Source organism: Dryas octopetala, chromosome 9 (assembly GCF_963921425.1).
Source record: "Dryas octopetala chromosome 9, drDryOcto1.1, whole genome shotgun sequence".
Lineage (NCBI taxonomy): Eukaryota > Viridiplantae > Streptophyta > Magnoliopsida > Rosales > Rosaceae > Dryas > Dryas octopetala.
The window spans coordinates 4,203,082-4,274,173 of NC_141374.1; the positions used below are offsets into that span (position 1 = coordinate 4,203,082).

General features: G+C 34.3%; 9 protein-coding genes across 13 annotated transcripts in view; all 9 read left to right on the plus strand.

The window, feature by feature from the left end:
• Positions 1–1,543: 1,543 nt before the first annotated feature.
• On the plus strand, positions 1,544–9,551 carry LOC147273261 (FHA domain-containing protein DDL-like). 5 transcript variants are annotated; one of them, XM_086227784.1, is made up of 14 exons: positions 1,544–1,751; positions 1,908–1,999; positions 2,167–2,281; positions 2,745–3,072; positions 3,636–4,400; positions 4,890–4,918; positions 5,772–5,838; positions 6,072–6,129; positions 7,121–7,213; positions 8,312–8,426; positions 8,513–8,560; positions 8,651–8,696; positions 8,854–8,924; positions 9,205–9,549. In XM_086227784.1, exons 5-14 carry the CDS (start codon positions 3,669–3,671, stop codon positions 9,242–9,244), a joined length of 1,299 nt encoding a protein of 432 aa, XP_086083910.1. In that variant the 5' UTR covers positions 1,544–1,751; positions 1,908–1,999; positions 2,167–2,281; positions 2,745–3,072; positions 3,636–3,668; the 3' UTR covers positions 9,245–9,549. The 5 variants fall into 5 exon arrangements, with proteins under 5 accessions (XP_086083910.1, XP_086083913.1, XP_086083912.1 ...); XM_086227787.1 differs by lacking the exon at positions 8,651–8,696 and having other exon boundaries at positions 8,513–8,555; positions 9,205–9,551; XM_086227786.1 differs by lacking the exon at positions 2,745–3,072 and having other exon boundaries at positions 9,205–9,550.
• Positions 9,552–12,968: 3,417 nt separating this feature from the next.
• LOC147273262 (uncharacterized) lies at positions 12,969–14,117 on the plus strand. Its single transcript, XM_086228186.1, has one exon. It carries the CDS (start codon positions 12,969–12,971, stop codon positions 14,115–14,117), a length of 1,149 nt encoding a protein of 382 aa, XP_086084312.1.
• A 253-nt stretch (positions 14,118–14,370) lies between these two features.
• On the plus strand, positions 14,371–16,108 carry LOC147273263 (uncharacterized). The gene is made up of 2 exons (XM_086228188.1): positions 14,371–16,012; positions 16,065–16,108. The coding sequence occupies exons 1-2, from the start codon at positions 14,371–14,373 to the stop codon at positions 16,106–16,108; spliced, it is 1,686 nt and encodes a 561-aa protein (XP_086084314.1).
• A 452-nt stretch (positions 16,109–16,560) lies between these two features.
• Positions 16,561–17,194, plus strand: LOC147273264 (uncharacterized). The gene is made up of 2 exons (XM_086228189.1): positions 16,561–17,074; positions 17,187–17,194. Exons 1-2 carry the CDS (start codon positions 16,564–16,566, stop codon positions 17,192–17,194), a joined length of 519 nt encoding a protein of 172 aa, XP_086084315.1. The 5' UTR covers positions 16,561–16,563.
• A 4-nt stretch (positions 17,195–17,198) lies between these two features.
• Positions 17,199–21,074, plus strand: LOC147273265 (uncharacterized). The gene is made up of 8 exons (XM_086228190.1): positions 17,199–17,285; positions 18,100–18,373; positions 18,509–18,608; positions 18,692–18,816; positions 18,906–18,987; positions 19,075–19,207; positions 20,324–20,487; positions 20,948–21,074. Exons 1-8 carry the CDS (start codon positions 17,199–17,201, stop codon positions 21,072–21,074), a joined length of 1,092 nt encoding a protein of 363 aa, XP_086084316.1.
• Positions 21,075–24,505: 3,431 nt separating this feature from the next.
• LOC147273266 (tryptophan synthase beta chain 1) lies at positions 24,506–28,170 on the plus strand. Its single transcript, XM_086228014.1, has 5 exons — positions 24,506–24,917; positions 25,739–26,095; positions 26,349–26,791; positions 26,884–26,978; positions 27,710–28,170. The coding sequence occupies exons 1-5, from the start codon at positions 24,561–24,563 to the stop codon at positions 27,883–27,885; spliced, it is 1,428 nt and encodes a 475-aa protein (XP_086084140.1). The 5' UTR covers positions 24,506–24,560; the 3' UTR covers positions 27,886–28,170.
• An 8,844-nt stretch (positions 28,171–37,014) lies between these two features.
• Positions 37,015–42,345, plus strand: LOC147273267 (uncharacterized). The gene is made up of 6 exons (XM_086228191.1): positions 37,015–37,078; positions 37,172–37,431; positions 37,529–37,747; positions 37,826–37,918; positions 38,024–38,125; positions 41,986–42,345. The coding sequence occupies exons 1-6, from the start codon at positions 37,015–37,017 to the stop codon at positions 42,343–42,345; spliced, it is 1,098 nt and encodes a 365-aa protein (XP_086084317.1).
• A 4,322-nt stretch (positions 42,346–46,667) lies between these two features.
• On the plus strand, positions 46,668–48,330 carry LOC147273268 (HXXXD-type acyl-transferase family protein). Its single transcript, XM_086227928.1, has one exon. The coding sequence runs from the start codon at positions 46,729–46,731 to the stop codon at positions 48,136–48,138; it is 1,410 nt and encodes a 469-aa protein (XP_086084054.1). The 5' UTR covers positions 46,668–46,728; the 3' UTR covers positions 48,139–48,330.
• A 22,277-nt stretch (positions 48,331–70,607) lies between these two features.
• Positions 70,608–71,092, plus strand: part of LOC147273269 (protein NUCLEAR FUSION DEFECTIVE 4-like) — a 5,890-nt gene continuing 5,405 nt past the window's right edge. The window contains exon 1 of the mRNA XM_086257392.1: positions 70,608–71,063. Within this exon, the coding sequence (XP_086113518.1) occupies positions 70,623–71,063 (441 nt within the window). The 5' untranslated portion in view covers positions 70,608–70,622. The remainder of the gene's footprint in view (positions 71,064–71,092) is intronic.

Sequence of the window (71,092 nt, forward strand, 5' to 3'; positions counted from 1 at the left end):
CATTAAAACATATGTAAATGTAATAAAAAGAAGAAAGCTCAAACGAAACCCAATCTAAAGTTCAAAACCCCAAAAATAAAAAGGAAAAAATTTACAAACAGGACACATACTTTGATGGTTGTTTCATTTCAGGATATTAATTTTGCTTTGTTTTAATGAAGGACACATACTTTCATTTTGTGTTAATTAAGGACCATGTTTTTTTTTCAGTTTTTATCTCAACTTTAGTCCGATGTTTGACTCATCAAAACTCCACCAAATTTAGAAAAATTATACTGGGTTTAAAGATATGCATCTCCTCTTTACAACCATATAAAGATTACCCAAATCAGATCTCTACAACTCCAGATAATCGGCCCTAAAGTAGGGTACCCGAAATTATTTGATTTTCCAAATTTTTTTCCAGAGGTCCGATTGGATAGTTTCGGGTACTCTACTTTTGGGCCAATTATTTGGAGTCGTAGATGTCCGATTTATGTGATTTTTATATGGTTGTAAAGAGAAGATGCATAGCTTTAAACCAATTATAAGTTTGCTAAATTTGGTAGAGTTTTGATGGGTTCAATGTTGAGCCAAAGTTGAGATAAAACAGGGTCCTTAATTGACACAAAATAAAAGTATGTGTCTTTTATTAACACGAATCAAAATTAATGTCCTGAAATGAAACAGTCATAAATGTGTCTAAATTTTTCCCAAAATAAAAAACTTAATTTACAAACCTAACTCGTTTGGTATCATTTTCTAAAAGTATTTTTGTAAAACATTTTTGCAAAATAAAAATGAGAAAATGAATTTACAGAAAATGAGAAAATGAAAATGAGAGATTGTGTTTGGTAACTGCATTTTTCAGGCCTCCTCTTTTTCTCTCCCCCTATTCTTCATCTTCCCAAATACCCACACACAGAGGCACATCAAAAATAAGATCTTGAGACCTTTGAATCAAGGTTTCTATCCAATGGACATGTTCCTTGCCAAGTGACTTTTTGAACTCCGGCTGGCTTCTTCAATGGGCTGGGGTCTGGGCGGCAGAGAAATAGGAGAGGGGTGAGGAGAGATAGTGAGGGGTTGGCTTTCTTTCATTGGATGGGTTGGGTTTCGAGGTTGGGGCTGGGGTTGAGGAGGGGAGGTTTCGGTGGTGCTAGTGGCAAAGTGAGAGAGAGGAGAGGGACGGGGAAAGAGAGTGAGGCAGAGAGAGAGTGACCGGCGGTCAAGCTTGGGGTCGGGGCGGCGATGGGGGTTGGGTTTCGCTGGGTTGGGGTTGAGGAGGAGAGGGGAGGGAGCTATGCGAGAGAGAGAGGGACGAAGAAGAAGATAGTAGGGGAGGGGGGGTTTGTGGGAGAGGAGGAAGAAGAAGATAGTATAGGAAAAATAGAAAACGTCATTTTGACGTTTTGTGACTTATAGTGTAAAAGTTGAAAATGTTTTCAGAAAACATTTTCAATTATTTAGTAAAATGGGCCACCAAACACATTTTCTGTTATTTTCATTTTTTGAAAATGAAAATTAGCATTTGAAAATGATACCAAACGGACCCAAAGTCTAGAACATAAACCAAACCCCAATCTCGCGCCGCCCTCTCTCTTTCAGTCTCAGTCTGACTCATCTCTCTCAGTCTGACTCTGAGCTCTCAGTCACCGACTCACTCGACTCACTCAGCTCTCTCGCGCTGGCCTCTCTCTCACTCTCTCGCCATCTCTGTCGAAGACTAGAAGGTCACACCGTCGCAGGCTTCGCAAATCGCAACTGAACAGGTATGTCTCATTGTCTCTCACTCTCAAGTCTCAATGTCTCATCTCTCTTTCTCTCGTCTCTCAGACTTTACCCTCTCATCTCTGTCTCTCATCTGTCACTAGGGTTTCGAATTCTAATTTGGGGATTTTTGTGTAATTGCACTGCAATTATTGCAGCTCTCAGTCATCTCTTTCACTCTCTCGCCTCTCATCTCTGTCGAAGACTAGAAGGTCGCACATCGCAGGCTTCGCAAATCACAACTGAACAGGTATGTCTCATTGTCTCTCACTCTCACTCTAAGTCTCAATGTCTCATCTCTCATTCTCTCGTCTCTCATACTTCACCCTCTCATCTCTGTCTCTCATCTGTCACTAGGGTTTCGAATTTCAAACTAGGGTTTCGAATTCTAATTTGGGGATTTTTGTGTAATTGCAGCTCTCAGTCATCTCTCTCACTCTCTCGCCTCTCGCCTCTCGCCTCTCATCTCTGTCGAAGACTCAAAGGTTGCAGGGTCACAGGGTCGCAGGCTCGCAGCTTCTAATCTGAACAGGTATGTATGTCATCTCTCTCACTATGAAGTCTCGTCTCTCATCTCTGTCTCTCACTCTAAAACAGTGAAACTAGGGTTTCGAATTCAAAGAATCAAATTTGGGGATTTTTGTGTAATTTTTGTAAGTTTCGAAATTCAATCAATTAGGATTTTTGTGTAATTGATAAAAGAAAGTGACTTAGGAACTGAATTGATTTGTTACAAGATAGTGAATTTAATCAATTTGCACTGTAGATTACCTTAATTTGCTAAAAGAAAGTAACTTAGGAACTGAATTGATTTGTTTTAAGGAACTGAATTGATTTGTTTATATGTTGTGCATCTTTCAGATTTGTTTATATGTTGTACTTGTGCATCTCTCAGATTTGTTTATATATTGTGCATCATTCAGATTTGTTTATATATTGTGCATTTGTGCATCATTTAGATTTGTTCATTGCCTTCTCTTATTTACTGCATTTAGGGTTTAGGAGGGATGGACCCCCAACATCAGAAGCAAGATGAGTGAATAATAGCCCATTAGGCCCATAACCGTGGTGGGGAACCGCACCGCACCTTGAATGGTCTGGTTTGGTTTGGTTTTTTTATTTCTTTCACGGTTTTAAGCACCGAACCGCACCGTGTATTAATGTCCGGCGCGGCGCATGGTTCCGGGGGAAAAGTGAGTCAAACCGCACCGCGCCCACCCCTAATTCGTGCTCCATAGTTCAGGCAGAGAGAGGAATCGGACTTTGAGAAGCTTCAAGGTCGCCATTGCCGTTGAGGGTGAAAGCAGAGGACTCTGTCTCGGGGTAAGTAGATTTGGTTCTTACCATCAGCTTAAAGAACAATTGGGTTTTGAAATTCATGGAACCAACAGAGCTTAGGGTTTTCAGCTATACATTCACGTTTTCTTCTTGCTATTTGTGTGTGTCTGTGTGAGTATAACTTAAATTTGGAGAGAATTTATTGGTCTCCTAACAAACTTATAGTGTGAAGTGCGATATTGCATTGTTAGCTTTCAGTCCAGTATGAAAGTAAAGCCTTGATATGAATTTAGTTGATGCTTCAGTGAGCTGGTCAATTTGATGTCTTGGTAAACCTTGTAGATGGCTTTGTTGATGAGCTCTTCGGATTTTTTATTTTTTTCACCCAACATATAAAATGTCATTATGGTTGAATTTTCTTTATTTAGCTTTTCCATTAACAAACAATTGGTGATATGCTGAATTCAGTGCACCACATTGAGCTTTATGTGTTCTTTGTTGTTTTATTCGAATTTATCACATTATAGTTTTTAGGTTTTAGACAAGTATTTTCCGGGTAGTCTTTGAAGTTCTAACTTCTAGTTTGTTTCTCAATTTTTCTTTTCTAGGAGAAGTCCACTCGTGCATTTGCGAGTTCATTGATGGGGCGTAACCTGACAAATCATTCAGAATCCCCAGTTGCTCCCCATAGGAGGAGCCCACCTAGGAAGAGTCCATCAAGAACAGAAAGATCACCTACTCGACATAGGAAGTCCCACAGAGATAGTTCTCTGCCTAGAGAGAAACCTTCGAGTCACCCTAAGTCTCCAAAGCATGCAAGGTCCCCCTCTCCTCTTCCTCGCTCTCCTTCTCCCCGGACAAAACGGTTGAGAAAAGCTCAAGCTGGAAAAGAGACTGGAAGAGGACATGAAAGGAATAGTGATAGGGGGGATAGGGATTTACAGAAGGAAGGGGGTTCAGAGAGAGATGTTGGGAGTGATAGGAAGGAGAGACGGGCAGGAAGAGATGATACTGATGGTAAATCTTCAAGATCAAGACATGGTACTTCTCCATCAGATCGGCAACGCAGGAGTAGGCATAGATCTCACTCACCTCAACCTGGTGGTGATACCAGATACGAGGAGAGAGTAATTGAGAAGGACCGCGAAAGGAGTCATGGCAGAGGGAGTGATAGAAGTACGCAAAGGGAAAAGAGTCCCGATAGGGAAGCTGAGAGTGAGAGAATGGAGAGAAGGTCGGGGAAAAACGGTACTGATCATAGGTCTTCAAGATCAAGGCATGGGCGGTCTACCTCTCCATTGGATCGGCATAACAAGAACAGACATAGATCTCATTCACCTCAACCAGCTGCCGATACCAGAGCTCGTGATGAGGTGTCTGGTGATATCCACTCCTTCAAATGCCTCACCCCCAATAACTTTATTCTGTCACTGAAAATTATTGATTCTTAAATTTGACTGATGAATGCAGTCAAGTGGTTTTTCATATTATTTAGATTGGCAAAAGCTGTCTTGCAGAGATTTATTTTTCATAACTTTCATTTCAAATATCTTTTTCTTTGTGAAAACTCCGAAGATATTTATTGCTTTCAATAGTTGTTTGGGTAGTATTGTAATTTTTTTATGATTTCTTATTCATTTCCTTGCCGCTTAACTCACACCAAGGAGTTAATGTGGAACAGTGGAAGTGGTAGTATTTTTTAAGACTTTGGATGAAGAAAAACACAAAATAAATTATTTAAGGATTTAATTACTTTTGCATTCAGTTTAGGACAATTTGATTCCTGATGCTTACAAGTTGTTTCTGTTTCTAATTGCATTGATTGTTATCTAAAGTGTCTAACAATGGGTAAATATTTTCAGGAGCCAAATTCAAGAGAAGCTGAGCATAGGTGAGTTGATCTTTTAAAATTACTGTTTACAGCTTTGGTGAACAATTGATTAAATATATTTGTCGTTCAAATTTATTTTTCTTCTGGACTGTTATTACACTTTGATATATTTAGTCACTCTATTTATTAGTTCTGGTGAATGAGAAGAGATAAAGGTCAGTGGAACCAGTATGTTCTTACTCATTTAACAGAGTTACACCCTCATGCTGTAATAAAAGTAATAAAACGTTCCGATTTTTCTTAATTGGTGAATAATAAGAGATAAAGGTCAGTGTAAGCAATATTTACCAAATTTTCTTAATTTCTCAAAAACCTCAAATAGGTTTCTAATGCAACTGGAAACATAGTATATATTTTGCATTACATATTAATGTTTCCTTATCATGTATAGTTTTTAGTTCTGTTCAATGAAATTCATTGCTTTTGATGTATGTATACCCTGTTTACTGAAATTCGACAATTCTTTTGACCAATTTATTTTGCTTGTGTTGTCCCTCCCCGTTAATCCTTGTCCAGCTGATAATAGTATAATAGAGGAATAAATAACTATGATATATTAATATAAACTTAATCAAATAAGAAATCATAAACATTTGAATATTGATGTATTGTTGTTTCACAACAATATTGTAAAAAGGAACCTAAGAACAATCAAATAAGAAATCGCATAGTTGCTGTAGTGCATTTCTTTCAAACAAGAAATGCGTGTTAATTTACTAATCTAGATTCACATAATGCTTTGGAGTTTGGGCTCTGTTATTTATTATTTTTTCAATGTCTGACTATGCACTGCTTTTATTTCGATGAGCCTTGATGTAGCTTTTGATGGGCTGTTGGTTGCTTACTTGGGCAGGAATGATGAGAATGATCCAGTAGCTATGATGAAGGCTGCTGAGGAGGCCTTGGAAGCAAAGCAAAAGGTAAGTAATGTGTAGCATGGTGTGGCATTCTTTCTTGACATCATAACTATTATCATCTACTTTTTAGTTATTCATGCCAAATTATTCTCAGTTACCAGGTGAAGCTGTGATAGATCTTGTTTATCCTTACTGCTTTTATTTCCTAGTATTAGCATTTCAGTGCAAATCATCTGTTCGAATGGTGGAAGGTTGCAGTTGTGCTTACTTTTTGTCCCTTTTACTACTGCTTGCAGCAAAAACCTTCATTTGAGCTATCTGGAAAGCTTGCTGCCGAAACCAATAGAGTCAAAGGTGAGATCTTCATGTCTTTCAGTTTTGATAAAAAAAATCTCAATATTGTTTATTGTCAATGTTTGCGTTGAGAAAATAGGGAGAAGGAGATGGAATAATCAGAACCCTCAAAAGGGTTTAAATAGAGTACAGACCTAATCACTTTAGGAAACTAAAGGACAACCAAATCACTTAATTTAGGAAACTACATCAGAACCGTAAACAAACATGGAAACCAAATATTCTAATTAACTGAAACTCCTAATTAAAATATACTTCTGTTCTCCAACACTTACCCTCTAGTTGGAGCATAGATGACACTCATGCCCAGCTTGTTACATAACTCAGAAACATAAGTAAGAACTTCAAAACATAAAATTGTGTCACCTTGAATGATTGTTCCACGCCTCCTTAAGCCCTGGTTTTTTTTTTTTTTTTTTAATTATGATCTTCAACATCTTCAATAATCTTAAAATCCCCTTCAAATGGATAGCATATCGGTTTGGCATATTTTGAGCCAAAATTTCTAAATTTTTGGGTCTTGATGCTCCCCTTGAAGAATGATTAAAAATACTATTGCCCACATCAATACTTAGGCATCACATCATACCAAGCAACAAGGGAGAAACCATGAACAACAAAAAGGCTTTGGCGAACAATATGACAACGTATATATAATAACAGGGAAATTGAGCTACGGCTGGTGATGCTCTAATACCATATTGAGATAATAGGGAGAGGATGAGATGCATTGATCATAACCCTAAAAGGGTTTTTAAAAGTACAACTATAACCCCAATCACAATGACAAACTAAAGAACAACCATATCACTTAATTTAGGAAACTTGATCACACCCTTGAAAAACTAGGAAACCATGTATTACTATATTTTTAATCCTCCAACAGTTTGTATATATACAATGTCAAGATTGTGCATTTCTATTTGTTTCTCTTGTAAAAAAGAAAAAGAAAATGGATACTGGTTGTTTAGAGTGGTTGCTATTTTTTCAGGTATAACACTGTTGTTCACCGAGCCTCCAGATGGGCGGAAACCTGATGTAAGATGGCGGCTTTATGTTTTCAAGGGTGGTGAAGTTTTGAATGGCAAGTCTTGAATCTTAATTCTGGAAGTTATCTTCTTGTTGTTGCTTCCTTTCATGCAACCTACATATTCTTTTTAATGGTAAAACACTTAGAGTTCAAGTGAATGATTACGAAGAAGCTGCTGAGTGCTGAGTGTGGTTGCTTTTTTCAAGAATACCCTAAACCATAAAGTCCCTTGTTCTAAGCCTTTTTGCAAATTGTGCCCATAATTCTTAAAGTTGAGAGGCTGGAGAGCTAATAACTGAAGATTCTTATTGGTTTTTGTAAGACCTTGGCTGCAATCCACATTTAGGACTCACTTTTTATTTCTTGTTTAAGTGACCATAGGTTTGTAACAACGTTTTTGTGTCCATATCATTTCTTCTATCACGCACTTAACCTCTCCCTATAACACTGATTGTTGATACTAGCAACCTGTTGTTATTCCCAACCTCTTCTCCTAATAGAGACATCTCCTTCAAGTTCTGATCATTGATCGGCTTGGATGCGATGGTGAGAGTAATGGAGATTGGACAATTAAGAAATATTTGATTGTTTTGGAGTTTCTCTTCATATAAAAAATATTGTTTGTTTATATCTTTTGCACATAAATAAATGGTTGTAAATTGGTGTGTTTAGTACTTGTGGAAATTTTGTTTTTACATTTTTAGCTTTTGCTCATTTTCTTCCTTGAAAATATGGAACCATAAAATTTTGATTACTGCTCCTCTTGATGGTCATGCATCTTATTCCTCCAACATAAAAATGTGGTGAAGTTTTATTGACTTGTGTATTATTTAGTTGCCTAGTGAAATTCTAGACCCAGGCAAGTTCCACTACTTAGGTGAACATATCATTGCATAGTGGTTAGCACTCCCAACCGTGCTTTTCCATCTTGTTTCTGTGATGACATAGTTTTTGGTGATTTTCCATATCTTGTAAGCACGCAAAAGGTTCAGTTATCTTTCCTTCATGTGCATGCTCAATTCACCTTATAATGTCAATATTCAATTTCTCTGTTGAGTGTTATGAGTCCATGTCTTTGGAAATCTTTTCATGATGATCAAAAAGGTTTCCTTTAATTGTGCTTCTGTTCTAAGATGTATGTATGATTAACAGAACCCCTTTACATACATCGTCAAAGCTGTTACCTTTTTGGGAGGGAAAGAAGGGTGGCAGACATTCCTACAGATCACCCATCCTGCAGCAAGCAACATGCGGTTATACAATTCCGGTATATCCATAATTTTGCAGTTTTATTTTTGCCATTTGCATTCTCTGTCAGAAGCTAATTTTTTTTTTTTTTTCCTGCCATGCCAGGCAAGTAGAAAAGGAGCAACCTGATGGTACATTATCAAAGCAAGTAAGGTAAGACAAAGTTCGTTTGTGGTTAGTTCCACTAACTGGATAGTGAATATTTCAAATCTCTTATCTAACTTCTTGTGTGCACTGTCATAGGCCTTACATAATGGACCTCGGAAGCACAAATAAAACTTTTATTAATGTAAGTGGCTCATATTGATATATAAATATATAATATATGTATATATATCTTGTTTGTTCTTTTAATTATGAATTTTTCATCTGTTTTGTAGTATAGTAAGCTAAAATTTGGTTGTATTTGCAGGAATTCAGTTTAACAGTTCCTTTCGCCTTTGCAGGACTCTGCAATTGAACCTCAACGATATTATGAACTTATGGAAAAAGACACAATCAGATTTGGTAACAGTAGGTAGGTCACTAATCAATATCCAACATGCGCTTTTGTGATGCTCTAGTTTACTGTAAGGATTGGTTTTTATGAGTAAAAGTAGTTACATATGATTTGGCTTATAAAAACAGTAGTTACACTTTGGTACTAAAGCGGGTTTCTACTACAAATTTTATTTATTGGGCCGCATGGTGACCTACTTGAGTTGGGAGAACTGAGAAAGATTGGCCATAGGAATAGTGATGCTATTAATATTTATGTTGCATATTTTGACATTATTCTTGTAATTTTGTTTTTGCAGCCGAGAGTATGTGCTACTGCACGAGAACTCTTTGGACTGATGGATTCAATTGGCTACTCCAACTTGCCGACTTTCAACCTTTGTGATATGTTCGGTGGCAAAGATATTGATAATGAAGTTTTTTTTGGCATGTATTGATAATGAAGTTGATAATATAGTACAAATTTGGCTAAATTTGTTTTGATCTCGGATTGGTATTTTGATTTTTCATCCCTTTACCCTTCTTTATCCATTTAAAAAATGTATATGGATTTGGGAAAGTGGCATATTTCACATCGGCTTTAAATTTTTTATGTGAAATTTAGCATCCATGTCTGGATGCTCCTACTGAAAAGCCTGAAATCATCACTCTTCACTTCCCTGTGTTATTTCATGGCAAAACAAAACATGTTATTTGAAAGCAAAACACTTGTAGAGTACAAAGTCAACTTGTAATTCATAACAAAAAGATCATTAGCTAACAAAAAAACTGAGGTGAATCAATGTAGCTACAGCTCCCATTCCTGTGTAGGCTTTTTGGGGCTTTGGCTAGCTAAGTAGCTAATGTACAAAAAAAAATGAGGTGAATGATGTACTTGAGTCTATAAGTTAACTAATCTGTGTAATATCTTTCAACACTTAAATGTGATAGTCAATAATGTTTACAGGATAAGTTGGTCATTATAAATTTATTTTTATAATCTATGATAACCGAATATAAATGTGTCTGAATAAGCTTTAAGAACTACTAGTATCAGCGCATTTATAAAGCAATATCAACTAAATAAAAACTTGAGTTGATATAAAATAATTTATTATTTAGATTTATATTTAAGATATTAGAAAAAATTAAAAGAATTACAGTTAATACTAGGGATTAACCCACAGTGAGCAATATTCCTAGTTATTCCGCCATTGGATATGTTGGATCATTGATGTATTAACTCTTTTCTTTAGCTAATTAGATATTTAGATGTATGAGAATGAACACATCTCCTATTTTTGGTCGGAATATTTTTGTTTGATGTTAAGAATGAATGGCTAGTTCCTCCATTGGATATGTTCGATGTTATTAAATCTCATATTTTGTGTAATTTGTGAATCTAGATATTTCTTTTGGCAGTAAATCTATATGGTTACAACAGCTAAATTAAGGGTGACTACAGTACAAATTCTCTATATACTAAAACAGGGTTCGGTCGCTACTGTTCACACTGTTCATAGCCTGTTCATCGTGAAAAATCGGTTTTGCCCTTCTAACAGGCTTAATTTTCAGATGCCTCGCCTTTTGAGTTTTGCCCTTTTGTTGGGCCCTTTTTTGTCATTGCGTCTCTGTTTGTTTCTAGCCCATATTGTTTCGAAATTTTTACATTCTCTGCCATTGCTTTCTTTCTCTGCGGTTTGCTCTCACAGGCTTTTTTTTTTTTGATCTGTTTGCCATTTTGAAAATAGGACAAACGCGTCTGTGCTTTATGGTCATTAGTTTTCTCTTGCTTTATCTGGGTTCATGGTTAATGTTTCAACCAGATGAACCATCTGCTGTGGGGGCTTTGATCCCACCTTCATGTATTCGTCCGGTTGTGATTCGAACTGGGTCGCACCTTGATTTATTTGTGTGGTTGTGATTCCGAGTGGATCAACAATCTGGTTTGGTTTATTTTGTCGTTTGATGTGTTGGGCTGGTTCAGTGTTTCAAGGAGATGATACGATTAATTCATCGCATCGAAGAGGTGAGCCACAAGTTTTTTAGGGTTTTTTTTTTCTTTTTTCTTTTGTCAAATCTCACTGACAACTTCACTGTTTCAGCTTGATCTGGCTTTTCGATTGCCGTTCGTTTGTGTTTCGGGTGGTGTGATTCAGATCGGTCCTTTCGTTTCTACCTGCTCCTTATCAGATAAGTTTCATCTCTCTCTCATCTCATTTTTTCATATCATTCTGCTTCTGTTTGCTTAGCCTCTGTTCGCTGGGTCTCTGTTTGCATTTTGGGTATCATTATTCTCGGTGTGTGCTTGCATTTATTGTTAAATCTTGAAATATAGATTTTTGTTTATTTCTATCAGTTTTTTTCTATGAGTGTTTCATGTCTGCTTGCTGTTTTTTCTTTCTATTACGCCACAGTCCTGGGTTCTGTTTAGAATTCTTTATCTTAAAAAAAAATTATACAGTCCATGAAAAAAAATCGTTTATGCAGTTATTTAATTGTTCTCTTAATTTAGTTCTTGCATAATCAACTCTGTTCTGCGATAAAATTAATTAACTATCAATTTTATTAGCTATATAGCTGCGTACACAGGTATCAACTTTCATGAGTATGCATTAGATTATGTTACTGCCTTTCTGTTTTTCGACCTCCTCTTTTTCTCCTGCCTTTGTGTGTCTGAATTTAACTGGTTCTATTGCTTTGGTTTATGTTCGCACACATGAGAGTCTTTAAATGTTATCAAATATTCCTTTCTAGATATGTTCTTCATTTTGTCTCATACCATAGATATTCCGATCGACCATTCTTATTTATCTTGCTTAACATTTTTTCTTATTCTAAATCAGTATGTTTTTTTTCATTTTACACAAGAAAGATATGAACATTTATACCCGCACTTTAATTAATTTTTTTTTTTAATCTTTGCCTTTCAAATAAATCAATTTCAATTGCCTCCCTTATACTTTTATGTCTATACTTTTTAAATCTTTTATTTGTCTTATATGTAAGTTTTGCTTTATTTTTATGTGATTGCTTGATTTTTAACATTCATATGTATTCTTTGTAGGTACTGTTCTGTTCGTTGTTTGAGCTTGATCTTGAGGCTGCGTTGCTGTGGCATTTGTTCTTGCTGCGCAAAAGGTTAGCTTCTGCTACCTGTTTTTTAAATATGTTCGATATGCATCTCTTATTTATCATCTTAGATATCTTCTGCTCATGGATAAATATGAATTTGCTTTGATTGGTTGTTATATATATCTTCTTTTAAATTTGCAATTTATTTATATGTCTCTCTTTTTTTCCTCCACCTATTTATTGATTGCTTCAGGCTTTTTTCTTTCAATCTGATGGATAAAAAGTCTAGGGTTCGTACTAGATTTCTCATGTTAGATAAAGATGACTGTCCTCATATTTCAACTGGTGTGCAAGTTGCCGCTGAAAATGTCTGTCATGTTCTTTCTATCACTGCCTCTGAATTAAATCCTCCAACTCATAGGAAAAAACACAAGTCTATTAGGAATACAACTTTAACGCATATTAATCTAGTTCAGGCAACTACAGAACAGGTCCCTTTGGAACAATTGGACTCTGATTCTAATGCTGTATCCTCTGATCTAAATGTTTTTGATTCTGAACTTCCACCCCTCAGCTCTACATTGAATGAAAACACTGCAAATCACAACTATAGGAGCCAATCATTTTATCAGAAGAAAAGACAAAGTATGTTAAATTTTTTATTAAAATTTATTTCAGCATTTCTACATTATTCTCCTATCAATGATAATATGCATTGATACTCTTTCTTTCTTTCACACTTCTTCTTTCCATAGGAATGATTCACAAATATGTGGATTTTGGAGATAAGGATTATAAGTGCATCTACTGTGGTGCACTTTTTTGGCTGGATGAATCCATTGCTAAAAAATCTTCAAACAAACAGCCTTTGTTCACTCTTTGTTGTTTGCAAGGAAAAGTTAAACTTCCGATTACCAAACCAACTCCAAACTTTTTAGACAATTTACTTGATCCAACCAAAGGCCAAAAAAGTTCAATATTTAGAGACAATATTAGGGCATACAATTCTATGTTTGCATTCACTTCAATGGGAGCCAAAATTGATCATTCGATTAACAATAGGCCAGGTCCTTACATTTTTAAGATTAGTGGGCAGGTTCATCATTTAATGGGATCATTGTTACCGCCGGAAGGCGAGTCTCCAAAATTTGCCCAACTCTACATCTATGATACCTATAATGAAGTTATGAATCGCCTTAATGCAGTTAATCGTAAACAAAATAATACAAATCTTGATCCAAAAGTTGTTGAAGGCCTTATCAAAATGTTTGACCAATCAAATGACTTGGTGAAATTCTTTAGAACAGTCAGGGATAAATTAGAAAGCAATTCTTTTACTGATATGAAACTGAGAATATTGGGAAAACAGTTACATCATGGTAAACAATATGAAAGCCCAACATCTGATGAAATTGCTGGTCTGATAGTGGGAGATATTGGTCTCTTTGATTCAAATAGAGATATTGTTATAGAAAATCAAAGTGGAGAGTTGAAACGAATAACAAAATTAAATCCAAAGTTCATGTCTTTACAATATCCTATTCTATTTCCTCATGGTGAAGATGGTTATAGTCCTGATATTAAATGGAATCATGATTTTAAAGGTCATCAGCCAAAAACAGGAAGGGTGCCTATGAGAGCCTTTATAGCCTATCAAATTCAGGAGAGACAATTTGAATTTAGTACACTCTTAAAAGGTGGTAGATTATTTCAACAATTTTTAGTGGATGTCTATGCAACTCTTGAAGAGGATAGATTAGATTTCATTAGAAAAAATCAAAAAAATCTCAGAACTGAAGTTTATAAAGGCATTTATGATGCAATTTCAATGGGTCATACAAATGCCACTGATCTAGGACAGCGGATTATATTGCCAACCTCACACACTGGAAGTGCTAGATATATGATTAATAATTACCAAGATGCTATGGCAATTTGTAGACATTATGGAAATCCAGATCTTTTTATTACCTTTACTTCCAATGTCAAGTGGCCTGAAATTGTTAGAGAACTTCTTAGAAAACCTGGCTGCAAACCAGAGGATAGGCCTGATATCATTGCTAGAATATTCAAAATCAAACTTAATGATATGGTTAGTTACATCAAATCAGGACAACCTTTCGGACCACTTGCAGCAGGTGAATTTCATCAAAGATAATTTGTTCTTTGCTGATTTTCTTCCTTTTTAAATACAAATTTAATTAATCCTGTCGTTTTTTTCATGTCTATTATATCAAACAGAAGTTCATACAATTGAATTTCAAAAAAGAGGGTTGCCTCATTGCCATCTCCTCATTTGGTTAGAACACAATTTCAAGTCATTGTCTGCAGCATATATTGACTCAATTATCTCAGCTGAATTGCCAGACAAAGCTGTGGATCCAACACTTTATCATATTGTAGATCAGTTCATGATCCATGGTCCATGTGGTGATTTAAATCCTAATTCTCCTTGCATGCAAGCAGGAAAGTGCTCTAAATTTTTCCCAAAGCAATACAAAAGTGAAACTGTTTTTGAAACCAATGGTTTTTCTACATATAGGCGTCGTGATAATCCTAATAGATTTGTGCTCAAAAATGGAATTAGAGTTGATAACAGCTTTATAGTGCCTTACAATTCAGAGTTATTGTTAAGATATAATGCTCATATAAATGTTGAATTGTGCTGTCAATCAATGCTTATAAAATATTTATTTAAATACATCAACAAAGGTTCGGATAGAGCTAGAGTCATAATTGAAAACAAGCCACACGATGAAATATTATCCTATCTTAATTGTAGATATATATCACCATATGAAGCTGCATGGAGATTATTTCAATTTCCAATTCACTCTAGACAACCAGCCGTTGAACGATTGCCTATACATCTGCCTTTAGAGCAAAGTGTTATCTTCAGTGAAGATCAATCACTTGATTCAATTCTTAATCGAGGGACAATTCAAGATACAATGTTAACCAGTTGGTTTCAAGCAAACAAAAACTATCCTCAAGCACGAAACTTATCTTATTCAGAATTTCCTTCTAAATTTGTATGGAATTCTCGCAATAAGATTTGGACACCTAGGAAACAAGGCAAATCTATAGGTAGAATAGCCTATGTACACCCTGCAGCTGGAGAATTATATTACTTGAGAATGCTTTTAAATTTCCATAAAGGTGCCTTTGATTTTGATGATATAAAAACTCTTAATGGCATTAAACACCCATCATATCAGTCTACATGTAGGTCTTTAGGTCTGTTAGGGGATGATAAAGAATGGATTGAGGCCTTAGAAAATGTTGTCAGCACAGCATCATGCTCTGAATTAAGACAATTATTTGTTACAATAATTTTGTTTTGTGATGTAGCAAATCCTGCCCTGATTTTCAATGCTCATTGGCAAAATATGTGTGATGACATGTTATATAATCTTAGAAAAACATTTTGTATGCCTAATCTGATTGTGCCACAATCTGAATTAAAAAATTCACTTCTATATGAGCTAGAGCTATTGTTTAATGCATCATCTAGCAGCTTGAAAGATCATAATCTTCCAATTCCTGATGAGCACAGCATGTTACAAATTAGGAATAAATTGTTAAGAGAAGAATTAAATTATGATCTTCATCAGTTAGCCAATGAACATTCTATTTTAATCAGTCAACTCAACAAAGAACAAAGACAGGTGTATGATTCTGTTATCACTGCTATAAATGAAAGAAAATCTGGTTTGTTTTTTGTTTATGGCCATGGGGGAACTGGAAAGACTTTTTTGTGGCACACAATCATTAATAAAATTAGATCTGAAGGTCAAATTGTTCTAGTTGTTGCTTCATCAGGTATTGCATCATTGCTCTTACCTGGAGGCAGAACAGCTCATTCTAGGTTTCAAATTCCTTTCAATCTCACTGATTCTTCCACATGTCAAATAAAAAAACAGACTCATCTTGCTAAATTGATTGAAAAAGCTGCCTTAGTTGTTTGGGATGAAGCACCTATGAATCATAGGGACTGCTTTGAAGCACTAGATAAATCACTATGCGATATTTTATCGCATTTAGATAATTCAGGTCACGCTGTCCCATTTGGTGGGAAACCTTTTTTACTGGGGGGTGATTTTAGGCAAATACTACCAGTTATTCCAGGTGGAACAAGGGAAGAAATAATACATGCCACTCTTAATAGTTCATACTTATGGCCCTCTTTCAAAATTTTTTGTTTGAAAGAGAATATGAGGCTATCAAGGGAGGGGTTAAACATTCAGGAAAAAAAAAAACTTGCAGACTTTGCTACTTGGATACTCAAAATTGGTGATGGTCAAATATGTGATATAAATGATCCAACAGATGAAGAGGTCTCTTGGGTAGAAATTCCTGCAGATTTATTGATTGAGTCATACACAAATCCAATTGACTCAATTTTTTTAGCAGCATACCCAGACTTTCTTACCCACTTTGACAATTATGCTTACTTAAGAGAAAGAGCCATAGTTACACCTAAGAATTCTACTGTCACTGAGATAAATAACTATGCCATCAATTTATTACCTGGAGAAGCCAGAACTTATTTAAGTTCTGATTCTCTATGCTCCTCATCTGGAAATTTAGAAAATCTTAGCGTGATGTATCCCACAGAATTCCTTAATCAGCTTGAATTCAATGGCTTACCTCCACATGGTCTAACTTTAAAAATAGGCATGCCCATCATGTTATTAAGGAACTTAAACCAATCTTCAGGGCTATGTAATGGAACTAGATTGGTCATAACCCAAATGACTAATAGAGTTATTGAAGCAAAGATACTAACTGGTAGCAACATTGGTCATAAATTCTTTATACCTAGAATCAGCCTTACAGCAACAGAAAAAAAATGGCCTTTCACTTTTAAGAGGCGTCAATTCCCAATTAGACCAAGCTATGCAATGACCATAAATAAGAGCCAAGGACAATCTCTTAAAACAGTTGGTTTATATCTTCCCCAGCCTGTCTTCACCCATGGCCAACTGTATGTTGCATTGTCTAGGGTTACATCAAGGGAAGGGCTTAAAATTATTATAGACAACAATGGAGAAATGCCAAATAAATACACTAAAAACATTGTCTACAAATACGTTCTCCAAAATTTAGTTTCAGGTTTAAACTCCTCTCTATGCATACCTAAACATCTCTATATAATTTATATCTATACTTATTTAGCAAAATATATTTCTTCCTTTTACTTACACAAAATCTATTATTTTTTCAGCTCTCTGATACAATGAATATAAGTCCAGTGAGGAGCTTGCAACCTCATCAGAACAAACTGAAGATTAGAGTTCGGATTTGCAGAACCTGGAGGCCAAAAGTTTTTGGATCTGATCACTAATTTGCTGGTTTAGAATGCATATTGGTTGATGCAATGGTAAATAAACTCTCCCCATTACTTATTCTACTAATATAGTTGTTCCTTTAACTAAATCTAATTTTAAAAAACAAATTATTTCTACCTAAATTTAGATCAAACATACTTTGCCAACACCATTTTTCAATGTAAAAACACCTTGCAAAACTGTTTTCCTCCTAAAAAATGTAACTTAACTGACTAACAATCTCTTTTTTCAAACTATCACATATGAAAAAACAAATGCTCAAAAACAAATACTGCTGACAACCACCTTATATTCCTAACATTATATAAATATCTCAACAAAATTAAACTGATGCTACCCACCCCCATTTTTTTAAATCAAAATTACAACAGATAATTAAAGCATCATTTCAACCTTTTAAATAACAAAACTCATATATAATGATTTCAAGTCTTCACAGCCACAATTATCTGCTCAAAAAACCTTAGACAATCCCTCTACAAATTGTCTGCACATATCAAATATTCATCTAACTAACTTTTTTTTTTAATACTAAATACTAAGTTTATTAAATTACCAAAATTCATGTGCTCCACACATATCATAATTAGTCTAACAAACTTCATATACCACAAGTATAACTTAGTATGCTGTGCAGATAACTCATACAAACCAATCAATTCTATGGTCCATTTTCTCATATTTCAATATCATGATTCATTTACTATTTGCGTTTTTAAGGTTTATCTATTTTCTTCATTCTTGCAATTCTGCCATGATTAACTAACCTTATTTTTCTTCTGAATCAAGGGTGATGCAATTCAGGCAACAGTAAAAGAGATTGACTATGATTGTGTCGCTCCAAAGATACAATCTGGAGCTGCCTATGACATCAGCTGCTTTCACACAATAAAGAGCAGATCAGTCTACAAAGTTGTTCCTCATGCTGCTGCTATCATTTTCAACAAGAGAACCGTATTCAAGAGATTGACAGTTGTTCAACCAAAAATTCCAGCACACCGTTTTCACCTCATGGATTACAATCAACTATCCACACGGATAAATACAACCACAATTCTAACAGGTACTCATCAGAAAACATATTTATTCCCATTATTTTCATTAATTTTTTTGATTCTCTTACACCACTAAAATTATAATTACACACTTCTCTTATACAATTTAAACATCAGGTTATAATTTTTTCATCCATTGGAAGATGTGATGGAACACATAACTGCAATACAACATTTGGAACAAAAGATGATTGACAAAACAAGGTTGGAGAGCAAATGTGAAGTATATATAGAAAACATCAGGTACAACCATTAACCAAATCCTTACAAATTTAACACTTTTATCATCACCATTAAAACATTTTCTCCTGCATTTATTCTTTCAGCCATCAAACAATTAGAATTACACTATGGAGCGATGCAGCAAAGAATTTTGATCATGCTGCTATAGAACAGTTGCCACCACCAACTTTTATCGTTTTCACAAGCGTCAAAGTGAAAGAATATCAAGGTAACTCATACCTTTTCCCAACTTCCTATTATTTGCATCTCCAATATTCATTACAAAAATTCTCTCATCTTTCTTTTACCCATGCACAGGAAAACCTGTTCTTAGCAGCACCAACTCAACCCTGTATTTCATCAATCCACCAATACCAGAACTTGAATCCTACAAGATTGCGTAACGTTTTTAAAACTTTTTCAATATACCAATTCTACTTTTGTAATATAACTCTCTAATTCAATATTTTTGACAACAACAATTCAGTTTCAAAGATGATGCAGTGGCTATCAAAGTGCTTCCACCTTCAGCAATGGTACAGCTTCCTTATCAACAATTAAAAGAAAGTCAAAAGGTGGATATAGCAGAATTGAATATACTTGATCCAGATTTGCACAAGGTAATTCACATTTGCAAAACAATATTATAACCATCTGCATTTTTTTTATTCTTTTGATTATCAGCCACATAATATCAATACTTTCACATTTTTCACACTATTATTATAATATAATCTTTCATAATACCATAACTTACACACTTTTACTGGTTTGGCATCTTTACCAGTATTCGCATGTCTGCTTGCCTTTGTGAAATATAAAGTCTCTAAATATCTGCTCATAACCTAACTACATTGCTTTATGCTGGTTGTCAACAATACATGTCCACTCTAACAAACTAATTAACAACAATCTTCAAATTCACAAGCACTTGCACAGTACAAACTTTATCAAACTAACCATCCTATACCTGCACCAAATCTAGCTTACCAAACAATGCTTACACAAACCTATCTATACCAATTAACTATAAATATTCATATCAACTAACTACCACCTAACAACTAAAGTGCTTATAAAATAACTATAACTTAGACATCAACAACTTAAATATAAAATACTTATAATCATCCATCATATTTCCACAAAATTAAACCTTAAATATAACATGCTTATAATTATGGAGCATCGATTTTAACATCACATAATTACAATTTCCCACCATACTTAACACATACTCAACTTTTCTATTTTTCTAAAACCTCTATTCCACAATTAACTATAAAATGCTTACAGATATTCAGAAAATGTTTACAGTAATTCAATTTGTTTTTAATGTTTTCACTAATACCAAAAACTTTCTACCCATTTTCCACAAACTCAAGCATTTCTACACAACTAAAACCATTAACTTTGGTGCTTCATATAATATGTTAAACAAAAGTTTTATTCAGATTATTCTGCATTTAAACCTTTTATAACCCTACATATCTGTTGCTTAACATAAACGACCAAAAATCAAAATCTCCTCTCAATTCAACCATTATGAGATTGTCTATTTTATGTTATACAGTTCATATAATTTACTTGAGCAGCCTATTTTTCTAATTCCATCATCATTATCATTTATCCACATCTTTATCAAAATAAATATGTCAAATCATGCATTTTAAATCTTTTATTTCATGTAAACATCTTCAATACCCAGCTGATTACTTATTTCCAACAACTTATAGGACAAACTGATTATCTGCCGTGCAACCATTACACGGTTCAACACAAATGCTGGATGGTGGTACAGAGCATGTCCAACTTGCCACAAACAAGTCAAGCCTTCACCTCAAAGTGATGAACTCATTTGTCCAAGACACGGCACCCTCAGCACACTTCCTATCCCTTGGTAACCAATTTTTTTATCTTTGTTTTTACCTTTACCAAACAATAATAAACTATATACTTCATAAACTATAACCACTCTGTATGATTATTAGCTGTACATGAAATGCATTCTTAGAAGATAACATGCATGCTACACATTTAAAAAATTTATATTTAGCATGCATAATACACATCCATGATCCCTATTTTCATCGATCAAAAATCCCTTAAGACACACCTTAAATAATGAAAGTATATAATCACTTTTCTGCATCTACTTCATCTCTATTAAGAAATAAACATAATATTACCAAAATACAATGTTCACAAGTTTCAAACCTAATAACATTTTTCCAACTACAAACAATCAAATAAAAATTAAACACATCTATATACCACACAATAAAATATCTTTAACCTTCTCATACTTTCTTAACTTGCCTTCTTCAATTGAACAATAGCAACTCACATTAAAAATACAGGTTCAATGTCAGTTTCGCGATTGCAGATGCAACTAACACAACCAGTGTTATCATAATTGGAGAGCCTGCTGAACAACTGTTTGGAATCTCATGCTTCAGCGTGGTTGTTGAACAAGCTAGGCTTTAATGACCAGAATCAATTCCCAGATCATATACTTCGACTGAGTGGCCAAAGAAAAAATTTCCAGATCAGGTTTGGCAGCATGAAAACTGATTTCAAAAGAAATGACATTCTCATCCATGCTGTTTTTGATGATGAAACCCAAGTCCTTGAACAACCCTCTCTTCCCACCGATCAACAAATGGTTATACATGCAATGGAAGAAACCAACCAAAAAAATCTTCTTTCCACTCCATCACCTACTTTAAAAAAATTCCCACCAAAAACACCTTCTGGTTCATCAAGGACTATCAGAAAATACCCCACTCTCCCATCACCCAAAAAAGCTGCAGTCAAAAGAGCTCTTTTCACTTCTCTAATCAATGTGAGGAAAAAATTCAAAAGGTACCCAATGTATAAAACCTCTAACCCCTCATCCTAATACTATTCAAGTTATAAGACATTTCTGTCAATTCTAACATGCATTCCTTTTTTTCCTGTTGTTCCAAAAACCATCTCCAATAGAGACGCAACAATTGAAGAAGTCACCAGCGCAGGAACAGCTACAAATACAACACCCACAGAGGACATTTCAAGCCCAGATGACATCCCTCTCATGGCCTTCAAAAAAAAAAACCCATAAAATCACAGCCAGGTATAACCCATACTCATACTCTAAAACTCACAAATCATATGATATCCCACTGATATTTTTACCACATTCACCATTCACTCATACTTTCAATTACATTTATTAAAACATCATCAATTTGAATTTATTACTTTCAAGGACTACCTATAGTTCTTATCTCGCATACAATTATATTTCATAAACCAATACCACTTTTTTCATTCTCAATAAACAAATCTTACAACACATTCCTCTTAGTTTATATACCTCTTCTCCACATTTTTTTTCCTTCCTTTCCATATCTCAATTTAACATATTTCCTTATTTTGTTCTTTATTCTTAGATATGAATGTATCAATATTACCAAACATATATTTTTACCTGCATTCTTAATTTTGCTTCACCTTATACATATTGCAGTCAACCATCAATTTTAACATTCATTCTTTCATCCTCATCGTTTAATAATGGTATATACTTTCTTTTACCTAAAAACAAATCACAAAACAAACAAAAAAGACTATTAATATCTGCTGTTCATTCCCTTCTTTCTTAATTTTAACCTAACATCTTCCAATTTCTAACACTTTGTATACTCATCAAAATATGCAGCACAGCAGAAAAAATCCTCTCAACAGAAGCCAATAGAGGAGACAAAAGCCCCACAGCAAAAGAAGGAAAAAAACATGGTGAACATCTACCCTTGCAACAAACCAACCCTCATGAGAAAGCAAGCGAGGACAACTCACCAGGCACAACTTGACTCCATTCTGAATGACCATAAATGCCTCTTTTGAACAATCAACAACTATATATACCTTTGTCTTTTGTTTAACATGACAAAGATTTCTCCCATAAATATTTTTTGAAACCTGTTTGCACTTTTAAGATATCATCAATATCTTAAAACAACAAACAGCCATGCCTTTTACCCACATCTAAACACAGCCTGTGAAAGGCACTTATATTTTGAATGATCTGACAGCCAACAACTCATAATATATTTTAAATGTTCATAACTCTTTTAACATCTCATTACCACCTTAACAAACCAAACACATCTCTCTTTAAAACGTTTTATCAATTGTTGTTACCCGCAGCAACGCGCGGGCATAAATTCTAGTAGTTATCTAAGTCGAACAAATAAATCAGAATTTGAATAAATCACACCCTTAGGCATTGGCTGTTCAACAGGTCAACTAAATGGTATTCCCGTAGCAATTGGTGTTATGGATTTTCAGTTTATGGGGTAATATGAGATCTATAGTGGGCGAAAAAATTACACGTTTGATCTAGTATGCTACAAATAAATTATTATTTGATTTTTGCTACTCGACCGTGGGGCATGTGTACCCTGTATTATAAGTGAGCATGTAAAATCATACATAACAATGTGGCATTTTAAGTTCAGCCCTAATTCTCCAACTTTCATCTCAGTTTTTAGATCTAGTCACATCTGCATATGTATTATTGTTTGACTAGAAGTCTAGAACTTTGATATTGTGTACGCGATTTTTTGTTGTTGAAATTTTTTGTCTTTTTCTAATAAAGTCTATTACATTCAGATTAAATTGTCGTCTAAAACCTAAGTTTTTAGGGTATAATTCTTGAATTTTGGAAATGTGCACTTTGATCTCATGCCACAACTCCATAACATAATTTGTGGACAAAAAAAAAGTATAATTTGACATCAAATAAAAGTTAGGTCCATTAATTTTAGGTACCAAATTATAATGTTTTTTCATTTCAACTACTAAAACATTTATGTCATTTCAGTTTAGGTACTAAATTTCAGTTTAGGTACCAATTTTAAAAAACATAGTTATATCGAACTGTGACTGTTTAACAGTCATAATTTTTTTATTGATTTATTATTTTTTCAATATTTGCAAAGCTTAAACTTTAATATTTAGTCTTTGGGTTATAGGATTTCATCCTCCAAACCTAAATCAAAAGTATGAAACCCTAAAAATTTTGATTTTCTATAAATTTTAAATAGTCACAACTGTGACTGTTCGACAATTACAATTGTAACTGTTCGAGAGTCACAACTGTATAACAAACTGATTTGTGACCTAATCCAAAATGTTTTACTCTAGGTTAGTACCTAAACTAAAAAAAATTAGTGTCTTGCTGCTTTATTAAAAAATTATTGATATTTGGTATTTAATCCTAATTTTCTAATAAAAGTCGGGGTAGCATGATAATAACACAAAATAATGAAACTCATATCTTAAAGTAAGACAACAAAGTTGATCTAATATAACTAAAAGGCTTATTCACGCAAATGACCTTTAAAAGTACATTTCATTCTCACTTTGTTTTTTTAAATTTTAATTTTTTTTACTTTGCTTTCCGAATTTTATAAACCTCATATTCCGTCAAGTTGTCAATGTCTCCGTTAAAAAATCAGACGTGTTGCTTATGTGAATGAGTGACACATTAGTCTTTTTGACGGCGTCATTGACGGACTTGAAAGAATATGATTTACTGAAAGAGTTTGTAAAATTCGAAAAATAAAGTGAAAAGATTAAACTTTGAGAGGGTAAAGTGAGAATAAAAGTTATTTTCAAGAGGTATTTATGCGAATAAATCTAACTAAAATCCTCCCAATGTAATATTACACGTGGGGTAGAGTGTGCATGTTTTTCTTATGCAAAATAATAGAGAGAGTAAGGAAAGTGGGAATACAAGATTTTTTTTATCTTTTGGGTGAATCCATGCCAATTCCAAAGGGATTCGAAACTAGTGCACACACTTGACACGTCACCAAGTTCGAGACCACAGAAAACAAACAACCGACATCGGTTATAAAACCCGCGGTGGTACAAAATTCCAATTTCGAAACTCAATCCCTCACTCACCGAAAAACACCTCATCAAATGGCAGCAGCCTCCGCAAACTCTTCCACCACTTGCAAAACCCACCACCACCACCTACTCACTCCACCGCTCCCAAAACCCTACTCCTCCTCCCAATTGCCCTTCAAGTTCCACAAATTTACCTCCCGTGCCACCGCCACCACCCCTTCTTCCATCTCCTGCACCCTCGCCCGAGACACCCCCCCTCTTCAGATGGACGGCAACAACGCAAACGGTTCCTTCGCGGGTCTTCCCCGACCTGATTCTTTCGGCCGTTTCGGCAAGTACGGCGGGAAGTACGTCCCGGAAACCCTGATGCACGCGCTCTCCGAGCTTGAGACTGCGTTTAACGCTCTCGCTCACGATGACGACTTTCAGGTTTTGTCAAATTTGATGCTTTCATTTCCGTTTTCCTTGATGACTCTTGCCGGTTTAAGAATCAAATGTGAAATTCTTGGTATTGTGGGATTTAAGTAAGAATGAATCGGAAAAAATTTCCTCAAAAATTTTATTTGTCGGCAAAAACAAACTAAGCTTATAGAAAGTGTGGAAAGTGTGAAAATGTGGTTATTTATTTATTTTGTGAGAAAAATGAATGAAATGAAGCTATTTGAGTGGAGTGACCACAAAGTCTTTTAACTGAACTAAGCTGGGAAAGCATTATATACCAGAAAAATTGGTTATGTAGCACCAAAAAAAAAAAAAAAGAGAAATTTGTTATGGAGTATGTGGGTGTGTTAAATTCTTGAGATTTAGAAATGCCCATTTCAACATTAGCATCCAATTAATTTATGTTGCGTCTTGTTGTAGAGCTCGGCAAAGCTTTAGGGAATATGTACGATTTGTTGGTGTCTTTAGGTACAATGCAATAGATCGAGAAGAAGTGAATAAAAGATTGTTGGCATGATGATCTTCTATTCTTTTACATTTTCAATTTGAGATATGTTAGGATGCATACACTGAACTTAGTTTTTGGAATGAAAAGTATCACAATGAGGAAGAAGATTTCTTTTTATTTTCAGGATTATACAGTTTTTTACTTAAAAATAATGTATATGTTGCGTTTCTGACAATATAGCCTTTTTGCTTCTTGGTTATCGCCTGATGCTCAGTTTCTTAAGCCTGAAAGAGGCATTAAGTTCATTTTTTTGTGTGGTAAATAACCAAGTGATTGATTAAGTAAATATATGTTATTGCAGAAAGAACTGAATGGCATTTTGAGGGACTATGTTGGCAGGGAGACTCCTCTCTATTTTGCTGAGCGGCTGACTGAGCATTACAGACGTCTGAATGGTGAAGGGCCTGACATTTACCTGAAGAGGGAAGATCTTAACCATACCGGGGCCCACAAGATCAACAATGCTGTTGCCCAAGCTTTGCTTGCGAAGCGATTGGGCAAACAACGCATTATTGCTGAGACTGGAGCAGGTCAGCATGGAGTTGCCACTGCAACGGTTTGCGCTCGGTTTGGATTGCAGTGTATCATCTACATGGGTGCCCAAGATATGGAAAGACAATCCCTCAATGTTTTCAGAATGCGGCTTCTTGGGGCTGAGGTTTGTTCTGCAATTAATTTTTTTTTAAGTGATGCATTTTCCATTAATTAATGTAGCCTATATTTTGAAGTTCAGATCCAGTGGTCTATAAAACTGGACTGTACTGACGGATTGTGCATATTTTTCTTTCGTGCATTGTGTAAAAGGGCCTAAACCTTTTATGTGTGATAGTTAACCATATGTGAGTCAGATACATTGCTTTTATGAATCCTAAATTTTTGTAAATTGTACTTTTTTCTTATTGAAATTCCAGGTTAGAGCAGTTCATTCTGGGACTGCCACATTGAAGGATGCTACTTCAGAGGCTATTAGGGACTGGGTGACTAACGTAGAGACAACTCATTATATATTGGGCTCTGTTGCTGGTCCACATCCATACCCTATGATGGTTCGTGATTTCCACAAGGTGATTGGTAAAGAAACAAGAAAACAGGCACTGGAAAAGTGGGGTGGGAAACCAGATGTGCTGGTAGCTTGTGTTGGTGGAGGTTCAAATGCCATGGGACTCTTCCATGAGTTTGTTGAAGACAAAGATGTTCGATTGATTGGGGTGGAGGCTGCAGGCTTTGGATTGGACAGTGGCAAGCATGCTGCAACTTTGACCAAAGGGGAAGTTGGGGTTTTGCACGGAGCTATGAGCTACTTGTTACAAGATGAAGATGGGCAGATTATTGAGCCTCATTCTATAAGTGCAGGGTATGACCGTTAGTTGTTTTTTTTTTTTTTTTGGCTTTCAATCTTGGTGTGGCTTGGTAATAAAATTGTACAAATTTCTTTTTGGAATTTAGCTTGGATTACCCTGGAGTGGGACCGGAGCACAGTTTTCTAAAAGACATAGGACGTGCTGAATACCATAGCGTTACTGACGAAGAAGCATTGGAAGGTATTGGAATTACACTTAGAGCTATTGTTTGACTGTTTGAATATTGAGTTTGACTGTTTGGAGTTACACTTAGATTTTGTATGAATTGGAAGTTATTGGAGTAACACTTGGATTTATTGTTTGACTGTTTGACTGTTTGGAATTACACTATGCGTTGGAAGGTATTGGTGTTACAGTTAGATTTATTGTTTGACTGTTTGAATGTTGACTGTTTGACTGTTTGGAGTTTCACTTAGATTTTTTTTGCATTGGAAGATATTGGAGTTACACTTTTTCACAAGGCATGAAAAATTTATGCATTTTGTCCCTGGTTGCCATTCGGTTTGAAGCTTAATGTATAGTCCTCGGAGAACATTATGAACAAGTGGAGACCTCTAGTAGGCTGTGATGTTTCTCATTCACCCACTGTTGCAATTTCCTTGCGATGCTCTTGGTCTAAAGTCCTTTAACTAATTTTGCCCCTTGCTGCCATTCCATTTAAAGCTTAATATATAGTCCCTGGATAACATCATGACACGAGTGGAAACTTGAAATATAATGTTTTTATACGAATTTCGTAGTTGTCTTGGTTTATGCGAATTTCTTTTCCCCTCTGTTTGTCTTTTTTTGATGGATTGTTGACAACATCACATTTATAAGCTCATTTTATACATAGGTTTTTAGAAAATTTTGCTACTATCAGAGGTCACAGTCCTATCCAGTTTAATTATTATTTTATCCCCTGCATGCAGCTTTTAAAAGATTATCACGATTGGAGGGAATAATCCCAGCTTTGGAGACATCTCATGCACTGGCTTACTTAGAAACGCTGTGCCCTACTCTCCCTAATGGAGCCAAGGTTGTGCTCAACTGCAGTGGCAGAGGGGACAAGGATGTTCACACTGCCATCAAGCACTTGCAGGTTTGATTCTGCCATGTTTGAGCAAACCAAAGGATCATCTCCATTAAACTGGAAAGACCATGGGAAATAAATTTTATTAGCTCTACAATGTGTTTATGTAGTCATCATTATAGAGCAAGTTTTTCTTATTTAGAGCAAGTTTGGAAATGCAATTTGCTGATAGGTTGAGGATGCCTCTTGGCATCGAAGGAAGAACGGTATGTCTCTTCTCTGAAGGGAAGTATTCTATTCTACTTTTCTTTGATGACTTAAAAACATTTTGTAGTTATGCAAGTTCCTTTGGTTTGCTCTTGGTTTGCTCTATAATGTGACAACAATCATCATTAGATAGCTATAAGATTCTTGGGGTTGTCACAACTAGGTTTTAGGTCAAATTTCCTTACTAATTAAGAAAAGTTAAAACTTGCCTCTCAAAAAATGTAACAATTGATTAAATAAAAAAAACCAAAGGTGAATGGGGAAGAAAAAACGGGAAAGGTAATTTAAAATTTGATCATTTTATTTTTAAACCAAATAATATAGAGTTCTCTTTACACACTCATTTTCCTTTCACTACACACATCTCCTATTTATTAAGTATAATTACAATTTTAATTCAATATTAAATTACTCTAAAGGATAAATTTTATTTTAATAAAAAAAAAAAACCAAAGATGAATGGGGAAGGAAAGACGGGAAAGGTAATTTTAAATTTGATCATTTTATTTTTAAACCAAATAATATAGAGTTCTATTTGCACACTCATTTTCCTGCACACCTCTCTTATTTATTAAGTATAATTACAATTTTAATCCAATATTAAATTACTATAAAAGATAAATTTTATTTTAATAAAAAAAAACCCCAAACCCCCACCCATCCCAGCCACCTGCCTTAGCCCTACTGGCCACCGCATTTGCCATCCGGACACCACTGGCAACCCCCTTGGCCAGCTGGCCCTCCACCTCTCTCTCTCTCTCTCTCTCTCTCTCTCTCTCTCTCTCTCTCTCTCTCTCTCTCTCTCTCTCTCTCTCTCTCTCTCTCTCTCTCTCTCTCTCTCTTTATTTTTGCCTAGCCACCCTCTCTCTTCCGGTCCTTTCCTTACCGAACTTAAGGGAGGCCGGCAACCATGATGGTGGCGCCAAGAGCACTACTGAGCATATGAAGCATTTGGGGATTGCTATAGCTACACTTATGATACCAAGATGCATTTATGGTCAATCATGTAAACATTATGTTGCCTTTTTTTTGTTATTTGGTAAATCATTTAAAAACTATCTTGGACAATTTGGTAACTGATCAGCGATTTAATGGCATTAACTTTCAAGACAAATTAAAGATATTTTGGCAATGAGTGCTACTATTCCCACCTCTATGTCTTATTTTCTCATCCACTACTCTATAAAACTATTAATCACTTGTTTAATTTTTGCGAAATAACCTCTAAAGACTTCTGTAAACAAAAAAATGAATAATGCTATACTTACCACATTTTTATACCACATTTTTATACCATCTCACGTGTCATTATTTTATTAGACAGAGTTTTTCTTTTTCTTTTTGGGTTTTTTATTTTATTTTTTAGTATCCAATGTATGAATGCCATGTAAGTTGCCACATAAGGTGGTATGAAATTATGGTATAAAAATGTGGTATATCTAGCACTACTGCAAAAAAATATTGTACCTACCTACTTCTCTACACCCAACTAAACTCATTTAATTTTCTCTTCATATTCCACACATTAATATAAAAGGAAAACCACTTTAGATTCATGAACAATAATTTATTTATTTTCTTCAGTAGAGATTTATTCACAATCTTACTCTAAGATATTGTTTCCAATATATGATTTTGTCTCAATCATTCATATTCTCAAATCCCCTTTGTTTTTTTTAATTGTTTTGTTTGATTTCTTCTCTTATTCACAATCTCACCCTAACATAAAAGTTCCTGGGCACATTACAAAGTTACAATTTATGGGTTGATTTAACCTTGCCCCCTCCTCTCTCACTCTCTTCCTATTTGATCTAAGAGTATGTATGAGCTTGTATATAAGTTCAAAATTTGGTGGGTGAATAGAGTTTAGGGTTTATAGAAGAAAGAATATTAGAGAAAGAAATTTGGTGGAAAGAGTGTTTATTAGTAAGGGTATTTTAGGGACATTAGGGGGTGGAAAACGAGGATTATTATTTCTTAAAATTTTAAAGGGGGTGTAATTATAGGGTGGGTGAAAAAATAGGACATGGGGGTGGAAATGGTAGCACTCTTTGGCAATTTCCCATGTATATATTTCTTTCTCTCCATTTGTTCCTAAGGAAGGTTATATTTCTCTGTCTAAATCCTTTTCATGTTTGAATATCACTATAAATACAGAAAGTCTGCAAAGCAACTAAACGCCTAAGGAAATTTTCTGAGGATCTGTGCTTAGGCGTTTTAGGCATTTTGGTAATTTCTTGGAAAATCATATAAATTAATGGCTGCCATTTAATTATTTCAATGCCCTATTTTGTTTTCATAATGGCAATGTATCACTTTCTTTATATTATTATTATCTTGGTAATATTTTTATCTATGAAATGGAACAGATATATGGGGGATTGTTTCCAACTGTTTTATGGAGTGAAATACTTTATGAAATTGTGTAGATTTTGTTGGAATTACTCTGATCCCAAATGAATACAAATGGATGACAACGATAACAAATACTCCATTGGTGATCTTCACTCAAGTATTACTGAAGTTCACTTTTAAAACGATGACATGTGAAGCCACTTGTTGATTAAGAAATTGCGAAATTTTAATTATGTAGTTATATTAATTCAACAGGGGTGCATCCACTAATTCATCAGAGGAGTAATTATTAGAGGCTTGTAACTTACCATTTATGTTGTACATTCTCTTTTATCATTGTAAGCCCATGAATAGAGGCTTCATCAAGATGAAATGTAATAACATATCATATGAAAAACCATGTATTTATCACTTCTATCTCTCTACAACTTTTTCTATAGATCCTTAACAACCCACTCTATATGGGTATTTTTTTTTTGGGCAAATTACACAAAGTACATCAACTAACCACCCTAATTCACTTGAGTACCCTAATTAAAAAAAGTTGCTCAGAGGTACCTCAATTACTGATTTTGCACACCCAAGTACCTCCGTCAACTTTTCCGTCTGAGGACTGTTAACTGCCTACGTGGCGTGCTGATATGGTTTTAAAAAAATGCCACGTGGACAAAAAAATAATAAAAAATTAAATAAACTTTAAAAAATGAAATAATTATTTTAAAAAACTAAAAAAATTAAAAACACAATAATTAAATTAAAAAAACAAAAAAAAATAAAGAAAAAATGGAGCACTGTTGCAGCACCCCTCCCTCTGCCTCCCACCCCTCCCTCCGAGACCCACCCAACCTAGCCACCCACCCCTCCGACCCCAGCCACCTTGTCACCGACCCCAGCCACCCACCTCTCTCTCTCTCTCTCTCTCTCTCTCTCTCTCTCTCTCTCTCTCTCTCTCTCTCTCTCTATCCGAAACCCCAGCCCTGAGCCCTCCTCCCCCGCGTCGGCCACCCAATTCAGTGACCCACCATCAGACAAAAAGATTGGCAAGGCTAGGCGCTGCTGGGTGTGGCAAAGCTGGGAGCGACTGGGCGTGGCAAGGTTGGGCGCGGCTTGTCGGGGCAAGGTTGGGCGCGGCTTGTCAGGGCAAGGCTGGGCGCGGCGAGCAGATCTGGGCAAGGCGGGGCTGGGGCTGGGGCTTGGTGAGGGGGCTTGGCTGGGCGAGGAAGGGAGGGGCGGGGCTAGATTCAGTTCTCAGACTTCAATCTGGTCCCTCATATTTGTAGCCATGGCTGGAGGTGTTTGCAGAAAAAGAAGATAAAGAGGGAGGAGGGCTCGACGCTGGTTAATTGGGTGGCCGACGCGATCTGCAGTGAAGGTGGTGGGAAAGGGAAGGGGAGGGGTGAAGCTGGTGGCTGTAGAGGGGGAGGGAGGTGGGTGGGTTGGGTGGCCGACGGGGGGAGGCGGAGGGAGGAGGGATCGGGGATGTGAGGTTGCTGGGTTGCTGGGTTTTTTTTTAAGTTTTTAAAATAATTATTTCATTTTTTAAAGTTTATTTAATTTTTTATTATTTTTTTATCCACGTGGCATTTTTTTAAAACCATATCAGCACGCCACGTAGGCAGTTAACAGTTCTCAGATGGAAAAGTTGACGGAGGTACCTGGGTGTGCAAAATCAGTAATTGAGGTACCTCTGAGCAACTTTTTTTAATTGGGGTACTCAAGTGAATTAGGGTGGTTAGTTGAGGTACTTTTGTATAATTTGCCTTTTTTTTTTTTTTTTTTATATATTATGGTGGGTCGAAAAGAACAAAGATTATAGGGTAGTAGCCGAAGCCAACCCAAACGGGCTTCAATTGAACTAAGGCCCAGTTTGATAATATTGTGAGACAAAGTAGTTATGAGAAAAAGTTAGCAACTTCCCAACTGCTTATTTTGAACTCTAAAAAATAACTTATTTTGACTTTACTTCTGAAATAAGTAGCTTTTGAATCCGTTTTTTCAAACTCAAGAAGAAGAAGAAGAAGAAGAAGAAGAAGAAGAAGAAGAAGAAGAAGAAGAAGAAGAAGAAGATCTATTTGGAATAGCAGCTGTTTCGTTTTGTGTAGGAGAAGAATTGCATGGATATTATACATCCTCAGAGGTGATAACCCAGCAAACAGTTTTGATAAAATTCGTAAGGCACCTCTACGTTCTGCGAGGTGTACTGTGAAGAAGAAGCTGAAGAAGAAGCTGTTCTTTCAAGTTTTTACACTCCTACCTGAAGAAATATAGGCATTCATTTCAAAATAAATTGGTAATGAGAGGAGTAGTCCAAATCCTTATAAAGGACTAGCAAGGTCCTTACATCTTCAATGTGAGATTTCTCTCAACACGTTCTCATACGTGTGGCGTCATTTAAGTCTAACACGTGGACAATTTATATTAGGTGACATGAGAGCACGTGTGGTCGTTAGACGCATCACGTGGATAACTTGCTTTAATACCATGAAGAAATCTATGCATTCATCTCAAAATCAATTGACAATTAGAAGAGTAGCTCAAATCCTTATAAGCTATTAGCAAGACCCTCACATCTTCAATGTGAGATTTCTCTTAACACTGCGTACGCCTCTTGCCCCTGATCTCAGCGCTGAAACCGCAGTCAATGCCTTGGATCTGCTGACATGTCTTCTCACATCTGTCCAAGCTCACCTGTGGTTTCACATCATCGATGATGAAGTTAAAGAGATGACATACATGCACCTTTTAGCTTTATATGCAATTCGTCAGCTTAATTAAGATCACGTACTACCATAAATTTATATGTGAATTTGAAGATTATTACAGGACTCTTAAGCCATGGTTGCAACGTGTCATTACGTCTGAAGATGAAGATTATCACACTTGTGTGATGGCGATGGAGTGCGTGAGTGTCATGCATGTGTATGTTCTTGAAATGAATAGGTTCAGTGAAGATGATACTCCGCTGCTTTTATCAGTAAGAATATCTTTTTCTAGCACTTCAAATTATTTTGAGGCATTTTGATGGCTTTTAACAATCTTTATGAAATTTTAAGTATTCCATATAATTAATTCTTATTTTATGAGTACCTGATTTAATTTGTATTCCATGGCTTTTGTCATTTCATATAAGGTTGCCACTTGCCACGAAGCTTAACGAATTTCAAGATTTTGGAACGGGGGCAGAATTAAGTTGCGCCTTCACGTGAACTTTTTTTACCATTTTGAAACAAAGTTATTAGTTTTAATTTTTAACTTTTTATTTTTAGAAAATTAGGATTAAATATTAAATATTAATAGTTTTTCAGCAAAACAGCAAGACACTAATTTTTTTTAGTTTAGGTACTAACCTAAAGCAAAACATTTTGGATTAGGTCATAAATCAGTTTGCTATACAGTTGTGACTATCGAACAGTTATAGTTATGACTATTTGAAATTCAGAAAAATTCAAAGTTTATAAGAGTTTAGTGCTTTTGATTTAAGCTTAAGAGATGAAATCTTATAACCTAGATACTAAATATTAAAATTTAAGCCTTGCAAACACTGAAAACAACAAATTAATAAAAGGGATTAATACCATTTTGCTTCCTAGACTATTACACTTGTATCAATTTGCTCCCCAGACTTCTAATTTGGAAAATTAAGGACTCTAACTTTTTCAATTTTGCCAATTGAGGTTATTCCGTCAATTTATACATTTTTTATCCAAATCTTTGAGGGCAAAATGATCCCTTCAATTTAGATCTTATCAATTTTTCCTTATGCATCATTTTTCCTCTTTTATTTCTCGTTAAATTCTGGTTGATCATCTCGACATTTTAGATGAAAAATGTATAAATTGACGGAATAAGCTTAATTGGAAAAATTGAAAAAGTCAGGGTCATTACGTTTCCAAATTAGAAGTCTGGAGAACAAACTAAAACATGTGTAATAATCTGGGGAGTAAAATGACATTAATCCCTTAATAAAAAGTTGTGATTGTTAAACAATCACAGCTCAGTAGAACCATGTTTTTTAAAGTTAGTACATAAACTGAAATTCAGTATCTAAAGTGAAATAATATAAATATTTTAGTAGTTAAAATGAAATAACATTGAAATTTGATACCTAAAATCAACGAACGTAAATAAACAATCATTCTTAAATTGATTTATATATATAGTCACAAGAATTTATGGTTAACTTTTAAAATCCTAATACTTTAAAAAGAAAAGAATTTAAAATCTCAACAAATTTCCTTGCTTAGTGTTTCAACTTTTTTTATTTATTTAACTTTTGTTTGCTAATTTGTGTGACATTAATTTATTCGGCATGATTTGTCTTTTTTATTTTGTTATTTGTATAATCCAATGTATGAATACTACGTAATTTGACAAAGAAAAATTTGTGATACATAATGTTAACTTGTTAGGTCTAAGTGTTGAGAAAGCGTACATATGAGATACAAATTCGTGGTATAGAATTTGACCAAATTTCACTTTTGGTGTAATTTAGGTCATTTCCTTTTTATTTATATACTTTCAATTTTGTCAATTTTGGTCATATAATTTACTAACCATTATAAATTAGCAATATCGTCTATTAAGTCGTTAAATTTGTTACAATTTTGGTGTTGTATATTACAAACAGTTACCAATTGAAAGACGGATTTAACTACTTAATAGACGAAAATGCTAACATAAATTTGAATTGCAAATTTTGTAAAGTATAAGACTAAAATCAAAATAATTGAAAGTATAAGAACTAGGCAAGACTTGTTTAAAATAGTTTTTGAAGTAGCATAAATGTTAATATTTAATTACAAGAAAGAGCCCAACACGACCCAAACACAACATGGCCAGAGCACACCACAAGCACAAGCACAAAACACTACTACAAAAACTTGGCGGACAATGCTAGCGGATTAGAGTTGTCCGCCACGAATGCTTGAGTAAGTGGAAGGTATTATCCGCCAGGAGTAAGTGAGAGAAAAACTCTCACGTCTCACTCAATATTGGCGGATTGGACCGCCAGCATTGATCAATGCTGGCGGAATAAATCCTGGCGGTCCAATCCGCTAGGATTGAGTAAGAGGGAAAATTCCCGCGCGAACTCAATCTTGGCGGATTAGACTGCAAGCATCAATAAATCATGGCGGTCCAAACCGCCAGGATTGAGTACTTAACCTAATATGCACCCTCTTTCTTCTTCTCCTTCCTTTTCTCTTCTTCCTCGCGCCGCTTCTTCCTCCCGCCGCTTCTTTCTTTTTCCTCCATCTTTCTTCTTTATTCTTTCTTCTTCCTCCTCATCACTGCCACCACCACGCTCGCCACCAAGCTCCGGTAATCTCTTTCTCTTTCTGATTTTATTTTCAGATTTTGTTAAGTTTTTTCTGATTTTGTTTTATAATTTGTTAGGTTTATCCAAATCTTCTCCAATTTCTTATCTCAGAGGCCAAGATCCACTTTATTCTTGAATTCTTTGGGGGTATGCCGAATTTGATTTTTGTATATGCTAGATTATATTTAATTTTTGTATTTGTATATCCATTTTCATTATTGTTATATATGTGATTTTTTGTGTTTTTTTTTTGCAGGCCAATTAACCTTTTGGTGCAGCAAGATTTAAGTGGTGATTTTGATTTTGCAACAAGGTTTTTCTATGACTAGCTTGGATATTTTTTTTTATATGTTTTTATATTTTGATGTGTTTAAATATGTTAATATATGTTAGATATGTTAAAAATTATATATGCTTGATTTAATTGATATATATATATATGTATATGTTAGATTTGTGTTCATTTTTTGCATTGTATGTTAGTGTTACTATATTATTAGGGTAGTATGAAAAATATTAATTATTTAGCTAACATACAACTATTAGGGTAGTATATATGAAAAATGTTAGTATTATGTTAGTGTTTATGTATCAACGTTAAAAATAAAAATAATATGAGAAATAAAAAGATGCAAATTTTTGGTTAAATAGATAAATAAAAATATAACATATTAGTGAACTTAATTTATTCATTTGTTCTATTTCAAATTAAAAATAAAATTGATTGAAAATTTTTAAAAATTTGGGTTAATTAGATAAATAAATATAGAACAACTTATTTGTAGATATAATTTATTTGTTACAATTCAAAAAAAAAAAAAAAAAGGTTAAGTAGATTAACAAACATACAACTTATTTGTGAATATTTTGTGAATTTAATTTATTTGTGCAAACAAGGGTTGGCTTGCAAGAGACACTTTTTGATGAAGCATTACATTTGCCCACTGAATTGGTTAATTCAATTGCTGACGATGAGTTTGATGATGATATGGATGCTTAAATTAATTTTTTTTTTTTGTGTGTTGTTTTGTAATTAAGAACTCTTATGTAATATTTTTTTATTAGTGAATTTTTTTTGTGCTGGACTAAGTCCCGTGGTTAATTTTTACCTTTCGAGAGTTTTCCACGTTAAAATATATTTGTGTGCTTATATATTGGTTTAATAGCAATTTAGTTTTATTTAATTAATTAATATTTATGTAGTATGTATTTGGTGGTGTATATATATATATATATATATATATGGTTAATTATAATTTATTTAGATGAGTGATAATGAAGAACATATGGACGAGCACCACGATGAGCAGGTTGAGGCTAGTGCAAATGGTAAGCTATAGTTTGTTTATATAAAGTTTTTATTTATTCTATTATTTACAATATTTTCGTCATTCATGTATATTAATTTGGATTAATATGTAGCAATGCCCCAAAGGAGAAGACGTGGTCCCGGAAAGATTAAGTGGGCTGGTAAAGATCATAGGGGTAAAGAGTATTATGAATTTAGTCCGAGCGGGAAGGGCCCGGGTATATATTCACCGCGGCAGTGTATTTCTCAAAACAGTATAGAGTTTTCCAAGTTTATATCTTCTGAAGTAAAAGATCCGATTAATGTTCCTCTAGAGCATGATTGGAGATTGGTTGAAAAAGAAACAAAGAACACTTTGTGGGATAGAATACAGGTATCAATTTATTTTTTTAAAATGATATTAAAAGTAAAATACCTATAAATATTTACTTATAATTGTTTTTTTTTTTTTATATCTTTTATGGATGTAGGGCACTATCACTTTTTGTGATGAGGATTTGGTAAAAATGTCTGTGATTAAGACCATGACTTTGGCCATTGCTGAACATGCTTATAAAGAATACAGAGCATATTTGAAAGGGAAGTACTACACTGGTAGGATAGGTCAGCGGCGGCTGAGATGTCCCAATAATGTAGATCCTGTGCAGTGGGCGAAGATGGTGGAACATTGGGATAACCCAAAAACCCAGGTGACAACCTTTAATCAAATATTTAATAATACTAGTATGTGCAATTATGACTAATTTATATTCTGTTTGACCTTTTAGGAGATAGCTGTGAAAAATAAAGCTAATCGTTCTCAACAAACGATGAGCCATACATCAGGATCGTGGACATTTGAATGTCTTCGTGAAGATTATGTGAGTATAGTTAATTTTTTTTTCATCTTATTGAGTTACAATTTTATTTAATTAGGGCACATAAATATATTATAAATTATTTGTTTTAATGGTTTAAATTTTTAGAAGAAGAAGCATGGAGTTGAACCCGATCCCGTTACCTTCTTTCGTGTCACCCACTCGCGCAAAGACAATAGTTGGATTGATGTGCCATCGGAGGAGAGAGGGGTAAATATTATACTAGTTTTTTTTTTTTTTTTTTTCATAATGTGTATTTTATGTTCTTAAATTTTACTTACAAATTTATCTAAATATTTGTTTATTAGATGTCCATGGAGAGTTCCGTTGACTCACGGCACTAGAACACAAAAGGGCTATTATAGCACTAAAAAAATGCTATAAAAGCCCTTTTATAGCGTTATTGAAAACGCTATGACAGCCGACGATTATAGCGTTTTTGGAACGCTATAAAAAAAATTCTTTCTATAGCGTTTTAAAACGCTATAAAAGATCTATATAATAGCGTTTTGAAATGCTATAGAAATATATACAATAGCTTTTTGAAAATGCTATTGAAGACTAAACGCTATTATAAGTATTTTCTATAGCATTTATGTAGTGACAACAGCATGTCTCAACTCATAGTGATTTTGGTAGCATTTTCAAAGTAAATGATAAATTGGATATTGGATATTGATTACAAATATATATATATATAACTAAGCAAATGAACATGCAATTAGAACTCACATATTCATTAGTAATACTGCACTAATGTCACAACTACATAAATGTAAAATACTTAGGTTCTAATAATAAGGTTGCATGACTAATCCATATGTTGGTTCTCCTCATCCCATCCTCGCATCTTCCATGAACTGCAAAAAAAAGAAAATATGCCAAGAATTTTAAAGTTTATCAAAAAGATTTCATAGAATAAGTAGTATTAAATTTCATGAGAGGCAGCTCCCAAACCCAAAAAACAAAAGAAAAACACTCGAGCATAAATGGTTTGTTAGTAAAATCCATAATTGGAATTCTTGCCAAGCCCTACAAATAGATCAAACGGAACAAAGTCAATTACAACTCTAGAACCTTCATAAAACATTTTTCTAGTTTGATTGCACATGAAACCATGCAGGACTATAAGTTTGGAGAGACTTAAATTGTTGTAATGGCAGAGTGGAATGACAAAATTAGCAAAGAAAAAAATCTTAAATTTACATAACATAGATTGCAGTTACCTTGATTGGGTTGGCATTAGTAGTTTCAGCATCCTCAAAAGACTTCACTGGGATTTCTGAACTGACTTGAGTTTCTTCTTCCACTATAGCAAAGGCTCACCTACTTCACTTGTTTCTCTGTGATTAACAACAAGAAGTTCATCAGCTACTTGGTTACTTATGTTTGTTTCATTGTAAATCAAATTTGAGGAAATGCCCTGAGTTATTTGTACATGTAAAAATGCAATAACATACAACCTATGGCAATTTTCAGCAACCATTACAGAAGGAATTAAGTCAAAGAAATAATTGAATGCAACCATGCATGTTGAGACCAAGACTAGCTACTTTCAAAGACATAATTATAACCGACACCTATAAGAAACATGGTCAAACTTCACAAATATACCAGCTAAACAAAAAGACCAACTAAAAAATTTTATTTGGAATAAAATAGTCCCCCCCATATAGAATTTGACAAATGATATCAAGATATCATGATTTTCACAAACCTCTGGAAAGGTGTTAAATCCTTTACAGCTTTATCTCTGGCAAGCACAGTCCAGAAACTAAAACATTTAATTTAGTTTAAGAAGGGGGAATGTTTCCTATAAATTAAGGAAATAATTGATCACACGAATGCAAAGATTGAATAATTCAAGCTTCTACCAAGCACCAAAATACTTGTACCATGTTTGAGTTACTTAAATCAAGCAACTTGGTACATGATTCAAAAAGAGTCCGAATAATTCAATCCTTCTTGTCATCCCAAAGTTCAAACAATAAGTTGCTAGCTAGTGAGTTCAAGCATTCTTCATGTGGTTGATAATTTTAGGAAATAATTAAACAGAAACAAATTCAAGAATTCAACTTTCCCAACTGACATTATAGTACCCATATACCAAAGCCGCATGGGTCTGTTTGTGTCCAGAATAACACTAAGAAACCAGCAACCAAGCCTGCAAAATGTCATTCCCACTAGTAATACAAAACAAAACCCATCTCTACAAAGAAAAAACAATTAAAAAAAAGTAAAGTAACAAACCCAAGATGCACTAGAATCGAATAAAACTTAGAACATTCATGGTATTTGATACCCAACAAAATGTAGTCCAGTAATCAAGAATGCATAGTATAAAGAAGAAATACCTGATGGGTACAAAATGGCCCTTGCATATATGTGCATTCCAGCCTATGTGAACAAGAAAGAGTAGTTAGAAAAAGGAAATTAATCACATTAGTGCAGACCAATGGCGTACCCTATCATAATATTGAAGGTGCAAAGCTAAACACATGACAACCTATGAGTGGAAAAACTACAATCAAGCGGACCTACTAAATGTCTGAATTGCAGGAACATGTAAGATTTCAACGTAGAAAACTAATCAGAGATACTAAGATTGTACGAGGAATAAAATCAGTGGGCAGAATAATGAAAGTATTCACCTCACAAGGAAAATCACATAAACACATTTAATTGTATAATGACTATGAGTCCTTCACCATGTGAAGATGTAGCACAGCCCAACAAGGTTATATGCGAGTATAATAAAGTGTTGAGTGCATCTGAACTTAAAATCATATCTTCAGGCATTGCATAGATACATCAAGAATCATGAAGCATTGAACTGAAAATTAACTTACTGTATTTGAGCCAACAAGCTATACAGCTTTTTTATCATCATCATCATCACAGATATAGTTAACAATGTCCTGCTAACATTGATTTCAAGAAAACAAAAAATGTCAGTGATAAAGGTATTATAGAAAATGTACCACATATTTCTTAGTGAGCTACTCCATATCTTAAAACTTTCATTAAACATTTAAGTCAGTATAAAAACAAAGATTCTGAAGTGGTTATGGGTTAGAAAGGAAAAGGAAAAAACTAAGATAATGTCTCTCAATCAAGAATGTGTCCACCCATAAAACATGGGCCAATCTGGGGAAGAGTGGGAAAATTAGCAGCTAACGTAGCACCATCAGAATCTACAACAGGTGTCGATCACTACACATCACCTGTAAATCACATCACCAGCACACACAACCACACAAATTCTCATTTAAATCGGTTCAGCCTAAGATATAATCCACCCAAAAATTCATCAAATTATCAAAGCAAACATAAAACTATTTCGGCTTCACAACAAACAACTAAATAAGATGAGGAATTTCAAGCTCATTCATTTCAAAAACAAAAAAAGAAGAAAAACAAAAAGAAATTAAACCTAACACCACACGGTCCACACTTCAATTTTGGAGCTGAATCATGTGGAAAATTACAAAATGCTCACTTTCACCTTCCCCCTCAGATTCTATGCAAGAAAATTAACAACCTGAAATTCGTGCAGAAACAATAGAAAATGTAAGAATTTAAGAAGCAAAGTACCTGACTAGAGCAACCAAGTGTGATGGTGACCCTGGGATTCGAAACCCTAAATCCTAAATCCCTAAATAGAAACCCTAAATAAAAATTACCTTCTTAAATTAGCGATGGGTGACTAAGTGAGAGTGATGGGTGAGAAAGAGAGAGGCGACGGTGGAAAGTGGGTGGCGAGAGGACGCAACGGTGGCGAGAGGGTAGCGAGAGGACGTGATGGCGGCGAGAGGACGCGATGGTGGTGAGAGGGCGGCGAGAGAGAGTGGATCTGGCAAGGGAGAGAGGGCTGCAGGGAGAGAGACAGTGACAACTGGGTGAGAAAGTAAGAAAGTGAAGAGATCGACTTTCTTTGCTCTTCTACGGAGTTTAGAAAAGAAAAAAAAATAAAACAAAACAGCCCCATAGCATTTTTAAAAAGTAATGCTATAATTATACTAAATATAATAGCACTTTTGAAAAAATGCTATAATCAAATGCTATTATAGGCCTCTTTTGTTGTAGTGCGGGTTGAGTCTGGAGCGGATGACACTTCTGAACTTCGCACAGAAGTGTATGTTGAGGAGATGGGTCCTGAGAGGAAAAATAGAGTTCGGCTCTATGGACATGGGGTGACACCTGAAATGGTGCCTTATGCTAGGGCTCAATCTAGTACTTCTTCTCGGAAATCATCGAAGACAAGAGAAGCTCTTTTGGAGGCACAGTGCCTCGAATGGCAGAAGAAGCACGAGGCTGTGCAGGCTAAGCAGGATTCCCAAGATGAGGCAATTGAATTGTTAAAGACTCAGCTACAGCAGCAGCAGCAATTGCAGCAGCAACAACAGATGATGATGTTTATGCAGCAGTAACAGCAAGTGATGATGCAGACACAGACACACCCGCAGAGCTCACATCCACAACAGCCTTCTGGCCAGAGTCAGCCTCCACATTCTCCCTATGGAATTCTTGATGCATCTTATGTACCAAATGCCGTTTAGGCCTCAATCACCTTTGCAGATGCTTATGTATCAGCCAGAGGTACCTTTTCAGCCATCTCCTGGTGGGTCACATCATTCTACAGGTGTTGGATTTACCGGATTGCTTTCCGGTAATTTAGGTGATGATGAATTTATAAGACAATTTGGTCCGCAGGGAGGATCAGGGTCACATTCAGCTTCCGGTTTGGGTTCTGCTGCGGGACTTGAGTAGATTGAAACAATATTATTTGACATGTATTGTTAATTGAAAGATTTTATCTTTATTAGTGTATAATTATTATTTGAAATGTTTTATATTAATTAGTTTATTTTATATTAATTATTTCAAATATAATTTCATTTATTTTTTTTATATATATTCAATAATTATGGCAGTTGTATTTGTCAGGAAATGATTTTTTAATATATTTTATTACTTTTCCTGGCGGATACACTATTAATACCGGCGGTTATATCCGCCAATAAAGTTTTTATATATATTTTATTACTTTTTCTGGCGGATATACTATCAATGCCGACGGTTATATCCGCCAGGAATTAGTTAATGCCGGCGGATATATCTGCCAGAAATTACTCAATGTCGGCGGATATATCCGACGCGAAGAAGTTAATGCTGGCGGATATATCCGCCAGGAAAAGTTTAATACCTTGTCAGCGTGAAATGGTATTCCTGGCGGATTTAGACAGTTGTCTGCCAGGAAAAGTGTTTTGTCTACGGTTTTAATGCTGGTGGAAACTCTATCCACCACTGCTTCATAATCCTGGCGGATTTAGCTATTTTTCCGCCAGAAAATTGTTTTTCCTGGCGATTTAATTTCGCCAGGAATAAGTGCTTTTGTAGTAGTGCCCAATCCTAATGTCATGTATCATGGGTTGTTAGAAGCCTCTTTTCCACATCTATGCTTGGTTGTTAAAAGTTTAATGCAATTTTCTTTGATCTCTAGTTGTTACTAAAATTTGGTTTCACTTGGGATGCTTAGAGGTTGTATCTTTAAGCAAGAACAAGATTTACCATGAAAAAATCATTTATTTTGTGCTTAAAATATAAATATCTTTAGTGAGGACATCAAGTTAAGTCTTGGGTGTCGTCCTTTCTTTGGGAAATAGCTAGATCTTTACTAGAAATAATTACATGGTGGTGTAGACCCTAGACCTTGGTTCCATACCAATTTCTAGACCCTTCCACCCATATTTACTATTTCATTTAGTTATTATTTAGTTTCTTTTATTAAAAACTCACAAAAATCTTCCTACCTAGGTTAGAGATAAATTAACTTAAGTTTAAATTAGTGTTTTCATTTTGCAGCACTCCTTTGGATTGACCTCGTCTTCTATACGAACTTTACTATAAAAACTCGTATACTTGCGAGAAAAATAATCAAATAAAATTTAACAACAGGTATAACGAACATACCTTATCTCTACATTGGATCAAGAATAGGATTAGAGGGAATAAGGTGGAAGACCCCAAGTATGACCACATCAGACCCTTTTTTTTTTTTTAATTACAGGGGTGGGGAGAGGGTTCAAACCCGGGTGTGTAGGGTTTAATTCCTCGGCCAACTAGGTTAACCCCAATTCACGACCACATCAGACTCTTGACTATTTTTTTTTTTTTTTTTTGGCATCAATGAGCTGAAAAGTACCTTTAGTTTATTTGGAGATGTATACTACCAATGAAGTCATACCTCACCCGTTTAATAAGTACCATATATTATTAGTGATTACTGATACGTAATGCTTGAAGTTTCAAACATCACCTGGCCCAAAAAAGAAGAAGTTTCAAACATCTGTATAGTGACAAGCACTAAGGTATGTAATCGATTATTTTAAAGTGCTAGCTAGCTAGCAATGAGTATATATAGTCGCCAAACTCATGGAACTATGACATATTTGACCTAATATTGTATGTCTTTATTGAGAATAGATTATTAAATTTGCTTATTAAATGATATGTAAGTATATATATATATATATACAGGTTCCTTCTGTTGAGGTATACCTCAACTTATTTATGTTGAGGTATGACCTTATTGGGGTCCACACAAGTCGTTTTGTGTCGATCTGAACCGTTCGCAAGGATCATCTTCATTGATAGATCATCCTTGCAAAAAATTAGCCAAATCGGAAATCATTTGCCTATCTAACTTTGATAAAACAAATGGACGGTTTTATCGAAAATATTTGGTTCGTCCATTTATTTGATCAAAGTTAGATAGGCAAATAATTTCCGATTTGGCTAATTTTTTGCAAGGATGATCTATCTACGGAGATGTAAAAATTGAACGGTTCGGATTGACACAAAACGACTCGTGTGGGCCCCAACAGGGTATACCTCAACATAAATAAGTTGAGGTATACCTCAACAGAAGGAGCCTGTATATATATATATTAATATATTTATTTGTTTGAAATAAATGAGATTAAAAATAACAACGTATTTTAACAAATAAAATACTGTGATATCATTTAATGAACAAAATTTAACCCAAGCAGTCATGGAAAATACCTGCCAGAATAACTAGCTAGGATATATGTGATGCACTCATGCACACTTTTGACCCCAATACAAGCTAATGGAGATTCCACATAAGTTTTTCAAAATCCAAATGAGCTTTGTCCATTTCCTTAAAAAGAATGTGATCTGTCTCTATCTTATTTCTGAAAATAACAAATATGCCTGCTATATCGTGTAACAGGCTAACAGCTGCCATGCCAATATATATAGTAATGGAATTGATGGATGAATATATATGGCAATCGCATTCGATCAGATTCAAGTGTTGGGAATTATATATTCTGGGTTCATATATAATCATGATGCCTGCCAATCTGGACGATTCAAATTAATGGCTTCTTTCATGCTCATGCACCGACACCCTACCCTACTCATATATATATCGTCACCAGTCACAAACAGACAAACTTAAAACTATTTCTTTCTCTTTTAAATTAACGTGATTCACAGGCCAAAAAAAAAACGTGATTCAATCTGTTTTTTACTGATCAGTGTAGGCAGGTAGATCAAGTGCATTAACACCAACTCCACCTAATCTGTTTATGTTTCTACTCTCGGGTTTTGGATATTATGGGCGATTATACACCATAAAATATAAACCTTGTCAAAAATTAATGGATCAAAAACATTAAAACATAACAAAAAAATGTAGGGTGTTCAAGCAGTGGTGTGTCCCAAACTTGAGAAAGTCTGTACGACTTGTAATATATACAGAGGTTTTTTGTACGTGTATATATGCTTTGATTATAAAATTTCACATCATGTATATTAAGTCTAACTACTTACATCATATATAATATATAATAAATATCGTGAGTCTTTTATTATTAATTTTTATTACGTGTTTCATATTTTAATTAATGAGGAATATGCTATCTACCTTCTCTTTTTTACTTTCTCTTTCTACCTTCTTCTATATTTCTTTAAAATTCGCAATGTAATTAATTTCATGATCGAATTGTCGTGTTCTAGATCACCTTCTAAGATTTGATTTTTTTGTAAAATCAATCAAATCGATAATCATTTAGTCATCGAATTTCTATCAAATAAATAAACAGTAAATCAACTGTTATTAAAATAGTCTATATAAAGATAATTGTTTGATAATTGAACGATTTTCGATTTAATTAATTTTTTACATAAATGATATTTACAAGATGATTTAGAAAATAAACAATTTTAATCATAAAATTACACTGCAGATTAGGAAGAATAAGAAAGAAAATAGAAAGAGAAAGTAGCCTAATTTTAATATTAGATTTAATTAGATGTATCAATAATTTAATAACTTCTCTTTATTTTTATTTTCTTTATTTTGATCAGTTTACGTCTATTAAAGTCCAGATCAGTATATATATGCATCATGGTTCCGTTTGTTTCTCTCATGCACAGTACTCCCTATGTTTCTTTTCTAATTATTAAATGATATAATTCATCACTTTAGCTCAAGTGGGAAAGGTCGTACATCAATAAGCCTGCATCAATCCTAATTTATTCATTCTCTGTGACCCCAAAATTGAATTTTAGCTCAATATATTGTCGTTGGATATGCTAGACAGCGATGGACATAGTTTGTCAGTTTTTGAGCGTCCAACTTGTGTCCAATATCACACGATATAAGTAGGCTTATGAGCCTTGCTTTTAAGCACTGCCATAATTAAAGAGAGAGTGCAAGGCTTAGCACAGCACACTATAGTTAAGCACTCAATCACTAGTTGTTCATCATCAAATTTCTAATGGAAGTAGATCAAGTAGAAGTTACTGCCAAATTTGAGGTGAACTTCACCAGAAAATTCATTGTCAAAGCTTCAAAACCCTTGGTGGATCACCCTCATATCCTCCCTCTCTCAAACCTAGACTTGCTCTCTGGTCGTTTCCCAGTCACATACTTGTATTTCTATCCCAAAAATATTAATAAACCACATGATGCCACCACCACCACCAACTTTTCCTCCATCATTGAGTCCCTCAAGACCTCCCTAGCCACCACCCTCAATTCTTACTACCCCTTTTCCGGTCGAATTGTCCCAAACCCTAATACCAACGAGCCTGAAATCATGTGTGACAATACTGGTGTTCTACTTCTAGAAGCTCATGCCAATATTCCTTTAAACACATTAAACTTCTATGATCTTGATCACTCTCTTCAAGGGAATAAGCTCGTCTCCATCAACCCCAACTTCCCCTTGCAAATTCAACTCACATATTACACTTGTGGAGCCATTTCACTCACATTCACCTTTGACCATGCACTTGCTGATGCCACTAGCTTTGGCAAGTTCCTTCTATCGTGGTCTGAAATAACCCGAAACAAGCCGGTTTCCTGCGTGCCAGATCACAGGAGAAACATCCGAATTCGGGCACGCTGCCCTCCTACTTACCACTCTTCCTTGGACCAAACTTTTGTCAAGTGCACCATGGAAGAGATAATGAACATCCCAACAGCCAAAACCTTGGTTAAGCGCCTTTATTTTGTTGATGATTCAAGCATTAATCGGCTGCAAAGTCTTGCAAGCAAAAATGGTAAGAAGAGATCAAAAATTGAGGCTGTCTCGGCGTACATATGGAAAACTATGGTCAATTCCATTGATCAAAGCCATGCAATGTGCAAGATGGGTTGGTTAGTAGATGGACGGTCCAGAATGCATAAAGACAATAATAAAGATCATGATCAGAATTATCCCATGTCAAATTACATTGGCAATGTGTTGTCTCTGGCTTTTGGGGAGGCAAGTGTGAATGATTTGAAGCAAGGTTCCATATCAGATGTGGCTAGTATGGTCCATGAGGCCATTTCAAAGGTAACAAATGAGGATCATTTCTTGGACTTGATTGATTGGGTTGAGTGCCACAGGCCTGGGCTGATGCTATCAAAGGTTGTGTTGGGCCAAGAAGGCCCAGCCCTTGTTTTGTCATCAGGAAGAAAGTTTCCAGTTACTGAATTGGACTTTGGATTTGGGAGTCCAGTGCTTGGGACAGTTTGTTCCACTATAGAAAAAATTGGAGTGGCTTACATGAACCAGAGGCCAGGTGCAAAGGGTGATGGCTCATGGACTGTGTCTTCTATTTTATGGCCCGAATTGGCAGCTGCATTGGAATCAGACTCGATATTTCAGCCCATGACCACTGACCATCTTCAACTTTAATGCTAATTTAATACATATCATAACAATGGGGCTTTGATACTTCTGTTGTGCTTGAAAGTGATGTTTCTAATGTATCTGATCAAGTTATATGATCTCAGTCTTGGGCCTGATGATGGGCCCTTGTTGGTCACCTTTGATACACCTCAACGGTTCAAACCCCAGTCTTATCATTTTCAGGCCATGTGGCTCCATCATGAATACTTCTTCCCTAATAATTTGTAGTGCCGGATTAGTTACAAAAATATGCATATGGTTTAATTAAACGAACCCAAATAAAAATCTGCCAAATAGCCATGCTAATGGGTGTAGGGTTTTGACTCTCAGACTCAAATTCACAATATAAATATATCTTTTAGGTGTTAAGCACTCTATTGCTTTTGAAAAATTATTAGGCAATCTCTTTATGCTAGGCCAGCCATAGTGAGGGTGTTGTGCTAGCTAGTACACTTCTCATCCTCATTATCATCCTCTAATCATCAATTTTTCTAATTCAATGTGGATATATACTTTTTGAGGTCCCACATATTGAGAGTATGAAGTGAACCACTACTTTGGAGTCCGTTCGTTGTAGTGGTGGAGATTATCTTGAATTGGTAGAACAAGTAGATAGGATTGGAAGATTATGTGACATGGGTAATCTCTCTTCTCTTTCTTTATTTTTTCGGGCAAGCTTGATATTCTGAAACGTTTTTATAATTCTACGTATTTGGGTTTTTCAAATAAAATTCTTTGTCAAGGGAGGATCTCTATTTCGATTATATATAGTTGCCAAATTCGTCATACCGACCTAACAATTCAATTAATTGAATCTCGCTCATCCCTAATTTTTGGGCGGGCCGCATATGCATTCAATTCATGGATATTCTATACAATCTATATTAATATAATTCTTTTTTCCAACAGTTAATTTGTAGGGTCCCTGGCTGAACAACAAGGTTAGTTGAACGGTGTGACCTATATGGGCAGTGATCCATGTAGGGGTGGGCGCGGTGCGGTTCGGTCCTTTTCTCCCTTGGAACCGGGCGCCGCGCCGAATATTCATATGCGGTACGGTTCAGTGTTTAAAACCGGAAAAGGAGTAAAAAAACCAAACCAAACCAGACCATTCAAGGTGCGGTGCGGTGCGGTTCTCCACTGCGGTTTTGTAACATTTACATATGTTTTAAATTTTTTTAATGTTTTGTAATTTATATAAAACATATGTTTTGGGGTTTGAGCAATTGGGTTTGGTTTAGGGTTTGGTTGGGCAAACTAGTTTATGTAACTAGACTATATAGAGTATATAGAATATACAAAATTTTAAAGCTTAAGGTTTACGGTTTATAGAATGAGAGATGAGTTGCAACCAAACCTTATATCATAAGTATTAAATCCTTATACCATAAACCCTAATATCCTATAGGACCTATACCATATCCTAAACCTTATACCATAAATTTTAAATTCTATACCTTATATGGCGTATATCCTACACACTTATATAGTATATAACTATATATTATACCCTAGAACTATAAACAATTAAAAAATTTAGTATATACAGTATAAACTATAAATAATATACTAATTTTATTATATAGCGTAATGGGTATATATAACTAAAATTATAAAAAGTGTATAAAAATGTGTACAAAAAGTGTATAAAAAGTATACAAAAATGGTATGAATATGTATAAAAAATATATAAAATGGTATATATATATGTATAAAAATATAAAAATATATATTTTTTGCAATTATGCGGTGCGGTTCGGTGCGGTGCAGTTAAATGAGGTGTGGAACCGGAACCGAAACCGGAGAGAACCGGTGCGGTTTGGTTTTTTTGACGGTGTTGACTTTTTTTAGTCAACGCGGTTTTTTACGATTTTTTGGCGGTTTGGTTCGGCCGGTTTTAGCGGTGCACGGTTAAAATGCCCACCCCTAATTGTCATGAGGAGAGCAAGTAGTGCCTAATTTACCATATCAAAGATGAAAATTCTATTAAACTCTCATAGAAGTAATAATAACCGGTTTACTTATTGTTGATTTAGTGATATTTCTCTTCACAATGTTTGAGAGGTCTCAAATTTAAATCTCCTCTTGAGAGAAAGAATCCCACATTGGGAAATTAAGGTCTTACTTAGTATTTTATAAAGTGTTATACCTCTCCACTCATTGCCAATTAAATTTAAATTGAATAATCTAATTTACTCATAGAGATTTTCTACCCAATGGATGGTTTTATTGGAATCCTCAATGAATGGTTTTACTTGATGGTTTTATTTGAATCCTCTAATTTACTCATAGAGATCTCCTACCCAAAAGAGAGCCGTTTTCGAGAAATTATTCTGTGTAACATGATACATTGCCAAGTGGTGTAATCAATTCAACGTGTCATAATATAAGTGGATACTATTAATATATATTAGAGATAATTAGGCTTAGGTCTTTTAGAAAAACAGTTTATAAATGAAGATTAGAAGTGTTTTAAAATCAGTAATGCTACACTTACCATATTTTTATACCACAATTTCATACCATCTTACATGGCATTCATACATTGGGCACTAAAAATTAAAAAATAAAACCTAAAAAAGAAAAAGGAAATACCCTTCCAGTAAAGTAATGACACATCAGGTGGGATACAAATGTGAGAGAAAAAATGTGGGACAACTAGCATTATTGATTTAAAATTTATAAGAAAATCTTTTTAATTCATAATAATTTATAAGAAAATCTTTTTAATTCATAATAAAGTCTTTTTAATTTATAAGAAAATCTTTTTAATTTATAATAAAGTCTTTCCCTGTATTTCTCCTTCTAGGATGTATAATGAGCTTTGTAGAGGCTGTATGTTAGGTTTTAATTCTGAGATTCCCAAAATCTTGGAGTTAAAACCTAACATAAAGTCATCAAAGAAGAAAAATAAAAGGACTGAATTATGGCCAGTTTGGTATTGCTGTATGAAAAAACAGCTGTGAAGTAAAACAACTGTGAAGTAAAATCAGCTGTAAAGTACAGCAGCTAAGTGTTTGGTAAAATATGTTTTTAAAAGTGCTGTGAGTGCAAAAAACAGTATCAAAGTGTTTGGTAAATGTTAATGTAAAAGTGCTGTGACTGTGTATAATTACTAAAATAGATATGATGCTAAAAGTATCTTTCACTTATTTGTTTGGTAAAAATAAAATGTGTTTTACTTGTTTTTTAAATTTTTTGCTACAAATTTTTATTAGCATTAATTTTTCTAAGAACAACATTATTAAATAACTATGTCTATTTTTTTTTTAGGTATATTATAATTTTAATCGTGCAAATAAAATATCATAATTAATTATCACAATATAAAATATAACTAACAATAGACATATTTTTTAATTTAAAATAAACAAATTAAAAATATAGAAATCAATGAGGATATTATGGGTAAAATAAAATATTCATTGTTGCTGTGATTCACTGCAGCTTTCAAAAGCACATAGAAACCTGCTTTCTGTTTTTGTTGTGGGGAGTTGAGAATTGTGAGAAAAATCAGTTTTTAATTTTTTTTACCAAATACCAAAACTGCTGTAGGTGATTGAGAATTGTAATCCACAGCAGCTTTTGGGTCTTCCACCGCAATCCCAAACGAGGCCTTAAAAACCCTAAATCACTATCAGTTTTAGTCTAAGAAATACTCATAAAATAGACTGGACTTTAAGTCTCCCTTAATATTATTATACCCTACTAATATAAATATACTATAATAATTTTTTGTCGTTTTCAATGCTTCTACTACCCAAAAGAGTTGTTGGGCCGCCTGGTACTTCTTCAACTAAAAAGAGGTGCCTTTGACCAATAAAAAAAAAAAAAAAAAACTAAAAGGATCGAGGTGCCAAGGACATCTCTACAACATGTGCAGGAATGGAGGGGGTTGGGAGAGAGGAAAGGTGAGGAGATGAAAGAGTTCTTTTAAAGTACCTGTTTAAGAACAAAATTGATCTGTAAAATTTACTCATAGAGATCTTCCACCCAATAAACAAAAATGGATGATTTTATTTGAATCCTCTAATTTACTCATAGAGATCTTCTACCCAAAAGAGGGTCGTTTTCAATATATGCTTCTACTACCCGGCCAAAAGAGTTGTGGGGCGCCAGCTGGCGCTACTTCAACTAAAAAGCGGTGCCAAGACACCTCTACAACATGTGCAGGAATAGAGGGGTTTGGGAGAGAGGAAGGCCGGGTGAGGATATGAATAAAGAATTCTTATAAAGTACCTGTTTAACATGGCCAAAAAAAAAAGTACCTGTTTAAGAATAAAATTGTTCTGTAAAATTTTTAAAAATTAAGGGTTGGAATAGAACCACCCCAGGAATAATTAATTAATTAATTTTTTTTTTTTTGCTGCAGATAATAGTTTATGGTGAAATTACACTTACAGTTCTTGTAAGGTTTGCAATTTTTTACTTTAGTTCCTAAACCACATTTCCTCAATTTTACCAATTGATCAAATTAATAGAAAGATGACGTACGTACCATGTAATAATTACTAACAATGATCTTGAAATATCAATTTTATTTATGCACGTAATTAACACAAGTAAGTTACGACACCTTTTGTTGGTTGAGTTGATAAAATTGACGTAAGAAATGTGGTTAATTAATTGCAAGCTAAAGTAAACTATACAAGCCTTATATTGTCAAAATTGAAACTAAATAAACTAAAGTGAAAAATTATAAAAGCAATAAGAACCGTAAGTGTAATTTAACCTAATTTATTGTTCAAGGACCCACCAGCATGCCAGCCATGCCCGAAATTTGATTTCTGTAGATCATATATATATATATATATATATATATATTGTGGTGCAACTCCCAGCTAGCTAATTAAGACAATAGCCCATCGTGGTCCACGTAATGCCTTGTCCATACCCTAACTTTCCAACAAACAAGGAGTGATATTGTAAGAGCCAAATGCATGCATGCGAATATTCACAGAAACTGATCGAATGCTTGGGCTTGGAGGCTTGGAGACCCTTGTACGTTTGTAACAGTTTTCGTTTTCTGTTTTTTGGCTTCGCTCATCAATTTGGAGGTTTCTGATTTATTTTTTTATTTTTTTATTTTTTGGCCAATGGAGATTTCTGATTTTAATTATTACAAAATCTACAAAGCAAGCCAAAGACTTGTTTACCCCTGTTGTAGGTTTTTGTGGCCCAGGATGATATATATATTCCATGGTTAGTGGTTTTTCTTTTTTGGGCTTCAGCGCTTATCTCACTAAAAATAATAAAAAATTGAAAGACTTGTTTGTACGTGGAATTGATTTCTTCAATCATGTGCATGTGCTTGTTGCTAACGTATATATCATTCATAAGCTTCACTCGAAAGGTGAACTATCTAGCTACACTATCCCAGCTTATATTTTGTTTAATTTGTTTTTTTTGTTATTTTTTTTTCAGACCATACTACAAGAAAAATGTTCATTATGTACAGATAAAGAAGCACAAATATGGTTTGGTACAAAATATAACAAAACGTCAAATGGTAACCTCCAGAAATATTTGGATACTTCTTACAATCTTATGGTTTGAATTTGATACAAAATTATAAAACTTGAATATATACTGTTTAGTGGTAATAATTTCTTACTACTATAATATATGGTCTGATACAATTGAATTATACGTACAATTATCAAATGGATCGAACAATCCTCAAAGATGATATGAAACTAAAAAGATCGATATTTTTATAAATCCATTCTCAGAAATTAAACAGCTAGTCAGGTAGGCCGTTAAATTTGGATCAGATCCTAATTTTTTTTTCTATAATTTCTCTAATATAGACTACTTGGAAATTCAGAAAATCTGATAACCAAAAAGTTAAACTATTTGGCAATTCAGAAAATCTGATAATATTGGTCCAAAAAGTTCTTACACTTTTTGCCAATTGGTGAACATCTATTGTTGTATGTTTGATGTTGACAAGAGTGTGAGACAAATCTCTTTGCATATATAGGCATATAGGATACGACTTTTGGTGAGTTATTTAATTGCAACCCTTCATTTCCGATCACTTTATACAACTAGAAAGGAATAGCTAGCTCGATACATTCAAAACACATGCACCACATATATCAAATTTATCTTGAGTGTACGTCAAATTTTGAGTGTACGTACGGGTCATTAATTAAGGTTCAAAGGGAGTTTCTTAGCTGCACCTGAAAGCTCCAAGGGTTGTTGTATATACGTTGGGAGATGACCTCATTCAATCTTGTGAAGTAGGGTAAAAAAATCATCTCTTAGGACAACGCATTTGCATGCCTCAACTCCGATAATTTTTCTCAATAACATATATATTTTGGTTTGGGTTGTGATTATTAGCCAATGATTTGGATGGAGAAATGGCCACTATGGCTCTCTTCCTACGTCCAAGACGATGTTAGTTCATAAACGAATTTCAATGAATAATATGGGAACAATTAGGGATGGCAACGGGGCGGGGCGGGGCCGGGGGTGCCACCCCCATCCCCCGCCCCCGAAATTTTTTGAATCCCCGAATCCGCCCCAAATCCCCGACTATGTAAACGGGGATTCCCCGTCCCCAACCCCGCCGGGGAGTGGCTTCCCCGAACCAGCCCCAAATCCCCCACCTATGTAAAGAGAGATCGCAGAGAGAGGATGGCGAGTGGCAAACGGCGACGGCGACCAGAGAAGGAGATCGCAGAGAGAGGATGGCAAACGGTGACGGTGAGAGGGCGAGACAGAGAGGCGACTGGCGAGACTCGGGGTTGCAAGATAGAGGGGCGAGATGGTGGCGAGAGAGCGGCGAGACAGAGATGGTGGCGAGAGAGCGGCGAGACAGAGATGGTGGCGAGAGGGCGAGACAGAGAGTGCGAGACAGAGCAGAGCGGCTCGATGGTGGAGACTGGCGAGATGGTGGCGACTGGTGAGATGGTGGCGACTGGCGACTTGGCGAGAGGGCGGCGCGATTGCGAGAGAGACGCAGTGACTGAGAGAGATAGAGAGTTAGAGACTAAGAGTGAGAGTCTGAGAGATTAGATATTTAGACCACAGTGTTTTTTTTTTTTTTTTTTTTTTTTTTTTTTTTTTTTTTTTTTTTAGGGTTTGGTGTATTGGGGTTTGGAAGTTTGGGGTTTTAAAACATATATATAAATATATAATTTAACAAACATACATTTATATATGTTAATACATTTAACAAAAATACATATTAATACCCTAAACATATATATTTGTTAATTTACTTAAAAAATAATTCAACAAATATATGTTTTTCATTTATATAAAGCTTAGGGTTTAGGTTATTAATTTTATGATCTAAATTATGTATAAATATATAAATTGGAAGAATAAGGTTAGGGTTTAGGGTTTAGGTTATTAATTTTATTATCTAAATTGTGTATAGATATAGGGTTTAGGATTAATAAGTTTAGGGTTTAGGGTTTATGGGGTTTAGGCTTTTAGGGTATAGGGTATAGGGTATAGGGTTTAGGGTTTTATTATCTAGATTGGAATAATAAGTTTAGGTTTTAGGCTTTATGGAGTTTAGGCTTTTAGGGTGTAGGGTGTTTAGGATATAGGGTATAGGGTATAAGGTATAGGGTTTAGGGTATAGAGTATAGGGTTTAGGGTATATGGTATATGGTAGGGTATATGGTATATGGTAGGGTATATGGTATAGGGTATAGGGTTTAGGGTTTAGGGTTTTATTATCTAAATTGTGTATAAATATATAAATTGGAAGAGTAAACTCATAAGAATTTGTTGGTCTGATGGTAAGGAGCTGTGGGTGAAAACTTGAGGTGCCAAGTTCGATCCCCCTATATGACACTTTTAACACTAAAATTTTAATAATATATATTTGGTGTAAACGGGGCGGGTTCGGGGTCGGGGGAGCCAAAACCATACCCGCCCCGCCCCCGACTCGGGTCCCCGCCTAAATCCCCGAATCCGAACCCGGCCCCATTTATCTCCCCCATTAGGGTTTTAATCGGATCGGGTCCCAGCGGGGATTCGCCCCCGCGGGGATTTTTGCCATCCCTAGGAACAATGTCTTTAATAAAAAATAAATAAATAAATAACATATATATTTTAGGGTGATTTACAGTTTAGTTCGTTTTATAGATTCATGTTTTGACTAAAATCTTATTAGCTAGTTTCCATGCACATTGGTGTATTCCAAAACTACCTCTACTATTATTCTAAAATTAATGAGATTTAAATCTCATAAATTGTGCGATTAAAATCCCACAATTTAAGAGATTTAACATATTTAAATATCATAATTTAAGAGATTTAAATCCCACAATTTATGATATTTAAATTGTAGAAATCTCATATTCTATGAGATTTATCACCTACAAAAATCCAAATATAAATACACCATCCCACAAAATTTAAATATAAATCAAACAGCAAGGGGAAAAAAGTATAGATTTGTACATTTAAATTATACCAATACGTGAGTTGTTACATTTCAAATGCACAACTCAAACCTGAAACATATACCCTTAACCCTAAACTGACGCAGCATAGGTGATGAATCACAACACACACACACAAACTTTAGACTTGTTGATTCTCTAGATTGAGAATACCAAGAACAAGGGGCCTATAACCTTGTTGATCTAAATGGATTCCAAGTTGATAGAAAGGTTTCGAAAGAAACTTCAATTTTTCGTTAATCAGATTAAAAAAAAAAAAAAAACCTCCATAACATCTCACCAAAACATCTAAATACCATACAGCCTTAGAAACTCCCTGAAATCCATAAATGGTATATTCAACAACCAAAATAAATACTGAAAATAATAAAAGACAATTAAAATGCCAAAAAAACTGCAGAAAAACTTTAAACATGATTTTGGCCTAGCAAACGGCCTTTTTTTGGCTAAAATCCACCTTCGCCCACCGCACATGGCCGTGACTTTGATTTGCCTCGTCGTTCCCTTTCCAAAAAGGTATGGTGCGCAAAAATTAGACACCGGGACCCTAATGGCTAGATATGCGCCTATCACTCTGGAGCCAATAGTCATGTGTCATGCGTGCTGCATCATAAACATATACGTCGTTTGTCGCTTAAAAGTATGAATTTGTACATTTGATCGATTTGTACCAACATATAGGTTGGTACATTTCAATTGTACTAGTATGTAGGTTGACATAAATCAATTGTACCAATATGTGGGTTGGTATATTTTATATGTATCACTATATGAGTTGGTACATTTGACATTACAACTAAGAACAATCGAGCGCTTCTTTGAGCGCTGCTTGACGTTTTCTCTATTCATGTTTTACACCACTTTCCAACGAGTTCACCCTACACCCTTTTAGGGTGTAAAATGAGGCTCTTGGAGACTGCAATTAAGTTCGCTCAAAATCCCGGAGTTAAAACCTAACATAAAATTAACAAACAAGGTGCCGAGCACTCGAAGAAGAAGAAGAAAATATGTTAGGTCATTATGTAGTCATGTACCAAAAATAGTTTGCAATGTACCAATATCATGTCCAAATTTAGTTATATGATGTACCAAATATATGACCTAGCTAGCACATTTTTCTCCTCCTTCGAGCTCTCAACACTTGGTTTATTAGGTTTAGGTTAGGTTTTAATTTCAAGATTTTGGACGGATGCAACTTTCACAAGTCACATCCTACACTAGGCAAGTATGGGGTGACCCGTTAGAAAATGGGGTAAAAAAAGGGCAGAGGAATCCTAAACGTATAACCCTAAACCCTAAAACCCTAAATGTTAAAACTTAAACCATAAACCCTAAACCCTAAACCCTAATCCCAAAACAATAAATTATAAACCCAAAACTGTTAGAGCTAAGCCCTAAACCATTAACATAAATCATAAACCCCGCCATATATATACTCTTTATCCAATAACCTTAGTCTTTAAAGACCTACTAGACCGTAGAGCTTGCTCCTTTGTTAGTACAATTGCTTTGATGTGCTAGGTAATTATGTGAGTTTAGGTAGCAAGTGATGTACTAAAAAAAGTTTGTAATGTACCAATTTCATGTCCAAATTTAGTTATCCATGATGTACCAAATCTAGTTTTTAATGTAATAAGACTTTTTTACATTTTACTCACCCGTAGTTTGGGCTCAATTTCACTTCACCATCTAAAAAGCAAATTGTGTCAATTATCATCTGAATTAAAAATTTGTTGCAATGTACCACTATTGGCTCATTTTATCTAAATTTTTGTTAAAAATACGAGTGTTTTGGTCTTTTTCAAGTTCCTATTGTTAGAAGAAAAAAAAGATTTTTTACACTTTATTTGCTTTAACACAATAAAAAATTGACGTGAAAAGACCAAAACACCCTTATTTTTAACAAAAGTTTAGACAAAATGAGCTTTAGGTACATGGTACTTTGCAACAATTTTTTAATTCAGGTTGTAAATTGACACAATTTATTTTTAAGTTGTAAAGTAAGATTGAGCTTAAAATTTAGGTAGATAAAGTGTAATAAAGCCATGTACTAAATAGTTTGCAATGAATCAAATAGTTTGTCGATGTACCATATGATCATACAAATGTGCAAGCTAGTGAATCTCATAATTGTAGCACATATTATTTAATCAATTCATATTAATTACCTAAACGGATATTATCTTTAATAATATTAAATTAAAAAAACGTTAAAAATGGATAATATCTTCAATAAATTTTAAATTAATTCATGTGAATTATCTTAATTTTAGAAGAAAATATGAGCCAAAATTCAAAATTCAAAAAAAAAAACGTGAGGGTCAATATAGGTATATATTACTAAATTATGTTTTTTTTTTTTTTGTTTAAATAAATTGTTGCTGATGTTGGACATCAGCCTAAAAAAATGAATTAGACTATAAATCAACACAACTATATGGTTTTAGTTCAAATGACAGTCCAAAGTAGAATGTACGCCTAATTTTTCTTATATTTCGATGTTATGATCTAAAATTATTTTGTGAAGTGTATTGTAGGAATTCCATCATATTACCAACAATTTAAATGACGATTTTTCTTATTATTATCATTTCTATCGGAAGCAGATTCAAATTGTTACCCATGCTAACAAAAATGAGAGAAACATTACAATTTTTATTTTTTTTGGATTAAAGAAATTTTATTAAAGAGGACTAAAGAGAATTACAATGTGTCTGAAGTTGTTGAGCTAACTAAGAAGGAGCTTCCCCTACCAAACTAGACAATTTGCCCACAATGTAGAGCAAACCTAGCTAAAGCATAAGTAGCCCCATTACAAACCCGAGAAACATAAGCACAACTAGCTCCTGGAAATTACCCCAAACTCGTTTAGTCTCCTCCAAAGGTGCCCATCCGGTGCCAAGTCCTCTTCAGCCCATTGAAGTCAAGAGACAATCCCTTGAGCATCAGACTCCAAATGAGACAAAGACAACCCCGTACCGAGAACAAAAATTTAAGCCTGTATAAAAACGCCAAAATTTCGAACTGTTGGGGTGAAGCAATGCGACCAAGAGGTTGGGCCATAGCCACCACAATTAAATAACTAGTGGGTAATATTTGCAGTTCAACAACCATAACACCATATTTCTTTTTGAATTTTTGAATAATTTGAAGTGTTGAATTATTATTTTATTTTTTTTCCTTTTTTAGCTTATTAACCGTTGAATCTCACTAGTTCTCACCTTAAAGAGTCTTTTCTTTTTCTTTTGATAAAACCTTTGCTTTGAGCAAATAGAAATCAAATATTATATCAAGTTTTTAAATCTTGATCAACTAATGTCGCAGTATTTTATATGTTCATCTCTGGCTCCCTATGAGTGTCATGTATTTATAACAAGTAAGAAATTAGCGCATCACCTGTACATCAGTTGCTAACCAAAATTTATTAAAGGGTTTTTTTTTTTTTTCATATTTAGTACCTAAACTTTGAACATTGTCTTAATGTGGTACCTAAACTTTTATTTGTCTCAATTGAATACTTAAACTTTTATTTTGTGTCTAATATATACCCATGTAAATTTCTGTTAAAATTGTTAACAGAAGTTAGGGACAATATGGTCACTTCAAAAAAATTATATTTTAATTATAATTTTTTGTTTTTTTTGTTTATTGTGTTTTTTTTATAATTTTAAACATATAAAGAAAATAATTCAAATATAATTTTTTTAAAGACTATATTGCCCCTAACTTTTGTTGACAATTTTAACATAAATTCATTTTGGTACCTATTAGACAAAAATAAAGTTTAGGTACTCAATTGGGACAAATAAAAGTTTAAGTACCACATTAAGACAAGGGTCAAAGTTTAGGTACTAAATATGAAAAAAAAAAAAAAAAAAAATCTCTTTATTAAAAGACTTGGTTCCTCTAGATAGGTCTCCTAGGTGGCTCCTACTCGAATGGTGGACCTAAATAGTTAAGTTGATCGAGAACAATATTGATTTTGATTTGGTTTTGTAATGAACAATTTGAACTTCAGCCCCTACTATACTAAAAAAATTCTTTGTGCAGTAGTACTTAGTATATATATACCTAGCCAGTATTTTACTTGTCAAAATTTGACTAGCCAATTTACTTACTGACTCAAGCAATAGAGAGATGATGATCATTAGAAAATATAATTAGCTTTGTTTTCCTTCGAGAAAGAGAAAGTTTGGAACTCGATCTTCAGTTAGTTGAGATTTGCATGTGCATCACATTAATTAAGCAGAACTGCAGAAGACAGAAGGGATTCCATTAGGTAATTAACTCTCAATCCTAGTTGTCAAGAACTAACTAGTTTATCGTCCCTGAGATTAGAAATAGAATGCATGTATATAAGATTCATCGATGGCTCCAACCTATATATATATATATATATATATATATTTACATATATATATATATACTGGTTTTTTTTGGTCAAATTACGTTATATATATCCAATTTCCAACCTACGTATATGTTATATATTCCAACAATTTGGTGTATTCGGGTCATGTGTGATCCTCCGTCCTCAGCTCGATCTCTTCAACATGAGACCACCACCACACAGCACATGTACGAGGATATATTCTCCACAAATAAAATTAAGTTCAGTTCCCAGAAAATTGTTAATTATAATCTTTAATTACGACACAATAATAGTGACTGGTGATCCAAGTTGTCAATTATATTCTTGCCTTTGGTCCCTTGGATGTCTCTGCCATATCACATGCTGCCACGTCGGTAAGAATTAGAGCCTCTTTTAGTACCACAAATGAATTAGAGCCTCTTCGTTAATGTGAGAAATTACAATGTATAATTGATATATTGATACGAGATATAATCAGTTTATGTGTTATAATATGAATGGATGTTATTAATATTATACCCTACTAATATAAACACATCGTATAATAATACTTTTACACGTTGGATTAGTTATACCACATGACAGTATATCGGTTATACCCTATAATTTTTCCTTTTAAGTAAAATTAACATCCAAAAGCAGATTTAGTAAAATTAATTTGGTGGAAATCTAAGCCCAAAGCAAATACATTTCATTGAAAAAGAGAAACAAGAAAGCTATTAAGTGACAGAAGAGGGAAGGACGTCAACATTATTAGTTTACCACAATTTTAATTGTCCCAACTATTTTTTTCAACAATTTTTTTTTAAAATTTAGATGATATATATTCTTATATTGACTCCACAAAAATAAAATATAAACTGAAAAAAAGAAGATAAATTTTGTCAAATGAATTAATGGCACATTAGTTGGAAAATAAAATAGTTGAGGTAAACATCATTTTTCATTAGTTTATTATGACGTATGAAGTGATTCAAAGTCGATCTTTCCTTGTGAGTTTTAAATTTTTGTAGACCCCATGTTATATGTGGGGTTTGTGCAAGTTGCCAAGTACTATACATGATTGCTTCTGGAACAGTAATCAAGGGCCAAAAAAGAGATCATACTAGAGACACATTAGTACATTACCAACTGATATGACAAATGATATTCCAATTTTCTATTTGTTATGAACAAATGAGACTCAAAGTGAGTTCAGAAATGAAAAAAATAAAATACTGTACTATGAGTTGGAATTTGTAAAATAGACATTCACAATTAGTCCTTTTTATGGACCCTCGGTCTATAGATTAATGTCTTATATTAATCTATAATAGTTTATTAAGGTCCATGTTTCCAAAACATGATATATTGTACAACTATCACGTTTGTGTTTTCTATTCCAAAATTGCCTCTAATATTATCTCACAATAAATAAAATTTAAAACCCACAAATTGTGAGATTTAAATCCCACAATTTTAAGAATTTAAATTCTATAATTTATGGGATTTAAATTTTGTAGAGCTACCGCAAAAGAGAGAATATTTTTATAACATACCCAAAACTTTGTAATTAAGAGTTTAGACCTATTTTTAAATTGTTGAATCCAACTAGGATTACTCACTACCATACCTTCACCATTATTTACAATATGCTATAATCTTCAAATGTTATTGTTATTGCTTTAAATTAAGAATCTTTGATGTTCAGATAGAGCCTTACAGCTGATGATGATTAAGAAATTAGCTTTGTTCTTTCATTATATCTTTCTTTTTTTCAAGGACAATTAGCTTTGTTTTTATCCCCAAAATTAAAAGAGAAATTTTTGCATGTGCTTTACGCTAATTAACCATATATAAGAGGGAAGGAGGTGATTCTCAATCCTAATGCAATAATGCATGCACGTGAATGGTTTTGAGTCCAAGTTGTCATGAACTAATTCGTTTGTCCTTGAGATTAGAATGTTTGTATATATATATATACATACATACATATATACATACATACATATATAGAGGAGTGTTCTAAAACTAACTAGTTAGGAAGTTAATACGAAGCTAACCATGCTTTTGGGACCACCACATAACTAATCTCATAATCCGAACCGTCAATTATTTAGGTCATACTTCAAAGATCATCATTACAAAAAATCAACTAAATCGGAAATCATTTAATCATCTAATTGAGATCAAATAAATAGACGATCAGTGTTTTCGATAAACGTATATAAATAGTTTTTATAATTAAATGACTAAATGATTTCCGATTTTGGAGATTTTTTACAAGGATATATGATCTTTGAAGTAGGGCCTAAAAAATAGAGAGTACGGATGATCAAATATATATATACATATCAAGAATGCTCTAAAATTAACTGGTTAGTAAGTTCATATAAAACTAATTATCATGTTGGGCGTACCGCTATATATTATTTATATATAGAGGAATGCTCTAAAGCTAATTAGTTAGTAAGTTAATATAAAACTAATCATGCTTTTGGGTCCACCACATAACTAATCTCATAATCCGAACCATCCATTTTTTAAGTCATACTTCAAAGATCATCACTGTAAAAAATTAACCACATTATAAATCATTTAGTCATCTAATTGTGATCAAATAAATAGACGGTCACTGTTTTCGATAAAAGTATATAAATAATTGTTATCATAATCAAATGACTAAATGACTTCTGATTTTAGAGATTTTCTATAGAGATGATCTTTGAAGTATGACCTACAAAATAGATGGTTCAGATTTTAAGATTACATTGTGCAGTGAGCCCAACATGGTGGTTAACTTTATATTAACTTGTTAACCAGTTAGTTTTAGAGTATTTTTGTATATATATATTGATACAATCCTTCTTTAGAGAGGATGTCCGTATTTTTCAAAATTTGAGGATGCCGACACAGTGTTGACATGGAGTAGACAGTGTTTTGACATGAAATTCCAAAACTTGCTGCAACATATCAAAACTTGCTGCAGCACATCATCTGTGTCGACACACTGTCAAACACATGTCAATACTGTGTCAGCATTTGCAAATTTTGAAAAGTGTGGACATCCTCTCTAGAGAAAAATTCTCTTTATATATATATATATACATATTTGCATGAATGCTATAAAATGAACTTTTTTGTAAGTTAATACGAAGTTAACCACTCTTTTGAGATCACCACACAATGTAATTTCATATATAATCCGAATTGTTCAATTTTTAGACTCAACTTCAAAGATCATATTTGTAAAAAGTCTCCAAAATCAGACATCATTTAGTCATTTGATTATAATAATAATTATTTGTATGCTTTTATCAAAAACAATGTTATCTTTTATTTGATCACACTCAGATAACTAAAGAACTTTGGATTTGGTTGATTTTTTACAATAATGATATTTGAAGTGGATCTTAAAAAATGAACGGTTTGGATTATGAGATTGGTCATGTGGTGGGCCAAACACGATAACTTAGTTTGTGATGGTGTTGGTGTTGGTGAAGAGGTAGAGGCAATTAAGGAGAGGTTACTAGGGATACCTTATGATAGGGGGTCCATCCCTCCTAAGTCCTAAACAAAAACCCTAATTTTCAGCAGCGCTCATTCACAATCATTATGCTAATTAATTTGCCAAAATAGACTAACAGTACCTCACAAAACTGCCCAAGTGCCCAAAATATAGCTCAGGCTGCTCAACAATTGAATCCCCAAAATGTAGTTCAAAATCCAGAACCTGCATATGCAGTTCAAACCCCAAATTAACTATAAAACCTAATTTAAAATCGAAATTGTAAGGAAGAACCACAAAATTACACAGACCCTAATTGAAATTGCACAAAATAACCCTAATTTAAACCCTGACCCGAAATCAAACCCCAAAATTAACTATAAACCCTAATTTAAAATCGAAATTGCACAGAGATGAAAGACTGAGATGATAGACTGAGAGATGAGAGATGAAAGATGAGAGTGAGAGAGATGGTTACCTTTTGGCTTTTGTTTCCCTACAACGTCGACAAGATCAGAGAGCTGATTGAGAGTGAGAGAGATAACTCAAATAGCTGAGGTTTGAGGCCTGAGGATAAGGTCGGGGTTCGCGAGTGAGAGCTGAGAGTGAGAGACATAGAGCATAGATTGTGTGAGAGTGAAAGATCAGAGAGACTGAGATGAGTGACTCGAGTAGTCGAGTGCTGATTTGGGGTAATTGCCTAAATAGGTAAATTGATAATTTGTAATTGACTAATCTAATTGGGGTTTGAGGGTTTCAATTGGGGGTACTTTCATTTGATTTTCGGGTTTCAATTAGGGTTTCATTTGGTTTTGGGGTTTCAGTTGGGGTTTGATTTGATTTTGGTGTTTCAATTGAGGTTTAGAGTATAGGGTATTTAGGGTATAGGGTATAGTCTTATAGTAAACATGTACATAAAAAAAAAAATTATATAAGCTAGGATATACTATAGTATTATAAACTATATACTATAGAAAACTATCAAATATATAAATAGTATTTCAATTGGGGTTTATTATATAATATATAGTGTATAACTAAAATTATATACTAAAACATTCTTATATATATATATACTATGTATACTAAAACATTCTTATATATATATATATACTATGTATACTAAAACATTCTTATATATATATATATACTATATAGGCCATATAGGATTATATAAAATATATTTTAGGGTCTAAAATGCAGCTAGATTAATATTAATTTTATTATCTAAAATGTGTATAAATGTGTGAAAAAAAAAGTGTATAAAAAAGTGTTTAAATGTGTATAAAATGTACATGAATATATATTTTTAAATTATCTAGTCTGGTTTGGTCTAGTTATGAGAAGGGTAACGTAACACCCTGAATTTTTGCAATCCAATCGTGTTTCAACACTTGTTTTCAAATTTTTTTTCTTTTTAGAAACTTAAGATTTTCTTAAAGCGAATGAAGTTTCCTTTGTTTTGAGTAACTAACTTGTACTAATAGAGGTTTAGAGTGGAGCTTTAGAACCCTTGAGTGTAATTTTGGTGATTATCAAGTTGGATTATATTTTTTAGAATTAAATTCATTGGTGTTGAATTTTCATAATTTTTCTAGAGATCAATTTATGTTTTGAGGCTACATGAAATTAATACTAATCATTATGAGTCCGTAGGATTTTTCGAAAAATTATTTGGAGTCCCGAGTTATTTTTGGTGCTTTAACGAAATTTGGGAAAATAGTAAAAAAGGAAAACAAAAAGAAATGGATTTATTGTTGATTGGACTGACACGCTGACGCTGCGACTGGGTGGGAGATGTTGACACGGCGACAGATGGGGCCACGCAGGCTCTGCACTTTTGATGTAGGTGAGCTCACGTTGGGCCACTGTGTGTGCATCACGCCTGATTTTTGGCCTGGGTTTTAATCTTGGCCGCTCACCTTCATTAAAGGAGAACATATTTCAGCCGTTGAATTTCTTAAGGCCGGTTACTGTAGCGCCGGGTCAAGGCGAACCCACATGTTGATTGTTGGGTTGACCCGCGGGTATTCTATTAGTGTAAATGGGTTTTTCCAACCGAGTTCGAGCTTTAGGCTTCCTTTAAGCATTTTTAGTGCACTTTATCCTACATTGGAGATTTACAACTTCTTCCAACCTTCTAATGCCTATAAAGAGAGACCATTGTCCCTCATTTTCACTTGCACCACCAAGTGAAGTTAGAGTTACTCACTCTTTAGTTATTTGAGAGGCTCTTTAAGAAGAGACATACCAAAAGGGAATAAACTTCTTAAAGTTTAAACTTTTGGGAATACAAGGAGGAGACCTTATGAGTGGAGTATAGCTTTGAAGGTCTACAACCGGGTGAGTATTTTATTATTTCAACTTTATTTATTTATTTATTTTTAGTCTTTAATTTTAGGATGCATACTTAGATTAATTAAGTAGGATTTATTTAGTAATTAAGTATGCCTAGCCAAGGTTCGTTTTCTACGAGTATGAAAATTTTAACACTAGTTCATCAATTTTTCAATCATATTTCGCCAAAATTTGATAATTTTGCGAAATTTCGCTTAGCCCAACCATCTCTCGATCTGCCTTTTCGTTGTTGGCAGCCATCTCTGTTGATCTGTCTTCTCCTTGCTGGCGGTTACAAACCCAGCCGAGGAGGGAGGATAAAGAAGGGAGAGAAGATAGAGAAGAGAGATAATAGGGAAAAGATCATATTGGGGAAGGAGAGAGAGATTGGCACGACTGCAGGAGAGAGATGAGATATAAGAGAAAGATATATCTCATTTGTCATATGCGAGTATGCGACATAGTGGCAGTGGCTGGGAGAGAGAGTCACGGGAAGAAGAAAAAGGAAAGAAAAGAAAAAGAAAAAAAAAGAAAAGAAAAGAAAAGAAAAGAAAAAGAAAAGAAAAAAAAAAAGAAAGAAAAAAAAAAAGAGAAAAGAAAAAGGGTTAGGGTTGATTGGAGTTTGGGGTCTTTGGATAATTGGAAAGAAAAAAAAGAGTTTGGGGTTTCGTTTGGCTCTTTTGGGGTTTTGTTTAATTATTTTAAAAACCTAAACCATAATACATTTCTATATATAAAATAATTAAAAATATTCTAAAGACCCTAAATCCTAATATCTTATACCATATCTCAAAAAATTTAGAATATATAGGGTTTTGTATATAGATTATAGAGTATAAAGAGTATCAGGGTATATAGAGTATATAAGGTTTAGTATTAGATTTTAGTGTATAGATTATAAAGTATAAAGAATATACAAATTTCATTTATTCATTATACTAATTTTATTTAACAGTATTTGCCTCTAGCGTGCATTATATTTATTTTATATCACATGAAACCTACTATATAATTTGGTTTTTTCAATATTTTTTTTTATCATTGTAGTAGATAATATATTAAATAAATATATGGTAAAGTTTTATTCAAAATTTACGTATTTTGATAGCAATTTCCGTTATTTCTTTCTAATTGTTGTCGAAATTTAAAAATCTTCAAAATTTTCATCGAAATTTCCTTGAAACTCGAAATTTTATTCCTTATGCCTAGTCTTATTTTTGGAGACTTATTTGTTTATTTAAGAGTAATTAGCATGCTAGAATTAGCAAGTTTCAATTGTAGAGATTAAATTGGATTAATCTAAATTATTTTAAGGATTTGCTTTGAGTTAAAGCAACTAGTTAATTGATTTGACTTTAAGATAAAAATTGAAACTTGTGAACCCTTAAGTAAACTCTAAAGAGAAGAGTTTAGTCCATTTAGGACTAGAAACGAGCGACGTGTGACTGAAGGAAATGTCATTTCGTCTTCCCTTATTGTTAATCGTCCCTAACTTAGGGTTTGATTTCTCTTGTCGTTTTTGATTCTATCGAGTTACCCAGTTGCCTAGTTGTTAAGGGGTTAAGGTTGTCGTATTTGTCTAGTTACGACAGATTTGCCAAGATAGGACCATACGCGAACGTGGAAGACTTGTGAAAGAAAATACTTGAAGTGCATTGGATTCCAAGTAGGGATATTTATCCTATATTCCTGACAATGGACTTTGTGTGTGTTTGTGTTTTTAAATTATTATAACATGCTATATTTGTATGATTGGTCTGAGAGTTTGGGTAGCGTAGTACGTGACATTGAGTTCAAATCCCTAAACCTTCTAGAAGAATTGATCTGTATATTATGAGTAGTCTAGCCAGGCTTACACGTAGATATGTGTATTTGTGCGAAACGAGGACCCGTGATTGATCAGGTGGTAGTAAATACGGTTTCTCAATTGCGAGTTCTTATTTCTGTTTATTGTGAATAGAAGTGTCAAACGGGCTGACCCGGCTCGTTTAAGTTGAGCCCATCGTACTTTCGGGCCGTGCTTAGGCTGGCCCATATTGTTAAGACCTAAGCCCGACACGGCCCATGGCCCGTTGGCCATTGGTGCTCGTGCCGTGCCTTAAACGGGCTTATTCCACGGACCGTTTTTTATTTTTATTTTTTATGGTAATAAAACTAATCTTTTGATATTTTTTCTTATTTATAATTAAATATTAACATTATTTTTCATGAAAATTGAATATTTTTGTTGAAAAGTTCTCTAAATATGGAAAAAAAAACAATGTTAAAATAGTTGTGCCTAATTCGGGCCCATTTCGTGCCCGTGCTCGTGCCGTGCTTGGCCCGTGTCGTGCTCGTGCTGGGCTGTGCCCGATGGGCTAAAAACTTCGGCCTGACCCATTCAATCGAATCGTGTCGTGCCGTGCCGTGCTTATTTTAATCGTGTCGTACCGTGTCGTGCTTGGGCCGAGCCGACCCGTTTGACATCTCTACCTTGACACTCTCGCTATGGATGCTATTTATTTGATTATAGTTGGCCGTAGTTGTACTTAATGTGTATCAACCATATTGTTATTATTATTTATGTGTTTTTATGCATGTTTACCATATACTACTGCAGCTGAGGTGTTAAATCGATTTTGTGGAAATGTTTTGAGATTTTGGAAAATCAATCTTTCACAGAGAAATATTTTTAAAGATTTTCAAACCTAACAGGGTTCTCTGAGGGAAGCTATGATCTTACGAGATGCTTATTCCCTACTTTCTTTGTTTGTTTTGTTTCTACACTATTGTTTATACAGATTTGTCTCTTGGAGAATGTCTTAACTGAAGAGGTACGCAGCTTGAATTCTCTTGTCGGGTGTCTCAATGTTCTGTTGTCATATCTTTTGATATTGCTGTAGTTCTTGCTTTCCTATTAGGAACCCATTTTGGAACAATGTTATTTTGATTTATTCATTTTGAGGACTTATGAGAGTTTTATTTATACTTTCATAATTCTCTTTATGGGATGTTGATTTAACTATCCATCATAGCGGGTTGGTTAATCTTTATTTTGATTACTATTATTTTGATTTTATTATTACCTTAAAATCTTCTTGTGTAATAAATACTTTGATCCAACCTGATTCATTTAATTACAAAAGGCTCAACTTTTTCCCGAGCGTCTTGTCTTGGGGGATTAACGCGGGTGGTTTGACATTGATTTCTTGAGATACTCAAAAAATGTGTTTCTATTGCATATCCAAGATTTAGGGTGTGTGACAGGTAACACCGGCATTGAAACCATATTGAATTGGTCCAGTCCGGTTTGATTCAGTCCTTGATCAGTTTTGGTCAACATAATTTTGACAATTTTTTCACTTCCGGTTTGATTCAGTTTGTCCGGTTCACGGTTTAAATGCCCACCCCACTATACAATTTAGCCATATAAGGTTCATGGTTGGTCCCCTTGGACGCTTGTGCCATATCACATGCTGCCACGTTAACACCAATTAGTGGCTAGAGCGTCATTCAGTAATGGAATCAATTACACAAAAAACAACAGATTTTAGTAAAATTTGGCAGATTAAGAAACCAAATCCCCAAACTGGCAAAGCCATCAATAAATTTCTTTGAAAAAGAGAAACCATTATTAAGAAGCTAGTAAATGACAAAACAGGCCGGGAAGAACGAACGTCAGCAATTATTATGACAGAGAGAGTGAGCGCACACAAAAAAAAAAAAAAAAAAAAAAAAAAAAAAAAAAAAAGAAGAGAAGGACGATGTGATCGATGGTTTGTACCTTTGCAGCTCTTAATGTTTTTCAATCTTCGAAAAAAAAAAAAAAAAAAAAAAAAAAAAAGTGGGTGATTGGGTGATCCCATAGATCGATGGTTTATAAATGAGGCCACGTAGAGAGGGTGAGAAGCGCAAAACAAGCTACAATAGCAACAGCAAAAAGAGAGAAGAAGAAGGAGAGGCGCAGAGTCGGAAGCAAATAGTAGTCCGACTCGGCCGAGCGATTTTGATTTTGATGGCGGGGCAATCTCGGAAATGGATGATTCTGGTGGCGACGCTTTGGATTCAAGCGTTTACGGGGACCAACTTCGATTTCTCGTCGTATTCTTCGGCGTTGAAGTCGGTGCTGGGGATCTCTCAGGTTCAGCTCAATTACTTGGCCACTGCCTCCGATTTGGGCAAGCTCTTTGGCTGGTCTTCTGGCTTGGCCTTGATGTATTTTCCTCTCTGGGTCGTCCTCTTCTTGTCTGCCTTCATGGGTTTCATTGGCTATGGCATTCAATGGCTTGTCATTAGGCAAATCATTTCATTGCCTTATTTCCTGGTACACACACTCTCTCTCTCTCTCTCACT

Excerpts from the sequence above, each read along its gene's own strand:
- LOC147273261 (XM_086227786.1), top strand. The coding sequence starts at position 3,669 with ATGGGGCGTAACCTGACAAATCATTCAGAATCCCCAGTTGCTCCCCAT. Across the intron at positions 7,214-8,311 it reads GGGTGGTGAAGTTTTGAATG|AACCCCTTTACATACATCGT; the intron begins GCAAGTCTTGAA and ends TATGATTAACAG. Across the intron at positions 8,697-8,853 it reads CAAATAAAACTTTTATTAAT|GACTCTGCAATTGAACCTCA; the intron begins GTAAGTGGCTCA and ends TCGCCTTTGCAG.
- LOC147273262 (XM_086228186.1), top strand. The coding sequence starts at position 12,969 with ATGTTTGCATTCACTTCAATGGGAGCCAAAATTGATCATTCGATTAAC.
- LOC147273263 (XM_086228188.1), top strand. The coding sequence starts at position 14,371 with ATGATCCATGGTCCATGTGGTGATTTAAATCCTAATTCTCCTTGCATG. Across the intron at positions 16,013-16,064 it reads ATCGCATTTAGATAATTCAG|GCAAATACTACCAGTTATTC; the intron begins GTCACGCTGTCC and ends GGGTGATTTTAG.
- LOC147273264 (XM_086228189.1), top strand. The coding sequence starts at position 16,564 with ATGTATCCCACAGAATTCCTTAATCAGCTTGAATTCAATGGCTTACCT.
- LOC147273265 (XM_086228190.1), top strand. The coding sequence starts at position 17,199 with ATGAATATAAGTCCAGTGAGGAGCTTGCAACCTCATCAGAACAAACTG. Across the intron at positions 18,374-18,508 it reads TACAACCACAATTCTAACAG|ATGTGATGGAACACATAACT; the intron begins GTACTCATCAGA and ends ATCCATTGGAAG. Across the intron at positions 18,988-19,074 it reads CTTGAATCCTACAAGATTGC|TTTCAAAGATGATGCAGTGG; the intron begins GTAACGTTTTTA and ends ACAACAATTCAG.
- LOC147273266 (XM_086228014.1), top strand. The coding sequence starts at position 24,561 with ATGGCAGCAGCCTCCGCAAACTCTTCCACCACTTGCAAAACCCACCAC. Across the intron at positions 26,096-26,348 it reads TGCGGCTTCTTGGGGCTGAG|GTTAGAGCAGTTCATTCTGG; the intron begins GTTTGTTCTGCA and ends TTGAAATTCCAG. Across the intron at positions 26,792-26,883 it reads CCTCATTCTATAAGTGCAGG|CTTGGATTACCCTGGAGTGG; the intron begins GTATGACCGTTA and ends TTTGGAATTTAG.
- LOC147273267 (XM_086228191.1), top strand. The coding sequence starts at position 37,015 with ATGAGTGATAATGAAGAACATATGGACGAGCACCACGATGAGCAGGTT. Across the intron at positions 37,432-37,528 it reads CTTTGTGGGATAGAATACAG|GGCACTATCACTTTTTGTGA; the intron begins GTATCAATTTAT and ends TTATGGATGTAG. Across the intron at positions 37,748-37,825 it reads GGGATAACCCAAAAACCCAG|GAGATAGCTGTGAAAAATAA; the intron begins GTGACAACCTTT and ends TTGACCTTTTAG.
- LOC147273268 (XM_086227928.1), top strand. The coding sequence starts at position 46,729 with ATGGAAGTAGATCAAGTAGAAGTTACTGCCAAATTTGAGGTGAACTTC.